The 54,809-nt window shown below is 46.9% G+C and overlaps 2 protein-coding genes across 2 annotated transcripts in view; one reads left to right on the plus strand and one right to left on the minus strand.

The window, feature by feature from the left end:
• Positions 1-13,609, plus strand: part of GPRIN1 (G protein regulated inducer of neurite outgrowth 1) — a 37,570-nt gene extending 23,961 nt beyond the window's left edge. The window contains exon 2 of the mRNA XM_048490000.1: positions 6,151-13,609. Coding sequence (XP_048345957.1) covers positions 6,202-8,010 — 1,809 coding nt within the window. The 5' untranslated portion in view covers positions 6,151-6,201 and the 3' untranslated portion in view covers positions 8,011-13,609. The remainder of the gene's footprint in view (positions 1-6,150) is intronic.
• Positions 13,610-16,110: 2,501 nt separating this feature from the next.
• Positions 16,111-50,970, minus strand: CDHR2 (cadherin related family member 2). Its single transcript, XM_048487632.1, has 31 exons — positions 50,813-50,970; positions 50,235-50,303; positions 49,600-49,739; positions 48,940-48,993; positions 48,111-48,200; positions 45,775-45,864; positions 44,751-44,876; positions 43,826-43,969; positions 42,675-42,750; positions 41,175-41,281; positions 40,855-41,085; positions 40,428-40,589; positions 36,510-36,677; positions 36,231-36,292; positions 35,569-35,812; positions 31,596-31,832; positions 30,331-30,400; positions 28,957-29,568; positions 26,929-27,000; positions 26,123-26,172; positions 25,854-26,005; positions 25,194-25,296; positions 23,987-24,075; positions 22,740-22,823; positions 21,553-21,630; positions 21,260-21,320; positions 20,807-20,931; positions 20,217-20,330; positions 19,494-19,574; positions 19,284-19,347; positions 16,111-17,265 (listed from the first exon to the last, which is right to left on the minus strand). The coding sequence occupies exons 1-31, from the start codon at positions 50,856-50,858 to the stop codon at positions 17,104-17,106; spliced, it is 3,963 nt and encodes a 1,320-aa protein (XP_048343589.1). The 5' UTR covers positions 50,859-50,970; the 3' UTR covers positions 16,111-17,103.
• Between the last annotated feature and the right edge of the window lie 3,839 nt (positions 50,971-54,809).

Genomic DNA, 54,809 nt, shown 5'->3' on the forward strand with positions numbered 1-54,809 from the left:
AAAATTCAGCGGAGAAAAGCAGTAAGAAAGGGGTGCGCTTAACCCTTTTTCTGCCCCTGCTTGAAATCTTCTTCCTCAAGCAGTTCCCACCTCCATGTCCTCAAAGTGCCAAAAACATAGTACAAACTTTCATCTGTAAACTTGTAGGTGGAAAGCTGTTTTGGGTGGAATAATTTGAGAAATTGCAGAAAGGTTCAGTGCTCCCTGCTACTTATGTACTCCAAAGCCCCCTTCCAACTTCCCCTTTGAAAAACAGCATTGGGCCTCAGAAAGTCTGCATGTTCGTGTCATGAATTGTTAGTACCTGAGACTGGAACCTTCCAACAAAATCTGACACTATGAGTGCTAGTTCATACAGTATGGGTTCTGTGCCAACATTTTTTTAAGACAGTCCACATCACAGATCATTTTTTTAAAAGTTGCTGCTTGCTATGAAAATGTCATGCTTTGTACAGTGAGTGATAACTCAAGAGTAACCCCACACAGGATTAAAACCCCTCGGCTGAATCTAACAATTTGTGGGAACAAGGACTGTGGCTCTTTGCCTTGTTCCTCTCCTCATATCAGTCCTCACTGAATCTAGAGGAAAGTCAATTCCTAGACTCACAGGACCTATGGGGACTAATAGCCATGTGGGGTATCTGCCCTGTTCTCCTTCCTTAGTAGCACCGACATCTGCATTCATCTGTGAATCCCACAGTTCTGGGGGAAAGGAACAAGGGAAATATCCTCTTCTATGAGTACTTTCCACTGATGGATCTCTGGATTCATCCCTTGGTATGAAGCAATTTACAATGGACTTTAAAATGGTTGTAACGTGCACTCCGGCCCTCAGTTCCAGCCTGCAAGAAACAATAATAATTAATTTGGATACTGCTATAAATAAAAAAGTGGCCCGTGTTGATGAAGGATATACCTAAAATGGACAAAACAAACATTTGGAGATTCTATGATCGCACTGTGCAAGGTGTGGTGCTGTAAGTAGAAATGCCCCTCTTAAGAATCTCAAGTTACAGAGGTAGGCTTGCCAGTATGCAGGGAATGCTTGTGGAGCACTTTCCTCCCTCCCATTAGAGACAGAATAAATCATGTAAATGTAGACACATATCTGCAGTTTCTACGTATTTGATTTACGTAAACAGTGATCAAATTCACCTCTTCTTGATGCTGCATTTGTTGGAAGAGAATTCTACTTGGAGTGGAATTTCATTTTTTATTCGTACTGAAACCCATTCTTTATTCTAGTTTATGATTATGTCCTCTAGATAATTGTATTGACTACAGTGTAAAGCAAAATAATGAATCTGGCTAGGTTTCATCATGGTGCCATATCTGGAAAGGGAAGAAATGTTGTTTCAGATAAATACCTTAAATTCTATCTGTTTTTTATGGACAGTATAGCTTCCCTTTTTATGCTGGTTGAGAAATGCCTGCGGTACCGAAAGGAAACATTTTACTAGTCTAGAGAGAAAAACGTTACAACGTCTTGCGATGTTGCTGAAGTCTGCATCATTAGTATGAAGGTGTCAGGTTGGTCAGATAAAAGAGTCCCTCAGTACTGTTAGTATTAATCTTTTCTGCCACTCAGTAGAGTGGCAGTTCACCAGGGAATTCCCAAGGGCCATTCACATGCAGGAAATACAGATAGAGTTCCTAGTGTTTTAAAATGTGTCACAGCTATAGGCACGTTTTTAAATGTGAAAAAAACAAAATACTTTCACATCCATGGCAACCATTTCTAGAAGTCATAACACTTCTTTCACAGACAGCCCTATCTGTGTCCACTGCCTCACCTCATCTTAGGACTGTTTCCCTGCCTCACCTCATCTTAGGACTGCCAATGTTCAGGAGGGGGCTGGCAATCTCCCAGAATTACAACTAATCTCCAGACCAGAGACGTAGGTATAGATTTTTATGGGGGGGTTGGGGGCAGGGCCACACCCCCACCCGCCCCTGGGGGCATGGCCACGCTTCCCCAAGCCATGCCCCCAGCCTCAGTGCTTATAAAAGCAGCTCTCCGAGGCCAGGGGCAGCAGACACCCCTGCCCCCCCCCCCACTGGCTGGGCTCCCAGCTGACAGCTGGCAGTCTCTTCTGCCCTCCCCTCCAGGCAGAGGCGTAGCTAGGGAAAATGGAGTCTGGTGCAAAATTTGAGTTTTTGCGCACTCCCTCAATGGGCGGCCGCTGTGATGCTGGAATCCACCCCCAAACAGCATCATTTGCAATGTTGTTTAAACTAGGGAGCCCAGATTATCCTTTTAAATCCACATTAAAGAGAGAGTCTGGGGTCCCAAGTTATAACAAAATTTAAAGTGATGCTGTTTTGGGGTGGATTATCTCCCACCCTGAAATAGCATCACTTTCAATGTTTAAACTGGGGACCTCATATTCTCCCTTTAAATCCATGCCAAACGGGGTGGATTTAAAAGGTGAATTTGGGGAAATTTAGGGGATGCCTGCTGTCAGGGGTGCAATTGTTAAGCTAGCAGCATCAAACGTTCAGGGTATCTTTAGGAGACCCTCCTGATGATACCATCCAGGTTTGGTGAAGTTTGGTCCATGGGGGTCAAAGTTATGGACCCTCAAATGTGTAGCCCCCATCTCCTGTTAGCTCCCATTGGAAACAATGGGGGATGGCGCAGCACTCTGGGAGTCCATAACTTTGGTCCCCCTAGACCAGTGGTGGCGAACCTATGGCAGGGGCTGATGGGAATTGTAGTCCCTGAATATCTGGAGTGCCATGGGTTCGCCACCATGGCCCTAGACCAAACCTCACAAAACCTGGGTGGTATCATCAGGAGAGTCCCCCAACAAAACCCTGAAATTTTGGGGCTGCTAGCCTAAAAATTAAGCAGCTGGTAAAGGTCAGTCCAATTAGGCAGCTGCTCAGCATTAACCCAAGGATGCAAGTGGTATTGCTCCTACAAAACTCAAACAAGGGGCCACTCCCCACTTACCTCTTCTAAGTGCAACACCGCAGCGACCCAGGATAGAAAAGCCTCCGCGGCTTTTGACCACAGAGACATTTGTTCCCCACTCATTTGCCATTCAGGAAATAACTTGGGGGAGCAAGAGGAGGAGTTCCGTGGCTTGTCCGAGGTGATGACCTGATTGGCTGCTTGGCGTGTGCGTCATGGACATGCACGATGGAAGTAAAGCGACCCTCCATTTTGATTGGCTGACCGCGAGAAGTTGTTTTTGATAGGCTTGCAACACGCACGCACCTACCCGCAGTGAATTGATTGGGCAGAAAAACGAAAGTGAAAATCAGTTTTGGTTTCCACCGCCCACAACCTCGTGCGCTCAGCGGCACTTTGCCGTGAATGGGTGCTGCCAAGCCGCAAAGCCGTAAAGCTCGAGCAAAGGGAGCAATGTTGACGCGTCGCGGCGTTTGTGCACACGTCTCAATTTCAGCGAGCGTGCATTGTAAAAGAGGATGTAGCTTCGTGTCTACATCATCAAGCGACGTAGCTTCATGTCGCCCACTATCTGACGGGGACACCCTCCCTAAACAAAATGGAGGATCCTTTTTCCTGATTGGCCGGAAAGCTGTGCGTCACAGTCAATCAACCATGCGTAAACAGCCGAGGTTCCCCACTACCCCGTGGCAACTGCGGGGTTTTGGAAAATGTTGCTCTTTGAAGAGGGCCTAATTTGACGAGCGCCAAGGAGGTGGGAGAGCGGCAAATTCTGGGCACCTGCGCAGTGGCCGCTGGTGATGTGGGGAACGTCCAGGATCCCCGTGTCTTATCAAGAGGTGACCCCGCTGCTTATGGTGAGGGTCCATACATGGATGCCAAATACTCTAACCCTGAATGGGAAGACAACAGTGGCAACACTCTTTCCCATTTGTTTCTCTTTCTCTTCCTTCATATGCGCACACACTCATCTGACTCTGTGTGAGAAAGAAGTATCCTGTGGCCTCTGACTCCCTCCTATTTACCACTTCCAGGGAAAACAGGCCCTTTCCGCACAAAGCAATTATTAGTGGAATATTTTAAATTCTACCATTCTTTGTGGTTTTTGTCTGCATGTGGTCTTGTAAAATGTTCTGCAAACATTTCATCTCATCAATTTAAAGGTTTTAATTTTTGTCTCGTGCATGTATAGATTCAATGCTTGGAAGAGCTGTAAATTTAAAGACATGCCAATTGTGCTGTCATCTGATTGGAAGCATCAATCAATAGAATTATGAATCATCAATCCCACTAAGAAATTGTTTTTTAAAAAAAGGGGGGGGGAGGCGAATTGATTGCAAAGTTTATTTTGTAGGCAGGCAATACTGAACAGGGTTACAGTAGCTCAGTGCGGGAAATGGCAGACAGTTGTGCTGGCAGAGGAAAATTGAGTGAATTGGAAAGCAGCAGAAATGAGTGGACAGAAGGGGGAATAGATCTGTGAGTTTGGGCCGGACAAATAAAATGTTGTAAATATGATCACAAGCCAAGGGATGACTGCTCCAAAATGCTTCAGAGAAAAGAAGAATTGTAAAAGGGGTTCCGGATAAAATGTTTTCAGGCTGGAAATAAAATGTTACCAAAACCAAAGGGGGGGGGGGGTAATAGTGCGGAACTTCATGGAAAAAACATTTTTATGTCTGGCCTGGAAAAGTTTTAAAAGATGTGTGTGGAAATGGCCACAGAGGTAAATATCTATTTTTACCCTAGAGAGCAAGTTACCATTTGGGGATGAAATGGTTTCTTTGGAAAACTTTTCCTCACCTGAGCGCTGCTCTGCAATGCAATAATTTTTTACCAACTGCCATTTTGGTTCTACTTACTAAGCCACCATTTTGTAACTGGTTGCTCCCAAGGGTCTTGAAAACGATTAAGTAGTTCTCAGATGTGTAAAGTGTGCCCTCCTCTGATATAGATGAGAATTATTGATTGAACACAGTCCAGTTTGCAGAGCTGTTTGAAATCTACCACAGCACTACTATCATGCAGGGGTCTGGAGCAGCTGCGGGAATGAGAATACGGTCAAGGCTCTGAAGAAAGTCAGTGTAAACTCAAGGGGGTCCTGAGTTGTCTAGCAAGTATCAGTGCTGTAGAGCATGTTCAAAGGTGCTGAGAACTGGCATAGAGTTATGGTGAGATTAATATGCTCTGCCCATTATAACATACCACCCCCAGACCAAATGTTTCTTTTCTGTTGTCACCATGGCATCTCAACAGACTTCAGTACTAAAATATATGTGCACAAACTGTGCCGCCAGCTTGTGTGTGCAAATGTTGTAGGAGATTATCATAGCAGCCAGCTGTGTAGTCAAGTTTGTGCAATTTGTCTGTGCCATCAGGAAGACTGTGGGCCTCAGTCGTTCTTAGGCCTATCAGAAATATCAAGTATCTTGTATTGTGATACAACAAAGCAGACACCAAATCTCTTTCCAGTACTGGACTGGACTTTCTTAACCCAGGCTTATACAAATCTTGCAAGTAGCCAAAGTTGTTGGATATCATCCCCAGATATTTAGCAAAATGTTAGCTTACGTTGGTTCATATGTTTCCTCTGCCATTGTTGTCTTAGGTAAGGCCACTGTCTTTTAACTTCAGTCCCTTGCCCCATCTGCAATCATGGGATAATAACATTTACAAGGTTGTTGTTAGGGTCACCAGGTCCTCCTGGCCATAGGTGGGGGATGGGGGTAGGGTTGCCAGCTCTAGAATGGGAAACTCCTAGAGATTTAAGGGTAGATCCAGGGGAGGATAGGACCACAGTGAGGTACAGTGCCATAGAGTTCACCCTCCATAGCATCCATTTTCTCCTGGGCAACTGATTTCTATAGTTTTGAGAGAAGCTGTAATATGGGGGGGATTCCCAGGTACCACCTGGAGGCTGGCATCCTTAGTTGTTGTCAGGATTAAGACAATACAGTGTACGTGAAGAACTTTTAACAATTGACAGCTATGGAATATCTCCTGAAATTATTTAATTGGCCATTTATATTGATATACTTTTAAATAAACTGCCTACACTGCTTGGACATAGCACTCTGATAGAAAGGAAGTGGTTAGCAAGGTCTGCAGAGGTACACAATGAGCACAGATTACATTTGGGACCCACAAAGGGCAAAGAAATGAAGATGTGTTGTTTCTGTATCATTTCAACATAGACATAACCTTTCTCTTTGGTTCATTTCTCTCTGTTCTAGAATCCTCCAAGAGAGGTGCGTGGAATAGCATGGCAGAAGTCTGGTCTAGAGATGGGCAGTGCTAAGGAGCCTGAGGCTTTGCAATCATTGAAAAAAGAAGTTGCTCCAGAAGATGTTCATCAGCCCAACACCAGCTTGCCTTGCAGTCAGGAGAAAGGCAGCTGCCTCCAGAACACCAAATGTGACGGAGGGGAACTTACCATGAGGAACTGCTGTGTAAATGATCTAGGCACCAAAGACAGCTGTCAAGAAGATACCATGGTGGACAACCCCAGCCAGAAGAAGGCTCCAGCTGTGGATGCACCACCTTCTAAGGATCTAGCTGCTGCAACTGGAACTGTGGCTCTTAAAGACACTGGGAATGAAAAAAGTCCACTGGAAGGATTAGGAGGCACAGAAGCTATTAGTGACTTGTGTCACAACAGTGAGCAGAGATCCAGCATGAAGGAACTTCCCAGTAGTTCAACCAATACCTGCACCCCTTTGGAAGGAAAATATTCTGGGAAAGCCAGTCCTGCTGCTGAAAAGAGAAATGCTGAGGAGGCTTGTAGGCCCCTCCCAGCAGAATCCTGCCTTAAGGGAGCCAATAAGGACTCCTCCAGTGCACCAGCTTCCATGAAACATGTTGCATTTCTTGAACCAACCAAAAACAAAGATGAGCCAGGAAGTGTCAGAACAGGAATGGTACCATCTGAGCTGGGTCCAGACCTTACCACATGCCTGCAGAAAACAAGCCAAGGGCAGCTTGATGTCTCTAAGGGAGACTTGTGTAAACTTAAGGGTGCTTCCTGTGAAGCAGAAGAACATGTCAATGAAGGACAAAGAGATACCCTTGTGCAGGAAGCCTCCAAGGAATCTGTCTCAGAGCCCACAGGAGCAGACACTGCACCAGGGAAGTTGGGGAAGTCAGGAGCAGAAATGAACCCGTTGGGTCCTACTGCAGGGATGAGGCCTCCTGTTATAAAAGTTAACACAGGTGTGGGCTCCAGTGGAGTATCAGAAACTCTGACAGCTGCTGCTGCTGTTACTGCCCATGAAATCAAATACCAGAGCACATCAGGAGATACTGAAACAACACCAGGTCAAGCCACACAGGAAACAGAAGGGCTCAGAGAAGCATCACCCTCCAGCCCCGAGGGTAACAACAGAGCTCAGGAACAACAAAAGTCAGTAGTGACTAGCACGAGTACAAATGAAGGACACGTATCAGGTGTAGAGACCGAGTCTGTGGAGCCTCTTCCCAAGGTCTGCTCATTTGAGATCACTGCTCCCCAGCAAGATGCTGGGACTCAAGTTGACAATCGTGTGTCTTTGGTGTCAGTTGCCATCAGCCCCATCAATCCACCGGATGGTTCCACAGCCTTCACCTTCCACGCCAGGGGCTTGGCACCACTCTCTTCTCTGAAGAGCCCTGGCCCAGAACAGAAACCTACCAAGAAGGATGTGGAGATGCAAGTGTTCATTCCAGTAGAGACCCGATCAGTGGCCACAGGGCCCATGACTCCAGTGACCAAATCCCCCCAAGCCTCCTATCCTGAGGTGCATGTCAAAGGGGCACAGGAAGAGGCATCAGAGCCCGTGCGCGAGGTCAGCTGGGATGAGAAGGGGATGACATGGGAAGTGTATGGTGCCTCTATGGAGGTGGAGGTGCTGGGCATGGCCATCCAGAAGCATCTGGAAAAGCAGATTGAAGAACATGGCCGGCAGATAGTGATGACTCCTCAGAGCACCCGTGCCAGCTCCATTAAGGGCGCCCCCCGGAAGGGCGAGATCAAGAGGCAGCCAAGTGTGTTCAGGGCACTCCTACAGAATGTGCGTCGGCCCCATTGCTGCTCCCGAGGGGGCCCAGCTGTGGAGTAAAGTGGGCACTTGCCTTCTGTTAGGTTTTATAGCAGCTGGAAATGCAAATGTGATGTAGTTTCTCAGGCAATGTGTGAGCCCATTCCTTTTAAGTCTTCTGAATCCCAGGTATTTGGACACTGAAAATGAAGGCCACACGTTGTTTTACAAGGGTGACATAAATATCACTTTGCAAGGTACAACTGGGCTGGTCCTGAGGAGGTTTGATGTTCCAGAAAGCAATGCTCATTCTTGAAGTACAGTTTTGCATCTTGGGAAGTGGTTTCCACAGTGCCAAACTTATTTAGATACAATATGCAAAACTGCCTAAAATCTTTGGGGGGGGGGGGGCTGGAGACAGTCTCTGGGTTTTTGTTGTTGTGGTGGTGTTTTGTTTTTGTTTTTTTGCATTATTGCAGGCATAGTTCCCTGACAGGCCAGATTCATCAGTTTTTGACTTCTAAGAACCCTCAGCCAGACAGTCTTTCCCAGCCTAATTGCCTGAGGATCAAAACAGACACGACCGAAGCCTTGGGTAAAATGCTTTCTATCCATACCCTATCAGGTAGAAATACGCTTATAGTGTGAGTTGGTCCACTTTTCTTTAGAAGTAGCAAGCATGCCTTTGTTGCATTGCCCAGTCCATGGACGGATGAGTCTAACGTCACATATCAATCAATCCATGTATTTTGTAAAGCGTGTTCCTACATGGATGGAACATGCATTGTTACCAGGCAGCAACTGTTTCATCCATAGGATCAGTTCTCGCGATCTTTTGTTTCAAACTCCAGAGATTCCCTTTGATCTGGAATAACTGACCCCAGGACTTCAATAACATGCATCTGATTGCCAATCCTCAAGTCCCTTTAGCATGTGGAAGGGTGTGCAGTAGAAGCTTTTCATGGCATGGAGGTAATTAGCATCGCCTGGAAAAGAACAACCCACTCATGGTAAAGATCCAGCGTGGTTCAGTGGTTAAGAGCAGTCGACTCTAATCTGGGGACCGAGTTCAATTCCCCGCTTGTCCACATGAAGCCTGCTGGGTGACCTTGAGTTAGTCACAATCTTCTCAGAACTAACCCAGAACTTGGGTTAGTCACAATTCTCTCAGAACCTGCCACACAAGGTGCCTGTAGTGGGAGAGGAAGGGAGGGTGATTGTAAGCTGCCTTGAAATGCCTTACTGTAGAGAAAAGGTGGGGTTTAAAAACCAACTCCTCTTCTTCTTCTAAGCCTTTGTTAAAAGAACAGGTCATTTCTTTCTTCAAGCAGTTGGCAACCCAAATCACTAAAGTGTTGCCACTTGAACTATGTTATATTCCATAAGCACAATGTGAATCCTCCAAAACTGGAACACTTTATCTGATTCACTGTACCATGTACATCTATGGCTACCAATCTTGATCTATGGCTACCAACCTTGATCCTCCTTGATCTCAGATTGCAAATGCCTTAGCAGACCAGGTGCTCAGGAGCGGCAGCAGCAGAAGGCCATTGCTTTCACATCCTGCACGTGAGCTCCCAAAGGCACCTGGTGGGCCACTGTGAGTAGCAGAGTGCTGGACTAGATGGACTCTGGTCTGATCCAGCTGGCTAGTTCTTATGTTCTTATGTCATTAAGACTTCAATCATGTGCCACTTATCAAGGAGTAAGTCCCATGGGAGTCTGTGAGACTTACTCCTAAGTAAATATTCTTAGGCTTATATTGCCACTCTCTCCTTACAAACAGAAACCTCTGGCTTTCAGTTCAGCTGCAGGGCATGCAACCAAAATGCAAGCTCTGCATAACATTACTCTCTCCTTTACAAAATAAATGTTTCTGTCTTTAAATCTGTATCATCTTTGTATTTCCAGATAACTTGATGGGCAATTCAGCTTTGCAGAAGAACGTTGGCAAAACCTCTGGTAGCTGTCTCAAAAGACACAAGCCAGATTTCTTTTCCAGAATTTATTTTTTTTAAATGGCATTTATACTAACTTGCTCTCCTTTCTACCAACCTTCTGAGCTGTGCCTCAGGAGCAACATGGGTTGAACACTGCTGGATGCAGCACTCACGTAACTGTATACATATTTACGAACTGCAGTTTTGTCCTTCCCTGACAGCTGTTTCGAAGCCTTCTGGCTGCTTGTACATGCAGCTGCCAGTTTAGAACCTCTTAAAACTTTTTTTCTTTTCTTTCTTTCTTTTCTTTAATGGTCTCTGACAAGGCCAGCGCTGTGGGAGGCACTTTAAGAGATGGTCAGTGAGTCAGGGAATTGATGGATGACATTCAAAGCAAAGGAAAACAGCTCCTTGTTTGTGTTATCACAAAAGCTCTCATCTAGTCTGAGAACAGACTGGAAAAGCAGCAGGGTTAGCAGTAAAGGCATAGTTGCATGGCAGTAGATGAGACCAGAAGGTGGTGTCATGTGCCCCCTTGGTTCAAGGCAGGATCATCCCACTATGGGATTTTCCTTGAAGATTAACCTACATAATATCAAAAATAGGCATGGTCTCCAGAAGCAAGTAACAGCCAGGGCTTTTTTGTTTCGATATGAGTGGCTGCTTGTCCTAAGGATATGTTGTGACAATGGAGACCATTTCATTGGCAGTTTTCTTCCTGGGATTTGGAGTGGGTTTCAGCCACCATGCAAAACCGCAGCTTGGGGAATCACGCGCATAGCTTGACATGCTCTGTACAGCAGCCCACTTTCAGCACCTCCTGCCCCTTGGCTAGCCATGTGACCGGCAGCAGGAACCAGGTGATGTTATTTGCCTCCATGTCATTAAAAGCATCAACTGCTCATTTCCACGCATTGAACCTCTGTTAAAAAGACAGGACATTTCCCCTTTGACTACTTCAGGGTCATGTCAGCTTCTTAGCAACAGCTTGATTCTGAAGCACTGTGAGGCCAAAGAGTTTTCCTACATCCTGCTGGGGCTGTCTTGGATAACAGGCAAAGGTGGTGGTGCCACTGAGGAGCCAACTTGCCTGAGAAACTCAGATCATTTGGAAGCATCCCCTTTCTGTGTGGGAGAGTGGCTTGCTGTGGGCTCTGGCTTGTGTGCATGTGAGCGTGTGTGCCTTTGCCCTCTTTGCAGTCAGTGCGGTTTTTTCCCCTCCCAGAGAGCAAAGAGATCGGCTGCCATCAAAAACACAGCTAATTTTTATGTTCCTGGGTTTTTTTCCAAGAGGGTTGGACTGGGGTGTTTTATTCATATGTGTTGGGATATAGGGTCTCTTGAAAATACTTTCTTAACTCTGTTGTGTTTACTCTGAATCGAGTTCTTGTTTTTCTGAAAGCGTCATGATGCTGCTGTTTCCTCTTTCTGCTTCCCCTCCACCATCATTCCTTTTCTTCCTTCATGCATTGAGATTTCATGAGTTTTCTCTAAACAATGGAATTTGGGAAGGGATAGTAGGGACAGCCTACTGCCACAGTGTACAAGGAGAAGGGGAGAAGGGATGGTGACATGACAGAAACCATAACTCTTGCTTTAGACACTTTTTTCCTCCAGCATTCTTTCATTAGATAGGTTTCAGGGGTCTCTCCCAGCTGAAAAATATCATGTCCCAAAACCTTCCCCTTTTTGTGGAGTTGGAGAATTACAGTTGCTGACCCTTTTCTGGTTGGATTCCTCCACCTAGTCTCATTAAATTCAGCAGACTAAGCCTTTTCCCTGCCATGCACCTGTTGAATTTCCTCCTTTTGTGCAGTCCAATACTGAATGTCGAACGCAGTCCTTTTATGCAGGGATGGACCAAGTATATTTTGAACAGGGCAGGTTTTCTGACTCTTTAAGAACTCTGAAGAATGGGCGCATTCAGTAGTGCCTCCCCAACTTTCACTGTAACACTGTGAGGAAGCAGCTAAACCTGAAGTCCACCTCTAATCCTCAGAGCTCTCTTAAACAGACAGAAACCTTGGTTCTTTGGTAATATTATAATGCTAAATAAGGGAAGGGAGGCTGCATGACTGACTGGGGCGGAGGGGGGCAGCATCTCCTTCCAATGGCATCTCATTCAGCTGGGATGGTCTTTGCCTTAACGTTGGATTGCCTGTGGTCAGCACAGGGTAGCAGTGTCATGTTCAGATCTTGATAAAGGAACTTTTCTCCACAGACTCAACACACTTGGTCCTTTAAAATACTAGTGTGCTCCAATACAGAGAGAAAGGTATGTGCCCAGTTGCTGTCCACCAGACATCTGTCTGTGATCTGTTCTCAGTGAGAAAGTGCAGCCTCTACCTCCAGCAGGTTACCGTAGATAAAGATCTGTGCTCTCAGTAGCCTGTCAGTAGTCAATTGCTGCAAGTGGTGATGCTGATTTCAGTACAAGGCACTTCCATAACCCCAGTTGCAATGGGAAAAGAACTGGTCAAATGCAGTCGAGTCATTAGCAAAAACTCTGCCTTTCTGTGCATATGTTTGATACTGTAGCCTATTTCAGGAAAAATATGTTAGTAGTAATATACAAAAATATGTTGTATATTTCTCTGCCACAGAACTCAACATGCCAGACTTTGTTGTAGAATGCTCCACCTGGCTCCTAGTGCCTGCCTAGCCCTGTTCCCCTCCATCCGTTTGATTGTAAAAAATACATTTTGGCATTCAGTTTAATTATACAACATTGGCACACAGCTCACTCACACACCTTTACTCCCGGTTGGCCTTCCCCATGTGCCATGCGCAGCGAGGAGAGTTCTCTTCAGAAGTAGATATGCCCACTCCTGCTCCATCAGCCATTTTGCCAAGAAAAAGTATGACGCAGTTTGCAAAAGGCAAGTATGGATGATAGTTGTTCAATGAGCTATAAATGGCTCCTGTATCAAAGTCTGTGTTCAGTAATGTACAAAATAATGGTTTTGACAAAGGCAGCACATAAAAATGAATGATAATTCTCATATTCGTCTTGGACTATATTTTAATGTGGAAGCATACAGTTTTCTCAACCGCAGCATGTCAACTGACCGTACTGACATCTTTTTCTGAGACAGAGTATAGTAACCTGTCACAGGTTACCTAGTATTGTTATCCTTGGAGAATAGTTAGATAAGTATGGGAGGATTTGTTACAGCCAAAGGAAGGCTCGGATTCTTGAAGCACTCAGTATTATTCATAAGTCGAGTTCAGAGACTTTGGGGTCACACTAACAGGTTTGTACACAAACCCCGGATTTCTGGCACCAGCATTTTCACTGGGATCTGCAGCTTCATGACTTATGCTACAAGGAGCATGCAGAGAAGTGTTCAAGAGAACAACAAGCAAGAGGTTAGGTGTTGGGAGGTGTCCCTAATTTGATTTGCTGGCTTCGTGAACATGACGTTGTAAAGCTCTCTAAGACCCTAAATCCACGCTGCGTAATGTGCTTGAAGATACAGCAACTGTGTGCCCCTGTCCCTGGTGCCTCCCTTTTCCTGACCCACAGAATTGCTGAGGGCCCTTCCCATTCCTTCGTCCTGCCTAGTGTGCTGTTCTCAGTATGGTGTTTACGTGCCACATGGATCTATAATACCAAGCAATGATAAGCTGTTAACAGTAACTTTGCCTTTGGTTTCTTTTTTCCCTTCTCTGTTTCTTTAGGGTACAATCTTGTAAACTTGGCTGTTGGATAATAAAATCTTCTGCAGAAAAAAAAATGCTGCCCAAGAGGGCTTCTTTTTTTTTTGTATTCATTCAAGGGCTTGGGATGAGAGAGTGGGCAGTTTTCATTACTTGGGATGAAATCAGCTCAAAATGAGGATGACTTTCTGCAAGGCAGCATGGGTGAGCTTCCAAAAATCTACATTGGGGAAGATTCAAAGAAACAATGGGTTCAGTGGCCCTGTTCTGATTGGGATTGCTAGATGTTCCATATGGAATGTTGGCTGAGGTTTGATCCTTCAGAAATGGAACAGTTGTGCAATGCCAGATACATAAATAATCCATAAATTCTACACTGCAGAATTATTTCACAGGCACCATGTAGACCTGGCAGCCATGACCAAGACCTGGGTGAAAGAGGATGAAATGGTTCTCAAAGATCACCAGCTTGTATGGTCTTCTATCAGTCATGGACAAACAGCACGGGGGCGGGGGGGTGGTGGCAATGGCAATGCTAATTCAGGAGGCTTTCTCCTTCAGGGTAATCCCCACCCCAGAGATCTCTGGTATTGGTTTGTGGGTCTGGCGTAGGAAGCTCAGGAGAGTGTGTCTATCTCACTGGTGTACCAAGCACACTAGCAAATACCTTTTCAAACCTACTAGAGATGGTGTCAAATTGGGCCTTGAGGTACCCCAGATGATGTTGGAGAGATTTTATGTCCATGCTGATACCATTTTTTCTTTGGCTTCAGGTGTGATGTCATCCATGATAGCACTATGACTCTCCTAAGTTGTATCTAGGGTATTTCGCTCCAAATGCACTCTTCTGCAATGGAACTTATTTGGACTTATTTCAGAATCTAATGTCTATTGGTTTGGAATATCACTTTATTTTGGAAAAAAAACACTACTATGTTTCCCTTTTGCCAGTCTATATGTAAACTCAAAGCCCATCAGCGCTTCCCAGGCCTATCAATCACTGCTCAGTATTAAACTGCAGAGGGGAATGGAGCAATGAACATGACAAGTTTTAATAGAAGCTATAGAAACTGTGCCTTTTGGAAATGTCTTTGATAAATATATATACCCTGTTTTTCGGCTGGATTGACTCCCAAAGGGACTTACAAGTCTATTATGTTTTAAAAATTAAAACCTGTTGCTAAGATCCACAGCTACATTTTTCTTGATGTTTCACACAATGAAAGAAATGTTAAACCAAATGTTTAAGCACCTTCTGGGACCTTGCAAGACACTGAGAAACTTCCTGTGCAATTTGATGCTGAGGCAACTCCAATCTAAGCCCAGTCAAGTGCAAGGCTGTTAGTTGAGTTGGTTCATTCTCTTCCCCATCTCCCAGCTGTTGGCAGCTTCAATGGCTGACCTTACGTTGTCCCAGTCGCTTCCTAATGATACAGTCTTCCCTCCTGAAGGGGATCCCAACCTGGGCAGCCCAGATGGCCTTCTCCAATCCAATCTAAGCCCAGATGCAGCCCAGCAGCAGTGGCGTAGGAGGTTAAGAGCTCGTGTATCTAATCTGAAGGAACCGGGTTTGATTCCCAGCTCTGCCGCCTTTGCTGTGGAGGCTTATCTGGGGAATTCAGATTAGCCTGTGCACTCCCACACATGCCAGCTGGGTGACCTCAGGCTAGTCACAGCTTCTCAGAGCTCTCTCAGTCCCACCTACCTCACAGGGTGTTTGTTGTGGGGGGGGAGGGCAAGGAGATTGTAAGCCCCTTTGAGCCTCCTGCAGGAGAGAAAGGGGGAATATAAATCCAAACTCTTCTTCTTCAGGAAAGACCCAGAAGCTGTTAAGGCCAAAAACAGGTATGATGGTGGTTGCAAGTCTGTTGGTACGGCTGAATTATTAGCTTATCACCCAGCAGCTGAGATTATTATAAAGGCTCAAGAAATTCTGCTTTCTACTTCTTAGGCATTTCTTCAGCTTTTTATCACTGCTTCCAAATGCAGAAGATATGAGTGTGTATATGAGGGGAATACTATTTTCTTCATTTAATGCCTGTTTACTTTGAAGATGCGCCTGTTTTGGATGAATGGTAAACCAAGGTATATTGCCGTGGTGGCGAACCTTTGGCACTCCAGATGCTATGGACTACAATTCCCATCAGCCCCTGCCAGCATGGCCAATTGTAGGGGCTGATGGGAATTGTAGCCCATAACATATGGAGTGCCAAAGGTTCGCCACCACTGGTATATTGCATTCCAGAAAGGATTTACTGGATAGTCAAAGGTTTTCATGGCTGGAATCAATGGGGGGCTGCTGAGGGTTTTTTTGTCTGTGTGGCTGTGGTCTGGTACTTTTTGCCCCTAACATTTTGTGCACGGAGAGAAACACATCTTACTGGACATACCTCTGAAGATGCCAGACCACTGGTGCAGGTGAAACATCGGGAACAAAAACTACCAGATCATGACCACACAGCCTGAAATACCCACAACAACCTGATTGCACAGTGTGATTCTGGGGTTGCCAAACAGAGAATTCAGATGTTCATTAAGCAAACAGTACATGAGATTGGCATATCAAGATGTGGGATGATACGGTGACAGCCTTCATTTATTAATTTTGATTAATTTGTAGACATTAATGTCATTGACTTCCAGGACTGGACACCCACAAAAGGGAATTTCCCAACCAGCATAGTGTCACAAGGTTATTTGCAGTGATACATCTTCTTTGCAACAGCAAAGGCACAGTATCTCAAGTAGATCCTTGATCCAGATGCAGTACTTTCCACTGTATACTTCTCCCTCAGTCCAAAGCATATCAAAGAAGCAGTAGGTAACCAGCACAACAGGTTCACATTGGCTAGTACCTGGGAGAGATATTCTCTAAGGTAGGGGTGTCCAACTCTGGCCCTCCAGATATTCATGGACTACGATTCCCCTGCCAATGTGGCCATTAGCTCTAAGGCAACAATATAGGCCTATCTCAGGAACAATAGGTTTTTATCCAAGTCCAGCACAAACATTTGGGTTATTGTCCTAGAAAAGAACACATTAATCCAAGTCAATGCAGTAGCCCCTTCTTTTATGAATCACATGTGCAGGGGGAACCCAACGTGCTCTAGCCTCCCCAACCAGCATGGCCACACTGTGGCTTCATGAAGGCAGTACTTATTAGTGTGGCAGGAAGTGGAACAAGGCTATACAGAGCAGGTTCTATGCCCAGCAACTGGAAACTTTGTTCTGAATTCTTGTCGCCTGTCCCATCTCCTGTATGGAGTAAACCTCTGGGAAGGGAACTTTTGTATGCTGCCTTTTAAATCATGCAAAAGAAATTGCTGGCACTGCTTAGGTTGAGAAACATTTGCAAACTTTAACTTCATGTTCCAATATGATCTTTCATTCTAGGTTGAGTCAGATATAGGCCCAGGATCAAATTAATGCAGGCAATTGTAAGCAATGAGCAAAGAAGAGTTCTTCATGCCTTCATTTTTGTACATTGAAGCTGTTGGTACAAGTTCAGTGGAAGAAGCTGGTTGCTGCACAGGTTGTTTTCTCCCCTGCTAGGGCTGAATGATGGGTCAAGTCATAGATCTGTAGTGTCCAAGGCAGGGTTATCAAAATATAAACTGTTCTGATGGAGGAGCAGCTGTGGTTTGTCCTCTAAATCATGGGTGTGGTGTTCCAGTGCAGCTTTCAAAGGCTCTGCCCAGCCATTTTCTCTTAGTCGAGGATCTGCTCTACCCAACTAGGAAGACAGAGGTAATATTTAGATCATTATGCCTCTATTAACTTTTTTATTTATTAACATGTCAGTATAGCCTTCTGGATGGGCCCTCCAAGAGCCATTATATGGAGGGGGGGGGGGTTCACCGCTGTACCATCTGGTTCTACCTACACACATACCTACAGAATCTGTCTCTCTACATGCAAGATCAGAATGGAGGTCTAGTTTGAGAGTTCAGTTGGTGAGTGGGAGGAGACTAGAGTGATGGTTTAATTTGCATGTCCTGTTCACCATGCCAGTTTTTCATGGAGTTCAAAGACTAAATTTCTCATCCTTCAGGCAGCTAACCATTTTCAGATTAATGTCGGTTTTTCCAAGTTGTTGATAGGAAGAGATCATTGATCCTTGCTACCTTTGCAGAAAGTTAAGGGCAATGCAGGAAACTGTTGCTGAGTAGTGCAGAGACTACATACTGTGGGTGTACATGATAGTTTGTGATGTCTCTTACTGTATTTTCTTTACTTGTAGGGGACTGGGGAGGCCCTGTGGGGTCTGATAACAGATATGCTGCAAGATCAGACACCCTAGTGAGAGCATGGGGGTTATCTGAGATTGTGCACCTAGCCAACTTTCAGTGAAGCATCCATACCTATCTGACTTGGACTTGTATCATGAGAAGTGACACTGAAGGCATGACCTTGGGGGTATCCTTATTAGGACATATTATCAAGTAGCACTCAACAACAGATCAAAGGCACTCTGATTAAAAGAAAGAGGGAAGAGAGGTCCTGACCAATAGTCCCTCTAATCCAGGGGTAGGGAACCTGCGGCTCGAGAGCCGCATGAGGCTCTTCTGCCCTTGCACTGCGGCTCCACGAGCCGAGCCACTGGCCCCATCCTTGCCTGCCCTGCAGGCAGCAGGACGGACGCATCCATGCGCTCCTCAGAATGAGTGGAGTAAAAGGTAAAAAAACCCAATATATACAGTGTTATCTTTATTTTAAATGTCAAAAATTATTTGCGGCTCCAAGTGTTTTCTTTTCCCATGGAAAACGGGTCCAAATGGCTCTTTGAGTGTTACCCCTGCTCTAATCATTCTCCACCACTGCATGGGACTTCCCAGTTGCCTTATCTGCACAACACCAGCAGCCATGTGCAGCCATGTACCCCATGTGGCTTACAGGAAACTTTGGTCCTGACTGTCAGGTACAAAAGGCAGGACAGCAGGCAACATATCCTTTCCCTTTTTGATCTTACTGAGAATCTTAGGGAATGCCGATGTTGTGTTTACAGCTGCCAACATGTGCCAGAGCACATTGTGAACCATTAACTCATTTTATCCATCCAGATGAGGGCTGTGCTTCTTAATTGCTCAGCAGTGCTGTAGCAGAGCCATGATGCAGCTACTGGTCCTGCATTCCTCCATAGGAGTACTCGGATTAAACCCATGGTGGCAAACTTATGGCACTCCAGATGTTCATGGATTACAATTCCCATCATCCCCTGCCAGCATGGCCAACATCTGGAGTGTCATAGGTTCGTCACCACAGGATTAAACCTTACCCCATTCTTGACATTATTCATGGGTGAGTAAGAGCTACACACACACACACACACACACACAGTCTCAGCATACTTATGCATCCTATATCATTCTCATGCACAGTGCATGTGTCCAAGTTATTCCCTTTGATTCTCCAACTCATAATGCAAGTGGACAACTGAATCCATAGGATTCTTGGATTTTCCCTAATGAATTAATTAATGTCAATAGCATGGCTGTCGTCGGTGGCTTCCCACTTGCATCTCTTTCCTAATTCCTCCACTTTCACAGAACAGCAAGGATTTTCACGACCTAAAGAAACCCAAATTCCCATTAAGAAAAGTATACTTTCCCTCTCAGTTTTTAGGCATAGAAATGTCTATTCATGGATTGTAACTCCTGATCAATTACTACTGCTGCTATAATGCTATTATTAAATGGAAGGAATATATGTAGGTCAGAAGAACGGAACGATTCCATGTTTAGGTATACTCACCTTCAAAGGAGTGTCTGAACTGTTCACGGCAGCATCGACTGCATTCTCATCTAGCGAGTTCAGGCTGTAAAAAAGAAAGCAGCTTGAATGATCCTGAAGAGTTTGAAATGCAGATCCCATCAGCTTTGAAATGAGACATTTGGAAGGAAACGAGTTTAGCTTAGTCATAATCATGTAAAGGAACTCAGAAAGGAAGATTTATAGTAATACCTGACAGCATCGTAACTGGTAGTGTCCTCAAAGTCCAGTTGTGTACAGGGGTCCAAAGAGAAACCAAGTACAGGGTTAGCCCTAGGGAGAATGGCCCACAGGTGAGTATCTTAGCCACTACAGATTCAGACCGTATCATGGAATCGAACAGCCAGCACATAAAACTGTAGCATAACATCTGCCAAACAACTACCACTCACAATAGGTGCAACAGGTACAGATGTGATTTATTGCTGAACTCAGGCAACTCAGCACAGCAAGAGCTTTTTGTTGCTGCAGAAGATGTATCAGCTTTAGGCAAAGCAAACAGCAGAACCAACTTTTAATTTTTCCCTGTCTCTTTCTTCAGGAGGGTTAGAAACTACAAGGAAACAAAATTAATAACTCTTCACTAGAGTGGGCTAAATATCTACTAGCCCTTTGGACATCAGATCATGTTCCCCCATCCTGGCATCTCAAATGCCAATCACATCAACCCATCGCCAGATTTGTCTGAAGACACTAGGTATATTTTCATGCCTCACAAATTCAGTTCAGCATCTTGTATTCTGGAGCACAAACCCAATGTCCATGAATAAGGCGGTTACCAGAACCTGCATTTCTTCCAGATTTGGCTTCTCCATAGCTCAGTGCAAGTTGCATCCCTTTAAGACTGAAATTAAGCCCACTCTTCAGTCTGCTAAGCCTTTCTCCCCACCCCCCCTTTTGCCCCCTCATACATACCCTTCTGCGTTGTATTTGTTGGTCCCAGGAATAGCAGGTCCCTGCTGTGCTGCACTCGCTGAGAACTTTGAAGCCACCTTAAGGGCTGTCAGGGCCTTCAGCTTCCTCTCATAACTACAAAAAAAAAGAGGCAAGACAGAGAAGGGTGTGGAGCTGTGCCAGGAAAATGGTGACCTATGAGAATGCCACATAGGAGCCCATGGAATGGAACCCTTAATTGCAGAAAGGTGGCTCCACATAATAGGTGCAGGCACAGTGGTTCCAAAGGTGCAGATTCCAGCTGGGTGGCTCTACTGCTCTGTTACAGCAGAAATACATGTATTGTGGTGTAAGTGTTGGTAGACTCAAGCATTTCAGTGTGCTCTGGCCTATGAAGATTTAGGGCACCATAAATTTGATTAGCCTTGAAAGTGTCACAAGCCTCCTTTTTATTTTTACGGAAGCCATTTGCCACAGTGCAGCAGAACACAAAAGCAAGGGAACTTACAGACAAGCAGAAACCGCATTGGGTCGAGTGCAATAAATTAATTCATGGGAGATGCGAATGACGCAGTAAGTTTGGGCAAATGCTGGGAAGGAACTTTTTCTACCTTTTTCTGATGTTGACCAAAGTTACGATCATGATGAGGAGGATGAGCAACACTGCCCCAGCCAGGCTTGAGATGATAATGAACAGCTCCTTCTCCTTGCTGGGCTCTGTCACATCCACAGGGCCCTGGGATATATACAACTGTCTCAATCTACTGGCTCAGAAAGTACCCATGTCTACATTATGCTACAGATACATACACCACTCTCACCTGTACCACTCCAAGGTTCAACACAAAATTATTTTCTGAGATGTCTTCTAGACACAATGTCCATTTCTTCACAAGCACTGGCTTTATCTGAATGGCCCTCCCTTAATTATTTCTTTTGTTCAGCCTAAAATATACCCACTCCAATGAACTCTTCAGTGTGAGCCTTGCAAACTGATTTCAGAGATTCCCCAAAAGTACTGCTCTGTGCTTAGGAACCTCAGTAGGACTCAGCTGTTTACTTACAATAATTGACAGGCCTAGGCTGAGCAGCTGCCCCAGGGCCTCAGTGTTGGTCTGGATGAGCCTGCAGAGAAGAAAGTTTGGAGGTAATCCAGAAGCGCTTGCCACTAACTCCTTTGGGCCTCTTCCTGCCTTGCCATGCAATCTTCTGCTCAGGTCCTTCTCACAGACTCCCCCACCTTCTTCTGATTACCCTCCCCCAACTACTGCCTCACTGTTCCCTGGACTCACAGAAACATCCTAGACATTGTCTGGGTCCCTCTCTGCCCATCAACCCATAGTTTGCTCTCACTCACGTGATGACAGTTTCATATGTCAGAGCTGTGCCATTGCTGAGGACAAAGTAGGCCTCCATCACCATCTTCCCATTAGCCCTACAAGATGTGAGAGAATGATGTATGAGACAGACATGCTAAGGGCATCAGGATGTGCATCTCCCCAGCCCTTTGAATACTGAGGAGCCATCAACAAGCAATGATTTGACCATCCAGCTAGCGATCATTCTCTGCAGACACAGCCAAGTCCTGATGAATCGGCATTACAGAAAAAGCAATATGATTGTTCTAATGGCTTGTTTTCCATAGTGATAAATGATGTATTTATAAGTTTATCATACCATTTTTACCTATGAGCTGCTTCAAGCAGATCTCTAGAGAGGCGGCATATACATTTTCCAATAAACAAATATTGACCCATGCTTCACAAATGTTAGCCACATTCCAACTCAATGTGGGTACCCTCAGAAAGTTCACATGTCTTGAAATACTGTTTTAACAAACCCTCACCATTCTCACCGCAAGCTATATACAATAATTTTGAATGGTGTCTGTGCCATCATAACGGCTTTAATTTACACATCAGTTTTTCCCTTCATATATTCACACTCTTCAGTTTGTCCTCCCCTAAACTCTGTTCAGGGTAAAGCTCTAAATGCGGCCATGCATGCTGTAGCAGAAATTGCAGTATGCATGACCTCAGTTCAAAAGATGTTATTCAAGCACCACTTTCATCAAAAACATTATGCCCTGCACTGGGAAACGTGGATGTTTGGTAAAATAGCATTTATATTGTCCCAGATGGCTATTAGCAAGACTTGCTTTTTTGAAAAGTTGTGCCCACCATTTTCTTTCCCATGGCAAGAACAGGAAAGAAAATTGCAGGTGAAACTTTGCAGGTGAAACTTTACAAAAAGGTGAATCCTGTTAATAGCTATCTGGGGCAATATAAATGCTATTTTATCAAACTTCCATGTTTCTCAGTTTCTCTTTAAACACATGTTTTTGATGAAAGTGGTGCTTGAATTATATCTTTAAACACTATAAGAGAACCAGAACGAGGGGAACAGCAGGCACTAGGACCCTGCAGAGAATTCGACATAAAGATGATCCAGGAAGATGCAACAAACTGACTCCCACATCTCCTTGGTTCTTTATGTTGAACAGTGTATACCCTGTTTTCTATCACCTCCCTTTGATCTAGTCACCTGTCAGATTTGGAGGCTGATGAGTCCCCTAAAGATTTCATTGTTGCCACATGGATTGTTGACTTGGTGGCCATGGATAGAGCCCTGGAAACAGAATTGAAAAAGGAAATAAGCTATCATAAAACCATGAGATAAATACTCCCACAGCACCCATGACTTACGCTCCCATCTTATTACATTCTTTTGTTATGTCCAGCACATCAAAGAATCAACATTTTTCCTAATCTATCTCCTTAGGTGTTATGGGAAACGATGGGACATCACTATAGCAGAGTTTACAGAAAGCATCCAATCTTCAGCAGCCAGCATTTAAAAACTCATACCATGTTCCAAGGGAGCAAAAAGAGAGAGGAATTAAGAGATTTATAAGGATAGTTATAGGGATCAGGTAGTATGAAAAATGTCAGTTGGAGATACTGGAAAATGAGACATCCAGCATCAGCATTTTCTGGAGGATTGTAAGAACATTTTACATCAAAGTCATCAAACTTGAGGTGGGGGAGAAGACCTGAATTAAACTGTGAAAATATTGCTAGAGTTTGTGTGCATGTTCAGTCCTTTCCCCCTGTGTAATTTTAGATTTAAATTGCCTCTCAAAGCTGCTATTTGCTCCACAAGTGAAAATGTACAGTTTCTCAGCAGCACATCCTGTATCTGAAGCATCCCTGAGAGATGCTTAGCCAGTTGTATTTGAGAACTTCCGCCAAGACAGACCCTATAACTTCCCCTGACAGCACTTTACATTGATGAGTTTTTCTTCGTGAGAACTGACTGAAAAAAAGTCTGTAGCCTATATCAGTCTCCCAGCAGTAAGAAAACCCATAAGCAGAATTGGATTTAGTTTAAATTGAGAAATAATCTACAATTGTGCACTGAAGAAAGCCTAATACTCTGCTCAGAGTAATGTATGCAAAGAAACTCATTTTCATAATATGTCCTGATTGCAGCATGCAAATTTTAATAGAATCCAGAATATTTCATCAACAGACTGCAGTCTGTAAAGTCAGACAGAAGTTATGTCAAGTATTGATATATTCCCTGCCCTACATGACTTCATGCTGGAGCCAAGGCCTCCTTTCACTATGATTCAGTAGCCATTTTGTCTACACATGAAATACACAAAATTATCCACTGGATACCCAAACTAGCTCTTCTGCAGCCTAGTCTCTCCATGACCTTTGCTACTTGCGCTGCCAAAAACCTGTCCCTAGATTCAGCCATTAGATAAGAAAAGAAGGATACCGTACACTTTGATTTTGTCTAAGTTGGCTTGTACTTCCTGCAATGTCTTGTCAAATTGCAGCCCAATTCGGTAGCTCTTGTCTACAGTGAAGATCTGCAGAAAAAGAGACACTGTTCAACAGAAGTTGAATCCCAAACCAAATATTATCAGTATTTTAAAAGAGCCTGAATTCTTTCTCTGAAGAGGTGTTTGGATTTATACCCTACTTTTCTCAACTGTAAGGAGTCTCAACGCAGCTTACAAACTCCTTTCTGTCCTCTCCCCCAACAGACACCTTGTGAGGTAGATGAGGCTGAGAGAGTTCTGATAGAACTGTGAGTAGCCCAAGGTCACCCAACAGGTTTCATGTGGAGAAGTGGGGAGACCTGGTTCGCCAGATTAGGCTCTGCTGTTCACATGGAGGAGTGGGAAATCAAACCCAGTTCTCCAGATTAGAATCTCACCATTCTTAACCACAACACCACAGTTAAAAACGGTCATAAAAACACATAAAATCAGTGCATTACCACAGCAATTTATTGTCAGGTCTATAATGGCCTTTGCAATATTTTTATGACTGCCACAATGAAGACATGTATCTGACAAAAAATAAGTTACTAGGAAGGAAGGAAGGAAGGAAGGAAGGAAGGAAGGAAGGAAGGAAGGAAGGAAGGAAGGAAGGAAGGAAGGAAGGAAGGAAGGAAGGAAGGAAGGAAGGAAGGAAGGAAGGAAGGGAGCGAGGGAGCGAGGGAGCGAGGGAGCGAGGGAGCGAGGGAGCGAGGGAGCGAGGGAGCGAGGGAGGAACTAGTACCAATGAAATAGATCACTATAATGTTGCAACACTATAGCAATTTACCAGTTGGTTGGTTTGTTAAAAAACTTGATAAGCCCTCCATTGTATATATGTATGCTGTGGAGGCTGAGCAAAAATGGAGCCAATATAGGCAGGACCTGCAAAAGTGCACACTTTCCCATACAAATGGTGTCCAAAAGTTAGCTTTCAAAAAATAAAAAAAATAACAGATTGCAGCAAGGATTGGGGAAGATTGCAGCAAAATGAGGGTGGGGAGGTCAGATAAAGAAGCCTCCCCCCAAAAAAACAACATTCCTGTAAAAAAACCAAGATACAGTAAAGTGTGGAAATAGCTGAAGAAAGATCAGAGTTCTCAACAGTAAGTCACATGTGGTTTGTGTGCTGGGAGGAAGCTGGTTAAACAGGAAAGCCATCTTACATCCAGTGATGCTGAAGAGCTCAGTGGAGGTATCCCATCATCTTTGGCTTCTACCGTCAGCTGGTACTGACCTTTCAATGAACTGTCAAGGTTGCTCGCAACTCTATGAGAACAACAGGGGCGTTAGCAAGACGATTCATGAAGACTGTGGATCCCCCAGCTGATGTACTGATCTGCCTTCATCCCCTTCTTGCAGAGCACTTACATAACTGGTTATTATTACCTTGTTCCAAGGTGGTTCACAAGGGGGCTAAATAAATAACTTCTGACTTGAAATCTCTACAGAAGTGCCAGATTCCCAATGGGATCTTTGTTAACTAAGGAGCCAGGGGTCCTATAAGGTCCAGGACTAGTAGTTTTATTGAACACTCCAGCCAGAAAAGTAGTTTTATTGAACACTCCAGCCAGAAAAGTGAGGCAGTCTGTAGCACTAAACTTTCTACTATTGTCTATGCTGTCTTTCAAAAAAGGATGCTGTGAGCACAACACCATTGGTCACATTCAGGTATTATTAGGCTTGCCTTCAAGACAAAATGATTGGCAAATACTTCAGGTTCCCACTGCTTCTGTTCTTCTTGACCACCTTTCCCAGCACCTTCCAACACTTTCCCTTCCAGAACTGCCCAATTAATGACTGCCAATGCAAAAGAAATCACTTACTGAATGCTCCCGATGTAGATATTATTCTCTGCCATTGTTGTCACCTTGAAAATATTTTCAAGAATTTGGTTTGATCCACTGCCTGAGATGAAAACTACACTGGAGATGGCAAATGTGATCATTCTGTTCACCCCTGAATCATCATCTGTAGCCTAGGAATGGGAGGAAAATTGTGAAATAGCTTCCGAGCACCAGGGGACAATTCTTACTACTGATAGGTAAATTGACACACATACACACACGTAGCAAAACATGCCAGACTCTCTTACCGAAACTACAGCCACTTGCAGGTCCACTACAGAGAGCTCTGGAATGACCACTGAAACAAAACATCAGGCAGATAAGATAATGTATGTGTAAGAGCATGGCATGCTGGGAACTACCTCCTGTGCCCTTCCTCCGGCTGCATGTTAGGCGAAGGTACTGACCATGGGGTGATGTCGCATCACATTTACTAGGCAGACTGTGTTTATGGGGTGGTTTGCCATTGCCTTCCCCCGTTGTCCACCCTTTACCCCCGGAAAGCTGGGTACTCTTTTTACTAGTCTTGGAAGGAAGAAAGGCTGAGTCAACCTTGAGCCAGCTACCTGAAACCAATTCCTGTCAGGATGGAACTCAGGTCATGAGCCAAGCTTGGGCTCCAGCATACCACCCTGTGCCCATGGAGCTCGACAAGGAGCCAGTTGGTGTGTGTTCCTGGCTCTTCAGGGTTTGTTTGTTTTTTGCCCTGGCTAGTAAGTGTGAGGTGTAAAACAGGCTGACTACTCCTTGTCTAACTGCTTGGTTGGGAAGAGAGGGAGATCAACTATTTAACTAAAGTAAAAACAATCTAGGGTAGCAGGAGGAACATTCTGAGAACAGCAATCAGTTATGATTCATTACAGATTCACACTGGAGAAATGGCCGATTGTCAGCACCAAAGAGCCAGTCCCTTGGCCTTGGGCCAGAAAAGAACTCCTGTCAATGCTGGGCAAAGCTAAAGCCTTGGGAAAGCCTGTTTTTGTCTTCTACTCTTCCACCTGTCCATTAGGGGGCAGTGATTGCTTATTTTGATCACAAGACATATTTCTCTCACCAAAAGTCTTGTTGATAGAAGCAAACATTGGAGCGTTGTCATTCACATCACCGATTATGATCCTTAAGGTCTCTGTTTAAAAGAAAGTATTGAAATATTATCGCTCTGTATGCTTTCCATATGCCCACGCAGGTAGAACACACAGCCCAACCCGATGTTCAATAGAAAGAGTATATCATATCCTTTGCCGATGCTTTTCCCCAGTCTTCCAGTTGACAACACAAACACACAATTTCCTAAAATAGCTTTCTGCATCCCTGTGCTGTTGTTTCATTGTCTGAAGTGCTGTGATTGTCTTCCTGTAAAAGACTTCCAGTTGAAACAATGCTTAACCGGATTATCTGTGCTTTCTTTCCACAGCCATTATTCTAAAGGCTAAAACCAGATGTCATGATGGCAAACTCATGTGTTGCTGAATTCTAATAAACCAGGAGGTTGGGGAATGCAATCCATCCTTGCTGCCCAACCAAGCTGCATTTTTATATCCTCTGCAATTCTCCTCCCTGATCTCCCTCTGCCCCATGTCCAGCCCCTGGCCAAACTGCCCCACCCGACCCCACTGTATCCCCTGCCAAACTCCCCCTTCTTGCATGCTATACACCCCTACAAAAAATCAACAAACCTTTCCTCTGTCCAAGTGGTGCTGCACTGAGGCTGGCAACACAATGGGGATGGAGACAAGGTCAACGACGGAGTGCGCCCTCCCTGACCTTGTCCCTGCCCCCAGTGTGTTGTTGGCCTCAGTGCAGCACCACTTGGACAGAGGAAAGGTTTGTTGATTTTTTTGAAAGGGGCATGGTGGGGGGGGGGGTTTGGGGGTGCAGCAGGGTGCCCAGGGCAAAGCCCCTGCAGCTGTTTTGTAGCAGTATTCCATTGTACAAATAAGCCCTTTTAAAATCTGCTCCAAGATTTTCCCTGGGTCAGAGGTAAAACTGACTGGTGTATAGTTCCCTGGATCATCCTTCTTCTCCTTTATACAAGTTTGGATGATGTTGCTTAAGCATTCTTGGGTTGACACAATGCAGCTATCCAAAGCATCCAAATATTTCTGAATGACCTCTTTACTTATATTTACCTGCAAATCTCAATGCTGCACATCACTGTCCCTACGTGGGATTTTACTCTCCTTCTTTCAATTTGAACCAAAATCTAATCAACTGCTGGATGCTGGATGGCTTTGACTCATCAAGCCATAGTCCACTGCATTGTCCTCACCTGGAGGACAAGAACTTCCTTTGTTTAAGAAGATTAACTCTCTTAGCATCACTGGAGAGCCAAATGTTTCCATAACTAGACTGCCCTGTGTGTCTGGATTATCTTTTGGCCTGGTAGTACTGAGTGCCAGCTGTTCTACCACTCTTCTTGAAATTCAGCACAGGCATTGAACTTTGCCTGTCTGAACCTATTCCTCTACAAGCCAGGTAGCTATCACCCTTCCCACAACAACCTGCTCTTTTCCAAATCTATCCCCTCACCTCTTTCTAAATCCTAGGAACCTCTTGAACATTCTCTGTTTGTGTGTATTTTACCATTTGTGCATGTGTAAGTTTATTATATTATTTTCTCAATAAAATTTTTTAAACTTTACTTTTTGGACTCCTGTGCTTTTCTGACAGAGAAAGACCTCCAGAAACTCAAGTGGCAAAGACTCTAGTTACCCCCTCTCGTGATTGCATGAAATTTGAAACAGAAGAACAAATGAAAGATATGATACAATGGGTCAGTAACTTCAAATACAACATCCAAATGGATCAATGAGAAAATATATGGTTAAAGAGCCTTAAATTTACATTAATCTTCTCTGCCTTTGCTTTATCCTCTATCAAGTTTTCTCCATTTTCACCCAGAACCTATGACCTCTTTCACCTTCCATTTCTAGGTAGCATGGCTTTCTAAAGTAGCTCCTGAAAGGATACAAGGTATGTTCTAGCAATAGAGGGAAGACAGAGCAGATGAAGAAGAAAGGTTTCAAAAGCTTAAGGTCAGGAGGAGATCTACACCGAAGTGTTGCCCATTCAGAATGCTTACCATTTCTACTGTAGGGGTCTCCCACATCAGTGAACTCATCCTTGACACGCAGTTTCAGTTCTGCTAGGTCACAGACCTCATAGTCTATCTCCAAAGAGTTCACAACAAGAGAACCATTGGGTTCTAAGAGGAACCAGTTAATGCATACATTGCCCACATTGACTGAACCATGAAAACATGTGACAGCTAACTCCTGGAATAACAGTGAATGGTTAGTATCTATGTCTGTGGCCTGCAGTGTGGCAACCCACTCATGTAGAGGGAGGTTCTCCAACACTCTGATATCATTTGGTGGGGATGGCACAATGGCTGGGGACTCATCATTGACATCGAGCACATGAACCTGCACCAGGGCAGTGGCAATGTCCACGGTCCCTCCAAAGTCTGAATTCTCAGCCTCCACAGTCAGATTGAAGAGGTTCTGCTGCCGGTCATAGTCAAGAGCAATGTCTGGATCTAACCGCAAGTTCCCCTGGTACCAGCCATCCCTCAGTTTAGCAGAGTGTATCAGGAAGTTGTTTGAGCCTGCACTGCTTTCAATATGGAACGAGATGCGGAAGTTGATTTCTGTCTGGTCAGCATCTGTGGCTTCCACGTTACCCACAGAGATTCCTAGAGATAGAAGGTTAGTTAGAACAACTGTCAAAGTATTTCCTTACGGGTCTTAATGAGACAATCCTATCCCTATGCTTCCATTCATTCAAAACATAGTTTAGAAAAGCAGTCAGTCACATGTTTCCTGATTTCTTCCTTACCACGTTTTCTCTTCCTGTAAGTCTCATTCTACTCTCAGTTTTGTGCTCAAGTTTGGCTTCCTATTTGTTATTTGTGTAATTCAAGGTGTTAGCCACAACCTAATAAGTTGCATTACAGACTATTTTAAATTAAAAGGCAGGATATAAATATTTCAATTAAATTATTATTAAACCATAAATAGTTCTCTCTGGATGACTCTTCTTGCTCCTTAAGATCTAAAGCAGAAGTTCTATTCTAGATGCCATGTATCAGATAGTTAAATTTAATGAGAACACAGAAAAGGTTCTTAGTCATGGTGATACCTCCATTAGAAAACTCTGTCCTCAAGGGGGGGCTGATTACTTTTAAGAAAGACTTCAAAACATTGCTTTTCCAGAATGTTTTCAATCAGATTATCTGGGTTACATGATATGCTTGGTTCTTAGGTCTATTGGATGGGATTTTAAAAAAAAAAATTCAGGAGAATTTTAATTTTGTAAACCAAGTGAGTATGTGCAAAAAGCAGGATGCCAATGTTGAAGAAAAAACAACAAACAACAGCAACAAACACAATGCCCCCCACCAGCTATATCCTGGATTCCCTCCCACCCCAGAATATAGGTCAGTGATATAGCATACCTTGCAAGCCCTCTTGAACAGAGAACACATAAAGTGAACTGTTGAATCTGGGTACGTTGTCATTTTTGTCCTAAAAAGAATAGAACAGGGTATGGGGCTGGTAACAGGAATATCATGTACAGTTCCATGCCTTTCATGATTAAGGCAACATGGGACTTTTCATGCAGCAACGGCAGAACTACAGGCATTTTTGGTGGGGTTACATTCTATGGTTAGGCACAGGCAGCAATGGTACAGATGTTAATTTAATTAATAGCATGGCTACCTGACTGCCTCATAAAGACAGTGAGTGTCCATCTTCAGGTCTGAGTGTGTTGCGCGCGCGCACACACACACACACACATTCAGACACTGGCTGAAAACAGGATCACTGTATTTGAGCATGACTTGCTATTTCTGTGCACTAGTCTCAGCACCATTTCTAAGTAGAAAAGACAGGGACAGAATTCAACAAGATCTGAACACACTGAAAAAAGTGGGCTGGTGTGAACAAGATGTAATTTAACAAGGGCCCAGTTCTATATCTGGGTAACAAAAATGAGGAACAAGTATACTGGATGAGAGATACACTTCTGGATAGCTCGACCTTTGGTACAGGTCAATTAAATATTAGTAGCCAGAGTAATGCAGTGACCAAAAAAAGGCTAATCCGATCTTGGAGAGTATCAACGGAGGCATAAAATCCAAATTGCCAGATGCCATGGTCCTGCTGTACACTGCACTGGTCAGGCTGCAACTGAAGTACTGTGTGCAATTCTGGAGGCCTCACTTCAAAAACAATGTGGACAGTACGGAGTGGATGCAGAGGAGAGTGATGAGGATGATCGGAGGCCTGGAGACCAAGCTGAGGAACTTGGGAATATTTAGTCTGGAGAAGAGGAGGTTGAAGGAGGACATAATTGCTCTCTTTGAGAATTTGAAGGGCTGTCACTTAGTGGGGGGCAGGGAGCTGTTCCTGTTGGCAGAGGATAGGATTTGAAATAATGAATTTAAATTTCAAGTGAAAAGTGTAAGCTGGATATTAGAAAAAAAATGTTGTCACAGTAAGAGTTTTTCAGCAGTGGAAATTAGCTGGCTAGGGAGGTGTTGAGTTCCCCCACACTGGCAGTCTTTAAGCAGCAGTTGGGCAAATACTTGTCACAGATGCTTTGAGCTGATCCTGCACTGAGCAGGGGGCTGGACTAGAAATGCTGTATGCTCCCTTCCAACTCTATGATGCTAAGTATTCTTTTCCCATTCAGACTTCTAGCAGGGAACATAATTACCTCCACATTGATGTTGACATTGACTGTAGTGTTCAACTGCGGGATACCCAAGTCATGCACAAGCACTGTTACCACCACCTTGCCTTCAAGCTCCTTGGGGATTGCCTCACGGTCCAGGGGCCCTCTGCTCCGCAACACCCCTGTGTTGTCAATTGTGAAATTGCTGCTGAAGTTACCAGGCACAATCTCAAAGCACAAGCAGCTATTGTTGGTCTCTGGATCATCATTGTCAGTGGCCTGGGAATCAATACTGAAGTTGTTAGCAAAATAAAGTGAGAAGAAGGAACACAGTTTTCACTTCAACCGGTCTCTAGCTATTGGGGTTTAAGCTGAGATCAGGATATGCAACCCCCTACCCACATTTGCCTGGTATGGTGGACCTGCTCTGCAGCAGCCACAAGAACTCTTAAAGCTGTCACACCAAAAAGACATGCTCCATCTTTCACAAATATACACACTTCCATACAATGCCTCTTCCCTTCACAGAGATCTATACATTCACTCAGTCTCTGAGGGCCATAAATTATTTTTTTGCAAGAGATGTTTCTATTCCTCCCCAAGAGGCAAAAGCAGCATAAGAAGCAAGGAAACCGATGCCTCAGTTTTTCCCTTGAAGTCACTTATCTGGGAATACAATTCAACAGCAGCTGAAATGAGCTCCAGTGAATTCCATAAGTATGGCAGAGCTAACACAAGAGGTCCTATGTGGAGCTTCTCAGCAGCTTCAGTTCCTGTGGCATAAAGGACCCCTCACCAGAATCTTCCTTTCTTAGAAAGCCGTGCTCAAGTACCCAACAGATTCTATTTCTATATGACGCAGCTTACTGGAGAGAAAAGTTGGGGCTAGATAAAAAATATCGAGGCTCTTATAGGGGGTGGGGTGGAAATGCTAAGACGTCTTGGCAGTTCTTAGGAGAGTGTCACATATCAGTCATTCCCCTCTCACCCTTCCTCCAAAAAGCTCAGTGTGATGTACATGGTTCTCTCATTTTTCACTTTACCTTCATAACATCTCTATGAGTTAGATTAGGTTGAAAGAGCATAGCAGGTCCCAGGAAAATGGCCTAGACAGCGGAGGGGAGGGATTTAAACTTTGGTGAACTAAACTACCGTGTTTCCCCGAAAATAAGACAGTGTCTCATATTAATTTTTGCTCCCAAAGATGCACTATGTCTTATTTTCAGGAGATGTCTTATTTTTCTGTGTTCTGTTCGTCGGGCATGCTTCCAAACAAAAACTTTGCTACGTCTTACTTTTGGGGGATGCCTTATATTTCACACTTCAGCAAAAACTCTACTACGTCTTATTTTCCGGGAATGTCTTATATTCGGGAAAACAGGATAGCTAGTAGCAACGATTACAGCTGCAGATAGGAAACTGAGTGGAGGATTCACTGAGCAAAACCAGTCTTGGATGTGAGGACAGTATGTTCTTCACACAATGCATTCACATACCTCTGTGACAAACAATCAGCCCAGTCTTCATGTTCCTTGAAAATCAACAATCACAAACTGCAGTGTAAAACTCTATTATAAACCTAGACCCTATTAACAGAAATGGTATTTTACATTCTTAATGTGAGGAATCTTGCTTATAATTGGGGGGTGGGGGGGTGTCCTTCATTAAACAGAGTAGGGTATGGAAGTCCTTCCCAATGTGGGCAGAATTTCATAGAGGCTATAGGGCCATGATGGTGAACTTATGGCATGGGTGCCCAAGGTGGCACTCAAAGCCATCTCTGTGGGCACGCATGCTGTCATCTCCCCCTTCCCCCCTCGCCCAGCCAGAGGCGGCTGCCAGCAAATGCGTTGGGAGTCACACTACACAGGCTGGCCATGCACAAGGCGCTCTGCCAGTTGGGGCTGAGCTTCAGGGAGGTCCTCTTGAGTCGACCTGATTTGCTGTAAGTATTATCTACCACCCCGCAAGTACCCCCCCACACACACACACACACAAAGCTTGGGAGACTGGAGGCTGGCACACTTTTCTTGGCGTGTAACTTTTGGGACCAAACTAAAACTTTGGGGGTAGGATTAAAAAGCAGCAGTCTGGGTGAGGGGCTTCCATTGGGAGGAGTGCATCTGCCAAGAACACGGCAGGCACAGTGGTGGGATTCAGGCGCTCGCTCCGATTGGAGTGAACTGTTTGTTAAGGGCCCCCCTCCCCTGGAAGAGACAGTGATGGGGCACTAATCTCCCAGGCAGATTAGTGCCTGGGAGCCCAGGGTGGGGAGGACAGATCTTGCAAGGTCCCTAGCCCTAGGCTTGCGATGCCAATTCCATTCCCACAGGATCAAAGCAAAAGTATAAAAGACAAAAGGCATTTCATACCAATAAAGAATTGAGCTAAACCAGGCCCCGACCAACTGGCAGGAAAGGGAGAGGAGCATCCCTTACCACCCGGAGCATCCCTTCCCCACCCCCACCCCTTGTCAGAATTAGGGCCATTCTGACAGAGGCAAATGTGGGACAGAGAGGTCCATTTCAAAATATTCTCCATGCTTTTATTTTTCTGTTCCTGTTGCATTTTTGTGGAAAGTCAAGTGCTGTGATCACAAGTGAAGGAAAAACCGCAGATCAGATGGCTGCTCCACAGATTTAGCTTTCCTGAAGTTATTCCACCCCTCGCATAGCATTCTTGCTTAGGATTGCCTTCCTTGACTGCCTTTTTACTTCTATTTTGTGGTGCTGGGGTTATTGGGTTTCAGAAAGGGAAAGTTTTACTTCCCTCTCCCCCCGCACCCCTCCCACTTCCCCCACCAGGCCCCCAGTGTGATAACAGTGTAATTATTTCAGGGAGATTATTAGCATTAAACCTAAGACCTAGTTTTGGGGAAGCAGTGTTAAGTGCTGTTAAACCCCACTAATTTTCATGGGAAGAACTAAAGCGCAATCCCTTACCTGGGAGTAAGCTCAGTTGCTGGCAATGGGGCTTGCTTCTGAGTAAACCCTGTTAGGGTCGTGATTCACCCATTCAAAGCGTTGAATGGTTGCTTCAAAGTAAAGCCACTGACTACTACCAAGCTTACTCCTGAGTAACGCGCACTTTGGAGCCAACCATTTTTTCTAAACTAAATCCTCAGTTTTCAGGTTAAATTGCCGTGTTGGCACTTTGCGATAAATAAGTGAGTTTTGGGTTGCAGTTTGGGCACTCGGTCTCAAAAAGGTTCACCCTCACTGCTATAGGGCCATTCAGGGGTATGGCCGTGGTAATGTACTAGAAGAGAAAACGTTTTTGGATTTATACCCTGCTTTTCTCAACTGTAAATAGTCTTAAAGCGGCTTACAAATTCCTTTCCTTCCCCACAGCATACAGTAAGTGGGGCTGAGAGAGTTCTGAGAGAACTGTGCCTGGCCCAGGGTCACAGCAGGCTTCACGTGGAAGACCAGGGAAAACAAATCTGGTTCAGCAGATTAGAGCTTACTGCTCATGTGGAGGAGTGGGGAATCAAACCCAGGTCACCAGATTAGAGTCCCCAGCTCTTAACCACTACACCAGCCTGACTCTCTAAGCCTTTTCATGAGTCTCTCTGCCTGCACAGAAGCCACTTGTCAGACCCTAGATCCTCTTCCCAGTTCACACTTATTTAATTTAAAACATGAACAAAGGAGACATGGGAGTTGTGACTCTTAAGTCGTACTCCTGCCCTAGACAGGATATTCTACCCTTGTGCAGCAATCCTACTAATCTGTGGAATGCCCACTAACATATGATTAATAGTTAATTCACCACAACCAGAGAAGCATCACAACCTTAATCAAATATTGCAGATGGGCCCAACTACTTAGGTGGGTTGGGAATGAAGTTGACAGACAATTCTTGGTGGAAAGGACTCCCTGACAACCCAACGATAAGCATTGAGGTACAAGTGCTATGGTTAATTACTTGTCTTATCAATAAACTGTACTCTAGCTACAGAACAGAATGGCTGAGTGTACAGGCACAAGAAAGAAAGCTAGTGTTTTAGCCTTACCTGGATCTGAACATCAACTATGTCTTGACCTTCAGTGATGAAAACATTGTAAGAGCCTGTTGCAATGGGAGGGTTGTTGTTTATGTCATCAACTGAGATCACCAGTTGTGTAGTACCAGACAAGCCATCCCCATCCACTGCCTGTAACGTGGCATAATAAACAGGTCTAATTCCCCAATCCAGCTTACTGCCATTTGCCACCAGCACTGTACCACTTGTTGCATTCACTATAAAAGTGGACCGTCTGCATGAAAAAAAGAAAGAAAATCCTTTAGGCCTGATATATCACAATTCCCTCCAAACAAAAGAGGGTCTAGGAGCAGCAGTGGCATAGTGGTTAAGAGCAAGTGCACTCTAATCTGGAGAATAGTGTTTGGTTCCCCGCTCTGCCACTTGAGCTTATCTGGGGAATTAGATTAGTTTGTGCACTCCAACACATGCCAGCTGGGTGACTTTGGGCGAGTCACAGCTTTTTGGAGCTCTCTCAGCCCCACCCACCTCACAGGGGTGTTGTTGGGGGGGGGGAAGGGAAAGGAAGATTATAAACCCTTTTGAGTCTCCTTACAGGAGAGAAAGGGGGGTATAAATCCAAACTCTTCTTCTTCTCTACTCCACAACCTATCTCCCTCCTGTCCATAGTTTTGGTTATCATGGGTACATACATGCTGTCAGGCAGCAGATGGTAGGTGAGTTCTCCATAAATTCCACTGTCTGGGTCAGTGGCCTGCAAAAAATAGAAAGCATCAACATATGATGTTTATTATTTACACACTTCAACATTAATCCCCAGAGATGGTTACTGGGAGGACAGCTGGTTTTTAAGTTAGGGGTTTGAATGAGGTCAATGGATCTGATCATAAAGCCCCTGTCCAGAGACCACAGTTTTCTTGATCCTTGTCCTTCCCAGTGAGGGGCCCAAGTCAGCAAGGTCACCCTCTTACTTTGATGTCAGAAGAGACGATGGTGCCAGGAGGGCTCTCCTCCTGAACATACAGCTTGTACTCGCTCTGATTGAACTCAGGTCTGTGGTCATTGATGTCAAGAAGACGGATGGTAATCCTGGCAAAGGAGCAGCAATCGCTTGTCTTCCTGGTGTCATTTGCTACAATCTGCCAAGATTAGAAGCAACCCCATCAACTTCGCTCCAAACCCCTGTCCTTGGTCACATCCACATCTGAGCAAAAACCTCTGCAGAAAGAAGCTTACTAATTGGGTACTGGGACAGGACCAGTTAGATCCTTGTCTCATCATCAACCAGTTAGATCCTTGTCTCCGAAGCTGCCAGAGCTTCTTCTCTGGAGTGGCAGAGCACACTGCAACTTCCTCTACTTGGCAGATAGTACTTCTCACATCTGGTAAGAGTACCGTGGGGATGGAGATGCTTTAATTCCACAAGATGGTGTTTCTGGTGACCATGTCATTTGATAGCATTAATTTTGAGCATCTTCTTATTAGGATAAAACATTAAAGGTAAAGGTAGTCCCTGATGCAAGCACTGGGTCATGTATGTCTTCTATAGATCTTCATCTCCTGCAATGTGTCTGCCTAGATTGATTTCAGCAGGTAACAGAAAAGATGGTGTAGCTTCATTTGGCAGCTAAGTCTAGATCCCGACTCATGGGTGTAAGGCAGTGGTGGCGAACCTATGGCACTCCAGATGTTCATGGACTACAATTCCAATCAGCCCCTGCCAGCATGGCCAATTGGTCATGTGGGGGGTGGGGGGGGGGGGGGGTGGTGGGGTGTGGGGGGGGGGGTGGGGGGGGGGGGGGGTGGGGGGGGGGGGGGGTGGGGGGGGGGGGGGGTGGGGGGGGGGGGGGGTGGGGGGGGGGGGGGGTGGGGGGGGGGGGGGGTGGGGGGGGGGGGGGGTGGGGGGGGGGGGGGGTGGGGGGGGGGGGGGGTGGGGGGGGGGGGGGGTGGGGGGGGGGGGGGGTGGGGGGGGGGGGGGGTGGGGGGGGGGGGGGGTGGGGGGGGGGGGGGGTGGGGGGGGGGGGGGGTGGGGGGGGGGGGGGGTGGGGGGGGGGGGGGGTGGGGGGGGGGGGGGGTGGGGGGGGGGGGGGGTGGGGGGGGGGGGGGGTGGGGGGGGGGGGGGGTGGGGGGGGGGGGGGGTGGGGGGGGGGGGGGGTGGGGGGGGGGGGGGGTGGGGGGGGGGGGGGGTGGGGGGGGGGGGGGGTGGGGGGGGGGGGGGGTGGGGGGGGGGGGGGGTGGGGGGGGGGGGGGGTGGGGGGGGGGGGGGGTGGGGGGGGGGGGGGGTGGGGGGGGGGGGGGGTGGGGGGGGGGGGGGGTGGGGGGGGGGGGGGGTGGGGGGGGGGGGGGGTGGGGGGGGGGGGGGGTGGGGGGGGGGGGGGGTGGGGGGGGGGGGGGGTGGGGGGGGGGGGGGGTGGGGGGGGGGGGGGGTGGGGGGGGGGGGGGGTGGGGGGGGGGGGGGGTGGGGGGGGGGGGGGGTGGGGGGGGGGGGGGGTGGGGGGGGGGGGGGGTGGGGGGGGGGGGGGGTGGGGGGGGGGGGGGGTGGGGGGGGGGGGGGGTGGGGGGGGGGGGGGGTGGGGGGGGGGGGGGGTGGGGGGGGGGGGGGGTGGGGGGGGGGGGGGGTGGGGGGGGGGGGGGGTGGGGGGGGGGGGGGGTGGGGGGGGGGGGGGGTGGGGGGGGGGGGGGGTGGGGGGGGGGGGGGGTGGGGGGGGGGGGGGGTGGGGGGGGGGGGGGGTGGGGGGGGGGGGGGGTGGGGGGGGGGGGGGGTGGGGGGGGGGGGGGGTGGGGGGGGGGGGGGGTGGGGGGGGGGGGGGGTGGGGGGGGGGGGGGGTGGGGGGGGGGGGGGGTGGGGGGGGGGGGGGGTGGGGGGGGGGGGGGGTGGGGGGGGGGGGGGGTGGGGGGGGGGGGGGGTGGGGGGGGGGGGGGGTGGGGGGGGGGGGGGGTGGGGGGGGGGGGGGGTGGGGGGGGGGGGGGGTGGGGGGGGGGGGGGGTGGGGGGGGGGGGGGGTGGGGGGGGGGGGGGGTGGGGGGGGGGGGGGGTGGGGGGGGGGGGGGGTGGGGGGGGGGGGGGGTGGGGGGGGGGGGGGGTGGGGGGGGGGGGGGGTGGGGGGGGGGGGGGGTGGGGGGGGGGGGGGGTGGGGGGGGGGGGGGGTGGGGGGGGGGGGGGGTGGGGGGGGGGGGGGGTGGGGGGGGGGGGGGGTGGGGGGGGGGGGGGGTGGGGGGGGGGGGGGGTGGGGGGGGGGGGGGGTGGGGGGGGGGGGGGGTGGGGGGGGGGGGGGGTGGGGGGGGGGGGGGGTGGGGGGGGGGGGGGGTGGGGGGGGGGGGGGGTGGGGGGGGGGGGGGGTGGGGGGGGGGGGGGGTGGGGGGGGGGGGGGGTGGGGGGGGGGGGGGGTGGGGGGGGGGGGGGGTGGGGGGGGGGGGGGGTGGGGGGGGGGGGGGGTGGGGGGGGGGGGGGGTGGGGGGGGGGGGGGGTGGGGGGGGGGGGGGGTGGGGGGGGGGGGGGGTGGGGGGGGGGGGGGGTGGGGGGGGGGGGGGGTGGGGGGGGGGGGGGGTGGGGGGGGGGGGGGGTGGGGGGGGGGGGGGGTGGGGGGGGGGGGGGGTGGGGGGGGGGGGGGGTGGGGGGGGGGGGGGGTGGGGGGGGGGGGGGGTGGGGGGGGGGGGGGGTGGGGGGGGGGGGGGGTGGGGGGGGGGGGGGGTGGGGGGGGGGGGGGGTGGGGGGGGGGGGGGGTGGGGGGGGGGGGGGGTGGGGGGGGGGGGGGGTGGGGGGGGGGGGGGGTGGGGGGGGGGGGGGGTGGGGGGGGGGGGGGGTGGGGGGGGGGGGGGGTGGGGGGGGGGGGGGGTGGGGGGGGGGGGGGGTGGGGGGGGGGGGGGGTGGGGGGGGGGGGGGGTGGGGGGGGGGGGGGGTGGGGGGGGGGGGGGGTGGGGGGGGGGGGGGGTGGGGGGGGGGGGGGGTGGGGGGGGGGGGGGGTGGGGGGGGGGGGGGGTGGGGGGGGGGGGGGGTGGGGGGGGGGGGGGGTGGGGGGGGGGGGGGGTGGGGGGGGGGGGGGGTGGGGGGGGGGGGGGGTGGGGGGGGGGGGGGGTGGGGGGGGGGGGGGGTGGGGGGGGGGGGGGGTGGGGGGGGGGGGGGGTGGGGGGGGGGGGGGGTGGGGGGGGGGGGGGGTGGGGGGGGGGGGGGGTGGGGGGGGGGGGGGGTGGGGGGGGGGGGGGGTGGGGGGGGGGGGGGGTGGGGGGGGGGGGGGGTGGGGGGGGGGGGGGGTGGGGGGGGGGGGGGGTGGGGGGGGGGGGGGGTGGGGGGGGGGGGGGGTGGGGGGGGGGGGGGGTGGGGGGGGGGGGGGGTGGGGGGGGGGGGGGGTGGGGGGGGGGGGGGGTGGGGGGGGGGGGGGGTGGGGGGGGGGGGGGGTGGGGGGGGGGGGGGGTGGGGGGGGGGGGGGGTGGGGGGGGGGGGGGGTGGGGGGGGGGGGGGGTGGGGGGGGGGGGGGGTGGGGGGGGGGGGGGGTGGGGGGGGGGGGGGGTGGGGGGGGGGGGGGGGGGGGGTGGGGGGGGGGGGGGGGGGGGGGGGGGGCGGGCGCGGGGGGGGGGGGGGGGGGGGGGGGGGGGGGGGGGGGGGGGGGGGGGGGGGGGGGTGGCGGGGGGGGGGGGGGGGGGGGGGGGGCGGGGGGGGGGGGGGGGGGTGGGTGGGGGGGGGGGTGGGGGGGGGGGGGGGTGGGGGGGGGGGGGGAGGGGGGGGGGGGGGGGTGGGGGGGGGGGGGGGTGTGGCCATGCTGGCAGGAGCTGATGGGAATTGTAGTCCATGAACATCTGGAGTGCCATAGGTTCGCCACCACTGGTGTAAGGCAATTAACTGTCAACAAGGGCCAGTGCAAGAGAACAGGCCTAAGGTTTGGCAACTCTTACCTCTATGGTTACAGAATGATCAGGTATCTTTTCATAGTCCAAAACACTTGAATTGCTCACTAGCACTTGTACTGCGCCTACATTCACAATCTGTTGGGGTGTCACTGAGAAGGCAAATGCATCTGGACCATGCAAGGACAACTTAAAGGTGCCATTGGAACCCTGTTCATAAAAAAAGGTAGGATGCTCAGAAATTTGAAGTTTTCAACCCTCTTTGTGTGAATAAGCATAAAACTTGTTCCAAATCTATAGTTTTCAGGTTCTTCTGTTTATTTACTTGTTTATTTTAAAGGTATATAGGCATTCCACTTGTTTAAAGTGGTTTTCAAAACACAGATAAAAGTTTGCTTCTCAGGGATTCAAAAAACAGTTGAATAATCTGAATCTCATCCACACAAAATTCTGAGAACTCTCCTCACGTGCTCACCTTGTCAGGATCATAGGCCACAATGCTCAGGCTGGTCACAGGTGTCCTTGGGGAAGCATGCTCCTCTATCTGACCAGAAAAGTTACTCACTGGAGAGTCTGAGAAGTTGCAGGCAGGATATTCACACGAATAGAATTGTGGGGTGTTGTCATTGAGATCAGTGACCTGGATAATCACAGTAGTGCTCACCTGTGCCACCTGCTGGTAAATGTTCAAACCTTTTTCTCGAGCCTATGTGGAAAAGCAAGGTATATAAACTGAGGCCTGGGGAGGAAGAAAGGAAAACAGTTCCCTCTTCTTAGAGCTGCTCCTTTGCTCACCACAACTTGGAGTTGCACCTCTTCACCTGGTATGCCCTCATGGTCTAGATTGCCACTCACAGTAATTACACCTGAGATATTGTTGATTGTAAACATGCTAGTGGCACCTAACAAAGAGGAAGAAACAGAATTCACCAGTCACATTGAAAAGCAAGGGATGCATCAATTGGATGGGGTAGCTCACTATTAATAGCTTTCCTTTACATAGTAGGAAATGGAGACACTCACGTTTTCCTTAAGACAACAAGCTGGGGTGGGGAGATGCAAGGAGAGTTTGCAAAGGCTAGCTGCATAGCATAGCACGTACTCTGGTTGCAACCCATTTCTGAAGACTCCTACAGCTTGTCACAGCAAAAATCACAGAGAGGTGTTGTTATCTCACAAAGGAAGAAAACAGCACCATGCCTTTTGGCCAAAGAACTGGGCCTAAGACAGTTGTGCTGGCCATAGTGGCAATGAGATGCTCTGGAGAGATGGGATGCTCTGGAGAGTTGTGTTGGATGCCATGTTCAAGCAAACAAGCAGCATCCCCCACAGTGTGCTTGGGAGAAGTTGCTGCTGATGAAAATGTTCTCCACAAGCAAAGCTGCAATGCTGGATTTAATGAAGGGCTCCTTCTCAACTGCCTCAGGCTTTAGGCAGCAGGGCAGGGGTCATCTGTCCACCCTGATACCACTTGAGACACCCATTGCAATATTACTAGGGATAGCTGCTTAGATAACCCATTATAGCTGATTATGCCATCTATCTCAATGAAGGAAGCATGACTGACTCTAGGAAAGAAGCAGGACCAGCACTTACGCACCATCCTTCTCTATTCACTACCCTGACTTCCCATTTAGTCCTTCAGTTTCTTGACATTTCCATTCCCAGTTATTATTGCTACTTCATTGATAGTCTGCCTTTCATACTCAAATTTGCAGATGACACAGTATGAGTAGAAATCTAATAACTAAGGTAATAAGACCAGGATTACAGTAGTCTAAAATTAGGGTTGCAGTCCCTCAGCTAGACTCACTTGAACAATGCCCCAAGACGTAGCAACATTGTTTCTGGTGGCATAACCAGAACAGTGTTGTGGGATGCTCTAGCATTTCTCTGAAACTCTATGGAATGATGTTGTGACATTGCCAGACACATTACCCCTCCTCTACATTTTTCTCCCACTGATCCAGTAAGTGCTAGAAGAGAATGAGTACTTCGGAATGGGTTGAGTATTAGACATGATATGTTAAGCAATGCAAAAACAGTACCATGTAAGTATAAAAACAAACTAGTGAGATCAGGATAACAGATACAGCAAGCAGATAACACTTACTATATACAGACGTATAGTTCACAGTCCCGTTTGTAAAAAAAACCCCATCTCTAAATGGTATAAACCATGCCAATAAAGGTTGATGATGATGGTATAAACCACAACAACCTTGACCCTTTGGCAAATAATGGACTCAAAGACTCTGAGGCCCAGCTCCACCCTTCCACCCTTCTGCCACTCACCAACAATGTTATAATAGATGATATCATTCACCTCCTTGTCTCTATCAATTGCCAGCACAGTCAACACTGGGGTTCCCTGGAATGAATAAGCCTCAATTTAGGTACAGCTTACTTTACATGGAAACAACATAGCTCCATCTAATTTTCCAAGTAGTCTTTATAGATGTGCATTTGACAATGGCTTGATGTACAGGAATTATAATTGGAAGATGACACTTTCTATGGCACAGATCCAAACCTTATCACCTGGTACTTTCTGCATATCAACCTGCTATTAAAAGCATGGCAGCTATTAAAAGCATGGTAGCTCCCTCTCTATCTGGCATGCATTGCCATGGGGAAAGTTGTGCAAGTTGAAGCATTTAGTTTCTTGGGCCTTTCCCCAAGTCCCAGTAGGTTCAGTAAGCAAAGAAATCAGACAAGAGGGTAAAGGTCACCACTCAGCTTAGAGCCAATGAGACAATGATGTGCACTCTCAGCTGTTCTCAGACAAAGCCATTGTGTGCAGCATGGCTCACCCTTCATGCAGTTGGCTAACAGAGGCAGGTCAGGCCATGGCAAGATGGGGCTGACGGGTACTACATAGATGACACCACATCCCTTTCTTGCTCAGTAGCCAGGCATGCTGCCTTGCCAACAAAAACCCTCTTCAGACAACATTGTGCATTGAAATCTCTGCCACTCAAAGTAGGCAAGCAACAGGACAAAAGTACAGCATCTATATACACAGCTCAATCCATCTTATCAGAAATGCTTAACTCTGGACTCCATCCTGTTGATTAGGATACCCTGGACATCCCAAACATGGGGATGGAGCCTAAGAATATGTACTTTACAAGCATGTAAATGTTGTGCTCAGATTCCAGCAATGACAGCTATGCCAGGTGGCTGGGGCAGTGCACTCATTCCTGCTCTCCCTCGACACAAATTGATTTCAACATCCAATGTCATCTGAAGTTTCCCCTTGTAGTGACTGGGGTCAGTTATGATTCATACTGGTATGAAAGCACACCCTGAAAGGAACAATATGCCAAATCCAGCTCCTCTCACAGATTTTACAACTTTTCCATATCAAAAGTGGCCATGCCAAAAGCTACAGAGTTCAGACACTTGAGGGCTGGAACTAAAAGAGCTGAACAGAGGCGCCTCACCAAGGGGCAATTCTCTGGTACGGAGCCTATGTACGGCTCTCCCAGGAACTGCGGATCCAGATCAGCCACATCAACAACAGTAACAGATAGGTAGGCTGTGTTACTCTGATAGACAGTTACACCATCCCACAGTCCTCCACCATCCTGGAGAATAAAAAGACAACAATAACTTGAGTTTGTCAATGCCTTCTCTCTGCCCACCCAAGAACAGTTCTCCCACCCTCCGAATCACACACTGAGCTTTCCTCACAGAACATCCCCTGCACATAGTGTGTGTGTGTGTTGTGTGTGTAAAGTGCTGTTAAGATGTTAAGAGGTATTGTCAAGTCACAGCAAACCTATGGTGTCCTGATAGATTTTCTAGGCAAGAGATATTTAGAGGTACAGCCCGGAAACCCCACAGCACCCCAGTGATTCCAGCCGTGAAAGCCTTTGACAATATATTTAGAGGTAGTTTGGCATTGCCTGCCTCGGCATCATGATCCTGAACTTTCTTGGTGGTCTCCCACCCAAGCTACAACCAGGGCCAACCCCACTCAGCTTCTGAGATCTGATGAGATCAGGCTAACCTGCCATGCAGGTCAGGGGCCTACATGTTCACAGCTTTCTTCTGATATTTTACAGTGTAAGGCTTATTAGCAATTTTTCCTCCTTGAACACAAAGACCTGAAACATTTCATGCATCAGCAAATGAGATGGACCCAAAGGGAGGGTGTGTTGATAAAGGCAGATATTGATGTAGGCATGGTGATTTTCAGTGTAAGCGTCACTGCCTGAAAAGCTACTCTGATCAATTAATGCAAATAAAGGTCAGCTTAGTGCCTACAACTGCTCCTCCCACAGGATCTGGCCATCCTTTATTTACCATAAATATTCCATGGAGAGAGTTCCCCTTCCCTCCCCTCCCTTTCAGTATTCTCCTTACCCTGGCTCTGATCTTGATTCTGTAAAAAGTGCTCTTGTTATTGTAACTGAGTGAACTGTTCAACACCACAGTGCCGTTAAACATGATGTAGAAAAGATGGTAATTTGTCTCATTGTTTGGAATGACCTGTGGACAGTACACAAGGAAAAACACATGAGGGCTCCCAAGAATGCCTTTATAGCAAAAGCATGTGCAGGAGTGGAATGAAAAGCTGAAACGGCTCTGGGGGAAAATGCACCAGAATGGTTCATGTGATCCTGATCAGGTTGTGTCTCCCTGCCCCAACCACAGAACAATGTTACCTGACACTTCTGGAAGACTCAGGCTCCAGCTCTGTATTTACTATCAGTATCTCTTCCATCTTCCACCTTATAAAACAGGTAATTATGAAGGGCACAGACTGAGCCTAGCAGCAGCCAGATGCAGTCTCCAGCACTTGTGATGAAGGGGTCCTGGCCCCCTGAAGGAGGACCAGGGCAATGCTGGCCTTCTAAAGGATGTCACTGCAGTCAAAGTAGCATTTGCAGCCTTCCAGAGCAACAGCCTACCGGGCAATCTCTGGATACTGCCAAACTCTCAGCAAAAGACATTTCAGTCTGAAGTAGCAAACTCAAATGATGGGATCCAAATCGTCGACAATTTGCTGCCATTTAGTGGAATCTTAAAATTTAATATCCTAGGATCCAGATCAGCCACCTCACCCTGCCTAATGATAGGACTGGGCCTGCTAACTTCCCCAAGATGTTAAGAGGTATTTGGTTAGATGTTCTTTTGGGCACAGCTTAGCAGATCTCTGTGTTTAAGAGGCCAGATGTGAGAAATTAACTTCCTTGTTTTTCAGCTCAGTGACAGAGTGCATGTTTTGTATTCACTGGGTTCCAGTTACAGTCCCTAGCATCGCCAAACAGTAGGATTGGGAAAAAACTTTCTATGAGACCCCAGAGGAGAATAGTTAGTCAGACCAGGCAGCACTGAGGCACTTCAGTCTGTGTAAAGCAGGGAACTCTCAAACTGTAATACTTACTTCTTCAATTGTATATGACACTTGTCCAGCACTTCCTGTATCTTCATCTTTAGCCAAAACTGTATAGATTGAAGAGCCAATGGCTGTATTCTGAAAGACAGAAAATGGGCCACCAAATTTGGAAAAGGTTTGGGAAAGGTAAAGAGGAACAGGAATCCCACCCAGAATAATTCAAGAACTAACTGATTCCCATGTCAGCCTGACCAGAGAAAGTCTTCAGTGGTCGATGTAGTATTATTAGCAAAACTGGACATCTTCACTAGTGTCTCAGCCAATTTAAATAGTACTAGTTGTGGATTTCATGCAGGCAGTACAGCAGTGACCCCCCAGTGTGGTGCATGTAGGTGCATGGCACTGACCAGTGTGTTTTCTGGTGCCCACACAACATAAAGCCAATAGTGGCTTTCCTCCACCTCAGAGGAGTAGGAGGTGAACCAAAAGACATCAACATTGGGCCTACAGCAGAATCCATTGAGTAATAGCTGCCTCTATCATGAAAAGATGCTTGGTTTGGAACTTCTCAACATTTTATAATTGGCCCCAACCCCCAAGGCAGTCATTTTGTGTTGCTGCCCACTACCCATTCTCAAAATTCCAGTAGTACTTACAGGATCAATAAGGTTGGAGACCCCTGCAAAAGAGCACTAATCATGACTCAGAGATGTAACAACATAAGAACATAAGAACAAGCCAGATGGATCAGACCAGAGTCCATCTAGTCCAGCTCTGCTACTCGCAGTGGCCCACCCAACAACCATGGATGCAAGGGAAAATGAATACCATTGCCCTATCTCTTATCTCATCTGCTTTGGGAATTCCTAGAATTCCCACAAGAAGTTGATTAGATTTCAGGCTGAAGCTCTAGAACAAAGAATGCACTGTAAGACCATAAGAAAATTAATATTGCATATATCAGAACATCCAGAGTACCAGACTATGCCTAACAAGTGGGGGCACACACAGACTTGCAGGGTTAATTTCATTTTCCCTCCCCCACTATTTCCTCTTTCTGTTCTTTATTTATACTTATATCCTGCCCTTCCTCTGGGTAACAGGGCCCAGGTTGGCTCGCAACAGTTCAATGACCAGTCAATCAACAACAATCAAATATACATAATATAAAAAATACACAATAGTAAGATAATATCCAAACAAACATTAAAATAAAACATCATCAGCTTTCACCCAGCAACCTACATCCCAGACTGCTATCAAAACCAGGCAGCAATGCTGATAAAGTGGGAAATTGCCATCAACCATCCTCAACAGAATGCCCGGCAGAACAACTCCATCTTGTAGACTATGGACTCTAAAAAGGTCTTGCAGGGCCTAGATGTCAGCTGACAAAGAGGTCTACCAGGCAGGGGACTCTAATGAAAAAGTTCTTGCCCTCATTGAAGACAGTTGAGTCACGTGGGCACAACCATAGCATTCGTGTGGGGGGAACATATAGGGAGATGCAGTTCCCTGAAAGGCCCCATTGTCCCCTTTTCCTGTTTCCCTCTCTCCTTCCCACCCACCAGTCAACCTACCTTTACCTGCCCCTGTCTTCAGCTTTCAGTCCTTTTCTCAACTTGTCAGCCTGTTCCTGGGAAAACTCTGCTCTGTTCCAGTCACTGTGCTGTTTTGGCCAGTGGCCGAGTTGCATGTTAAGAATCTGCAAAGACCTTCATGGGACACCTCACTTTCTCATGCATCTCCCTCCTCAGACTATTTCCTCTTTTCCTCTTCCTGGCAGCCACCATATCCTCATCTTTCCATGAGTCCTTTCTTTCTTACCCAGCTACACACATTTATCTGCCCCCCCCCCCATCTTCAGCCACATTTATTATTTATTTGCTTCCTTTACAGCATTTTTCTTTCCTCCATTTGATCCTCACATCAACTCCAAAACTCTACGCACTACACCACACTGGCTTTATAGGGTGGCTGCGGTTAAACAACAGCAAACCACCAGGTCTGATGAGTTATGTAAGTCAAGTGGCAGCAAGTTGACCAGTGGTTACTACTGAGCCTGGTTGTTATGAGTCATCCCTCAAACGCCAAAACCTTTTGCTGACAGAAGGCATTTTTCCAATCTCTGGATTTAAGTATTCAGAGAAGAGGTCACACTGAGAATTAGCAAATTAAAGTTGATTTTTGCAGTTATTGTGCTTATGTTCTTTTTCATGAGTACTTCTATTGAGACCATCTCCATGAGTTACTAACAAAATAGGAACCAGTCCCTAAAATAAGGAACAGGTGACAGGGTGATTAGAGAGGGGAATTAAAACATCACAAAATGAGAAAGAGAAGTTGCATTGTTCGTCTGGATGTAAAATCTGATGTACAGGTACCTCAAGAACATCTGTCATGTAGGGTTCATTTATAAATATTGGCAAATTGTCATTCCGGTCTTTTACCATGATGGTGAGTTTTTTTACAACCTGTTGGGAAAGAGAAGAGCTTAAGGAGACTAGTTGGAGAGACTTCAGCTCCCAAGTGATCTATATCTAAACAAAGGACCATCTGAAACATGGGAATATAGCGATGAGATGTAAAGGAAGGAAATATGCACACATCTTCAACAGTTAATGAAAAAGGAAATACCAACAAATACAGCTCAGCTGATCATGGATGGATGAGAGGAACTGAATCAGCAGAAATGCCCTCTTCTACACAACCATGATTGCCACAGAAGCCTTTTCATCTTTTGCATTATTATATGGGCCTTTCTTGAACTGAACTCATAACTGACACTGCAATCCAGGTAGGGTTACAAGTGGCATGGAAAAGAGGGCTTTTCAAAAAACCCTCTGGCTGCCTGAAATGCCCTTATAGGTGAAATAATGGTTTATGCTGTACCGTTGCATAAGCCCGTGGATCCGAGATAGCTGCCTTCCTATGGCTTTATCATGGTAGAAGCTGATTAACATCAACTCCAGCCCCAGGGACACCTCAAGCCTGCCCAGCCTAGCTCTGTGGCTGTTCCCATGTCTGGGTTTGCCTATAGCATAGATGGGGTGTGGCCGGATGCCAACATGCTTTAGTAATTAATCACTTTTGATTTAGACCAACAGTTGCTGCTCCTGACAATCTGAGAGTTGGAAGAGTTGTTCTGAGGAATCTCACCTGTCCCATGCATATCATCTGCATTATCTTTCCTCAAGACGTTTCTTCGCTTACCTGATTATTGTTGTGGTCATCAACAGTAGCTTCAACCCTAATCAACTTTGTTTTCTAAAAGGGAAACACAGAGTATAAGTACTTTGTTAATGAGACAAGGTTATGAATTGGGATCAAAAGTGCTTCAGTTAGATTTCAGATTGGAGAAAATTCGAGCAAAGACCTTATTAACATTTAGACAGGCATCTAGTTTGAAGTCAGTAACAGGAAAATAGGACAAATCCATGATATTCCTGCAGGACTCTGTATGCAAGGGAGTAATACACTGAACAGAGTAAGGCTCAAGAGACTAAATGTGAATGCCTCACTATACAATCCAGAAAAACAACTTTCAGGTCTCAAAGCAGACCTTTTTCGTTAGAAGGTCTGACATCACCAGAATCACATTTATATCAAGACTTAATTACAGTGGCTGTCAGGTAATGGAATGGGCAATTGCTTTCATATTGGGATGGGAAGGAAATCAAGCTCTTGAACATTTAAGTATTAAAAAAAGGGAGAAGGAATTATTGGGGCATTATGGTTTATTTGATCTGCAACAACTTCATTGCAACCCTCCATAAAAGTCCTTGTAAAATATTCAAACAAAAGGTCCACTGGCTTTCCCTTGCCAGTTCTACCCAACCCGTTTAGTTTTATTGTTCCCTCATTCATCTTTACCTCATAATCCACTGTCTGCTTCAGTGTCACATTGCCTGTGTCACTGCTAACAGAGAAGTAGTAGGCTTCTGTGCCTGTCATACCATATGTCAACTCATCCTTGTCAGCATCCACAGCCACCAGCTTAAAAAGCCAGGCTCCTGCAATGATAAGAGAGAGACAGAATTTCAAGCTACCTATGTCAAAGTGACCTCTGTGAAAAACCATCACCTATGAAAAAAAATCTGAGGAGAAACAGTTTGTGGTGCCATCAGGCTGGATGTTGGGGCAAAAATTTAGGACTTCAGCTGATGGCTCAGCAGGGAGCCCCCAGAGGTCAGCTGTGTGCATATATTTTCAATGAAATACAGGACTTTCATAAGGCTATTAAGTCTAGAGCCAAAATGTATTAAATTGCATCACTGGAAACACTCCAGTCTAGAATGATTTCCAGTTACTTTGAATCCTCTTTCCTTTCCATCCTTAATCTGCGTATGGACAATAAAGAGACAATTCATTAATGTGTCTTGATCTTTTCATCCTAGCCAAGAGGTAGGGGAGAGAAGGGCATCTTCTCTCCCCTAGCATGAATCTCACAGACAACACATTTATCATTGCTTTTTGAATTTCAGATCAGTATTTTCTCCTTTACTCACCTATAGGTGTGTCTTCGGGCAAAGAGAAGGTAGTATTCATTGTGAATTGTGGTGCTGTGTTCCCTGATGCTGCAAAGGAAACAGTTGGCTAGAGTGAATTTCCCTCCATTGAATTTTTGTGTCTCTCTTCTTCCATTCCAACCTATGCAAGATATTTTCTGACTTTCCCAATACAGAGAAGCTAATGCTATGGGTTTCCAAATGATTTAAGTACAGGAAAGATTTCCTGTAAGAGTAGTGCCCAATGACAGCAAAGCTTCATTCCGGGCTATCAGGACATTGAAAAATTGCTCAATTCAGCCCAGGTCTGAAGACAACAGTTGTTGTTTTTTACTTTAATCACCTGTTACTGAAGACAGCAGGAACCATTCTTGATTCCCACAACCAAATCCTGTGTATGTTTACTCAGAGGTAACCCTCACTGATTTCTAGTTAGAGTGTACAGGACTACAACTTTAGTCCTCTAGAGCAGTCATCTGACTCAAGCTTGGAAACTACTCTAGAGAGAAGACCCTACAGTTTCTGCAAAGATGGCAAGATAGGAGGGACTGGCTGGCTCTCATCTTGGAAAATCTTACCTGATGTATGGAACATGAAGAAAAGTATCCATGTGAGCCAAGCCATCCTGCTAGACCAAAGGGGCCAGAAAACACAGCATGGTAAAGGATGATCTGTCAGTGCAGAAACACCTGCATGCACACCCTTAGTGAGCAGTTTCTTGTAGGGGTAGGTTTCTCCTGAGAAACATTGTGAGAAAGGCAGAGTTTCAATCATCATCATCATCATCACCATCACCATCATCATCATCATCATCACTGTGATCGAGGACAAGAAAGTGACTATCATTGACATAGCAGTCCCCGGTGACAACAAGGTCACTGAAAAGGAACACGAGAAGGTCACTAGATACCGCGATTTGAAAATCAAGCTTTAGTGTCTATGGCACAAACCAGCTGAGGTCGTCCCAGTGGTAATCGGCACGCTGGGCGCCATCCCAAAAACACTAGGGCAGCACTTGAAATATCTTCGAATTAACAAAATTAACATCTATCAAATTCAGAAGGCAGCCCTGCTGGGATCCGCACGAATACTACGCCGATACATTACAACTTCCTAGACCTCTGGGTGAGGCTCGAATTGTAATGAAGGCCAACAACCAGCTAAAGATCTGGCAGCTGTGAAATCTACAATGATAATTTTGCACCAAAGTGCAAAAGACAAAGAGTGAATACCATAAAAATACAGTGCAAAGTAGAAGAGAAAACTGGCAAAAGAAGGCTCTCCATGGACAGTTCCTGGAAAAAATTGAGGGCAAAATTGGCAAGGAAAAAACCTGGTTGTGGCTCACAAATGGAACTTTGAAAAAGGAGACTGAGAGCTTGATTCTTGGTAATTCAAGAACAAGCTAATTTAACAAACGCCATCAAAGCCAGAATTGAAAAGTCAACTACAGATCCCAAGTGCAGACTCTGCAAGGAAGCAGACGAAACAATAGATTACATACTTAGCTCCTGCAAGAAGATCGCGCAGACGAACTACAAGCAGAGGCATAATACTGTTGCTCAGATGATTCACTGGAAATTGTGTCAGAATTACCACCTGCCTGTGACAAAGAACTGGTGGAATCACAAACCTGAAAAGTTCACTGAAAATGAACACATAAAACTACTCTGGGACTTCCGATTTCAGACTGACAAAGTTTTGGAACACAATACTCCTGACCTCACGATTGTGGAAAAAAAGAAAGCATGGATAGTCAATGTTGCAATACCAGGTGACAGCAGAATTGATGAGAAGCAACTGGAAAAACTTACGAGGATTTAAGGATTGAATTACAAAGACTCTGGCATAAGCCAGTAAAGGTGGTCCCAGTGATGATCGGCACACTAGGGGCAGTGCCTAAAGACCTTGGACGGCACTTAAAAACAATCGGCGCTGACAAAATCACCGTATGACAACTGCAAAAGGCCACCCTACTCGGCTCTGCACACATTATTCATCGATACATCACAAAGTCCTAGACACTTGGGAAGTGTCCGGCATGTGATTTAATACAAAATCCAGCATAGTGATCTAGTTTGCTGTGTATTACTTTTTTTGTATCAATAATAATAATAATAATCATCATCATCATCATCATCATCATCATCATCATCATATTCAACACAGATATTTTGATGGTATTTGGCCTGGAAAAGTACAACACTGTGGCAATAAAGAGGGGCAAGATCATTGAGAGTGGTGGGATTGAAATGCCTGATGGGCAACTCATCAAGTGCAACCAAGAGGCAGCTTATAAATACCTGGGCATTTTGCAGCTGGATAACATCAAACATGGACAAGTGAAGACTGTGGTCAGCAGAGAATACACCCAGAAGGTCAGGAAAATTTTGAAATCCAAATTAAATGATGGGAATACCATCAAGGCCATCAACACCTGGGCCATCCAAACACCCAGGAATCATCAACTGGACACAGGCTGAATTGGATGCATTGAATAGAAAAACTTGGAAGCTTATGACAATGCACCATGCCTTATACCCACACAGTGATACTGATAGATTATATCTTCCCTGGAGATTTGGTGGCATACTGCAAGTACAGCAAACAGTGGAAGAGGAGAAACATGTGCTGGCCGATTATGTGAATGAAAGTCAAGAGAAAGTCAAGAACAGGCATTGATTGACGTAAAGAACAGACATTTGCTGAAGACCCAGAAAACAAAACAAGAATACAGAAAAAAAGTGATTAAAATGAGAACTGAAAGCTGGCACAACAAAGCACTGCATGGCCAATTTCTGGAGAAGATCAAGAACAAGATGGACAATGCAAAGACCTGGCTGTGGTTAACAACTGGAACTCTGAAAAAGGAAACAGAATCCCTGATTTTAGCTGCTCAAGAGTAAGCCATTAGAACAAATTCAACCAAGGCCAGAATTGGAAAATACTTGGATGATGCAAAGTGCAGATTGTGCAAAGAAGCTGATGAAACTGTAGATCATGTTCTCAGCTGATGCAGAAAGATAGCCCAGACTGAGAACAACAGAGGCACAACTCAGAGGCCAAGATGATCCACTGGAATTACAACATAAGAACAGCTTAAAACTGGAGGGAACATTGTCCAGAGAAAGTCTCAGAAAATGAGAAGGTCAAGATCTTGTGGGACTTTCGAATCCAAATGGACAAAGTGTTGACACATAGTGATCAAGGACAAGAAAGTGACCATAGCATTACCTGGTGACAGCAGGGTCATTGAAAAAGAATACGAGAAGGTCACTAAATATCACAATTTGAAAATCGAGCTTCAGCTTCTATGGCAGAAACCAGCTGAGGTCGTCTCAGTAGTAATTATCACTCTGGCCACCATTCCAAAAACACTAGAGCAGCACTTGAAACATCTTCACATTGATAACATTAATATCTGTCAGATTCAGAAGGCAGCCCTGCTGAAATCTGCATTAATACTATGCTAATACATTACAACTTCCTAGGCCTCTGGGTGAGGCTGTGATAAACGAGAAATGTGTTTTCTACTAGGAATGAAGAGATAAGTCATAAGGGAAGATGCTTGGGGCAGGACAAGATAAGGCCACTGGATGACTAGGCTGAAGGGCAAGGCTTGTATCAGACTGTACATATTGAGCATGCTTAATAGGCTAATACATATTAACTTCTCCTCCTGCTCTGATGACAAACTGTATTATAATAAACATACAAGAATATGGGAGGTGGCAAAATATTATAGAGGAACATGTAAATAGGCAGACCGGAAAGTTGTGACTCTAAGTACCTTTAGCCTATGGGGGAACAGAGAGGGTATGGCGAATTCAGGAGAAGGGAATAAATATGCAGTAGATATACTGTTTCAACGGAGTCTGCCCATGTGGGGACAGCTCCCCTTTCTTTGCAAATAAAGCAATTTAAAACTCTCTTTTTTTGATTGATATTTGGTAAAGAAATATTGGGCACCACAAGGCTCGAATTGTAATGAAAGGCCAACAACCAGTCAACGAACTGGCAGCTGTGATATCAAAATAAGAAAAAAATTCATAATAATAATAATAATAATAATAAGTGGTAGGCTAATAGCAAGGACCCATCACAGGGCCAAGGCATTCCTAATAGCAGGAGTGGATTAGGAAGTGAAAAGGGCCCCGGAGCAATCCAAGCTGAGTGGCTCCTGTGTAGGCAAGCCAATGTTCAGTGGGGCCAGCAGCGGGCATTAGCTCACCCACTGCATTCTTCCCTCAAACTGTAAGTGGTGCAGGAGACGACCAGAGCCATAGTGATGGGGAACTGCGCCTGGGGCACATGTGTGCCCTGCACCCTTGCCACACCCCCACCCACCCCTCCCATGCCCCAGAACGCCCCAGAATGCCCAAGCCACAGCCCCACCATGCCCCCGCACTGGCGTGCACCTGGTGCAAGACGGCCCCCTTCCTCCTGGGTGCTACGCCACTGGAGACAATAATTGGTGAGCTGACACTAACAGTCATAAGAGGCAGCATGGTGTAGTGGTTAAGAGCAGTGAACTCTAATCTGGAGAATCAGGGTTTGATTCCCCATTCCTCCACA

Source organism: Sphaerodactylus townsendi, linkage group LG03 (assembly GCF_021028975.2).
Source record: "Sphaerodactylus townsendi isolate TG3544 linkage group LG03, MPM_Stown_v2.3, whole genome shotgun sequence".
NCBI lineage: Eukaryota > Metazoa > Chordata > Lepidosauria > Squamata > Sphaerodactylidae > Sphaerodactylus > Sphaerodactylus townsendi.

Excerpts from the sequence above, each read along its gene's own strand:
- CDHR2 (XM_048487632.1), bottom strand. The coding sequence starts at position 50,858 with ATGGCTTGGCTCACATGGATACTTTTCTTCATGTTCCATACATCAG. Across the intron at positions 25,297-25,853 it reads ATCTACATCGGGAGCATTCA|AGTTGCGAGCAACCTTGACA; the intron begins GTAAGTGATTTC and ends TTGTTCTCATAG. Across the intron at positions 17,266-19,283 it reads GTTCAGACACTCCTTTGAAG|TTGGGTAGAGCAGATCCTCG; the intron begins GTGAGTATACCT and ends CTGTCTTCCTAG.